General features: G+C 40.6%; 2 protein-coding genes across 2 annotated transcripts in view; one reads left to right on the forward strand and one right to left on the reverse strand.

The window, feature by feature from the left end:
• Positions 1-22,720: 22,720 nt before the first annotated feature.
• Positions 22,721-28,523, reverse strand: LOC104425618. Its single transcript, XM_039301452.1, has 6 exons — positions 28,311-28,523; positions 28,134-28,234; positions 27,954-28,012; positions 25,319-25,410; positions 24,240-24,340; positions 22,721-23,492 (listed from the first exon to the last, which is right to left on the reverse strand). The coding sequence occupies exons 1-5, from the start codon at positions 28,316-28,318 to the stop codon at positions 24,289-24,291; spliced, it is 312 nt and encodes a 103-aa protein (XP_039157386.1). The 5' UTR covers positions 28,319-28,523; the 3' UTR covers positions 22,721-23,492; positions 24,240-24,288.
• Positions 28,524-48,690: 20,167 nt separating this feature from the next.
• The window catches only part of LOC104420078 (lipase-like PAD4), an 88,193-nt gene continuing 64,794 nt past the window's right edge, over positions 48,691-72,089 (forward strand). Inside the window, exon 1 of the mRNA XM_039301802.1 lies at positions 48,691-48,737. The gene's annotated coding sequence lies outside the window, so the exon portion shown is untranslated. The remainder of the gene's footprint in view (positions 48,738-72,089) is intronic.

The following is a 72,089-nucleotide window of genomic DNA, read 5'->3' on the forward strand; positions in this document are numbered from 1 at the left end:
ACTTGTCCCGCAGCAATGGTTCCCCGGTCTTGAGCCGAGAAGAGAGACCCTCCGTACGGTTCCGGTTTGGGTTAGACTATCGAATATTCCCTTTTCGTGCTGGTCCGCCCATTTCATCGGGAGGGTTGCAAGTGCGCTTTGGTAAACCTCTATATGTGGATAAGAGAACGAGCAAGTGAACTGCCTTACCTTTGCTAGGGTGCATTGAAATTACCGCTGATCAACCCGAGTGTAAAATGATTGAGACAACCCATAATGGTACGAAGTGTGAAATAGGAGTGGAGTTTGAGTGGCGACCCACTGCTTGTGCTGAATGTGGCATTTTTGGCCACAATTGTGCAACGGCTATCAGGCCTAGAAGACCTGGAGTAGAGCGTGCTGATGCTGGTCGTCCTTCAGAGGAATCTGAACCTCTTAGCAAGCCCGCAAATGGCAGCTCTCAGCAAACCATACCACCCTCGGTGGCGTATGAGGATCAAAGGGAATGTCTTGGGTATGCCTTTGGCCTCTCTTCCGGAATCTCCAATGGAAGCTGGACAGAATGTAGAGCTCCCTAGTGGTTCCTTTCCGCTCGTTCAGCTGGTGGTGGACTGGAGGAACCTCTCCCATCGCACCAAAGCGACCTTGCGCAAAGATGGGAATCGGAGTTAAAGATAAAGAGAAGGAGCAGAATCTGCAGAATTTGAACGATCCGCTGATACCATTCTCGGAGGAGGGGCAGACTCGCAACCTGAAGGAAGCGGTGCCGGGCCAAAAGCCTCCTAAAGTCCCTGCTAAGCCACTTGAGGCTTCTGAATTGGTACCGGAATATGTATTGCCGCCTGGAAACCAGGAAGATGATACCAACAACTTATCTAATGAAGACGGTGGCCACACGCCTAGACCCGCTCCTATGAGTGGTCTTTCGGAACCTTGAGTTGGTTCGAGCCAAGATCGCTTCTCCTTTTTGTTGCTGACCCGCCTCGGGACCTTCGACGGAGGACTCGAAACCAACTAAAGGTAGGCGTAGGATCGCCAAGCGGAAATAATCCTCCCCTTTTTGCTTCTATGTTTTTGGTTTTTGGAATGTTAGAGGTATTATGAACCCCGTCGAAGGGCGGAGATTAGGAAGTTTGCTTTGTGCAAATAAGCTGTGCCTTATGGGGCTTTTTGAAACTAAAGTTCCTGAGCCTTTGTTTGGTTCCATTTCTTCCAATATTTTGAGAGGCTGGAATTGGATTGCGAACTATGATTTTGCTCCTCGCGGCAGAGTCTGGATTGGATGGGATCCAGCTACCGTCAGTTTTGAGTTGATCTCTTCAAATGACCAAGCCATCCATGGGTGTGTGAAGGGGTTATCTTCAAATTTTAATTGCTGTATTTCTGCTATCTATGGCGAGCATTCTTTTGTGAGGCGGAGGCCTCTTTGGTCTGATCTGATCCATTGTGACGATCTTTTTCAAGACTATGCTTGGATAGTTGCGGGAGATTTCAATGCAATCAAGGACCCTTCTGATCGCGTTGGTAGCACTAATGCCTGGATCCCCTGTTTTGATGATTTCAAGCTTTGTCTGGATCAAACGGAACTTGAGGATCTCAGGTACTCTGGCTTTCGATTTACTTGGTCGACTTCGGCGGGTGCGAATAGGAAGATGCGGAAAATTGACGAGTTCTTGTCAACTCTAAATGGAGAATGGACTTTTCATACTCGGAGGCGTCTTTTCTTAATCCTGGAATTTCTGACCATACCCCTATGGTTGTCAGGGTGGTGGATCCGCGTCCGAGGAGGAAGCCGTTTAAGTACTTTGATTTTTGGGCTGATCACCCGGACTTCCATTCTACGGTTTTGCAGGTGTGGGATACTCAAGTGTGGGGATATCCTATGTTTAAACTAGTCTCGAAGCTGAAATTGTTGAAATCTCGCCTCAAGGATCTTAATCTAGAGGCAGATATTTCTCTAAGAACTCTTGAAGCGAGGGAAGCCTTACGTTCTACTCAGAATCTCCTTCAGTTGGATCCTGAAAATGTTCCACTAGCTGATCTTGAAAGAGGGCAGCGCCGTGCTTTTATAGACCTTCGTGGTCAAGAGGAATCGTTCTTTAAGCAAAAATCAAGGATTAGATGGCTGAAGGAAGGAGATCGCAACACAAAATTCTTCCACAACCGTGTTAAAGCTAGACATCTCAATAACCGTATCCTCTCTCGTCAAGGACACCGCAGTGTACGGTGATTTCGGATCCCGATTTGGTGCCTCAAGTTTTTCTATCTTTCTTTTTGGATCTACTTGCTCCTAGAGTTGGCTTAGCAAAGCCAGATATTCAAGAGCTTACTTCTCTCATTCGGAAGCCGTTATCTGATAGCCAGGTATGTGCCCTAGCTTCGTCTGTCTCTGATTTGGAAATCAAGAAGACCTTGTTCTCACTTGCAAAGGGAAAAGCCCCCGGTCCAGATGGTTTTACAGTAGAATTCTTTAAAAGTAACTGGGGTATCGTGGGCTCTTTAGTTACAGAGGCTGTGAAAGATTTCTTTTCAGTAGGTTCTCTTCTTAAAGAAGTCAATGCGACCATCCTAACTTTAATTCCCAAGGTGCCGAATGCTTGTGAAGTTAACGACTTCAAACCGATTGCTTGCTGCAACACTATTTACAAACTTATCACCAAGATTTTGGCCAATAGAATTGCGCCCGTACTTCAGGATATTGTTAGTCCATCCTGCACGCGTTTGTGAAGGGTAGAAGAATAAGGGATAATATCTTATTGGCTCAAGAGCTATTTGGTGTGCTTCCACTTAGACCCATACCTCCCAAGATGTGCGGTCAAAGTGGATTTTCGCAAGGCCTATGACACTATTGACTCGGGATTTCCTAGAGCTTACCCCTTACGCCTTCCGGTTTCCTCTGTGGATTATTCGCCGGATCATGGCTTGTGTACGCACACCCAGATTCTCTATCTCTATTAATGGGGAGCTTCATGGTTTCTTCCCTGGAGGCAGAGGCCTTAGGCAGGGCGACCCAATGTCACCTTATCTATTCACGCTGATCATGGAAATCTTCTCAGGAATTTTGAACCAAAGGTCTTCGGCTAAAGAGTTCAAATATTATTGGAGATGTAAGTCTCCCAAGCTCACTCATCTGTTTTTTGCAGACGGTGTGTTCCTTTTTGCCAAGCAGATTGGAAATCGGCTGTGATCCTTAAAAGAAGCCTCGACATTTTCTCTTCATGGAGTGGTCTTATCCCCAACAAAAATAAGAGTGACATCTTTCTTTCGGGAGGTGATCCTGCTTTGTGCAATAGAATCCTCCAAGAATTTGGCTTTCGGAAGGTAAACTTCCGATTCGATATCTTGGAGTGCCGATCATCTCTAAGAGGTTGACTAAGGCTGATTGTACCCAGTTAATTGATCGCATTACCGCGAGAGCCCGCTCCTGGTCCCACGAGTTCCTCTCTTTTTTGGGAGACTTCAGCTCATAAGGTCGCTGCTTCATGCTATTCAGACTTTTTGGGCTAGTGTATTCACTTTGCCCTCTTCGGTTATCTTGGGTATTGAAAGCATTCTTCGTAGATTTCTTTGGAAAGGCACCTCCTTGGATAAGGGAGATGCCAAAGTCTCATGGGCGGAAGTTTGTTTGCCTAAGGAGGAAGGGGGCTTGGGGATTCGGTCTATCAAGGACTGTAACAAAGCCTCAATGCTAAAATTTATTTGGATCCTCTTTACGGATAAGGAATCGCTGTGGTGCCGATGGATACACTCCAACTTTTTAAAGAAGCATAACTTCTGGGTTGCCACTCAGCCTTCGGTTTGTTCCTGGAATTGGAAGAAGTTCCTTCATCTTCAGGGCTGTTGTAGACAATCCTTTGAATGGAAGGTCGGGCGACGCCGATCTACATCATTGTGGTTCGATAGCTGGTTGCCTTGTGGCCCTCTTCATCTACAAGTTCCTCAATCGTTTTGTTGGACCCCGACGTTCCTACAAAGGCTACTGTGGCTTTTTTATATTCTTATGCTGGTAGATCCTGTAAGTCCCGGTTAGAGGATTATGGTTTCTCGCTTCCTCCTCTTTCGGTTGATAACGATCGTTTTGTGTGGCGTCAAGATTCCTCGGGGGCCTTCTCCGTAGCTTCTGCTTGGAACGTCATCAACTTCTAAAGCCAAAGCACCTTGGACTCCTTTTGTGTGGGATAAGGATGTTGCCCCTCGGTTTCAATTCCTTTTGTGGCTTATTACTAAAGACCGCTTGCCTACGCAGTCCTTCTCCTCTCATATGGAAGGATTGAGTACTCAGCTTGCACTTTTGTAATACTCAGCCAGACTCGACTAACCATTTGTACTTTGATTGCAATATCTCAACTACCATTATCTACTTTTGGGCAACTAGGTGCAATTTGCCGTGGAGGAACGGTACTTGGGCGGAAAACCTTGCTTGGGCTATGAAATTCCTTGCTTGGGTAAGGACTTCTTTCATAGGCTATCCCGCTATTCCTTTGGAGCTCTTTGCTACCTAATTTGGAAGAAGAGAAATGCTATGATTTTCCGTGGGGAATCTCTTGATATTCCCGCTTTGAAGAATCATTTGATAAAGATGGTTAAAGATAAAGCAATTACCTACAAGGATGTTCCTGACAATCCAAGGAATCGGCGTCTTCAAAGGGTTGGAATCTCGACCCTAGTATCTTCACGTAACCCCTTGGGTGTTATCTTTTGATATTGCTCGGTTCTCCCGTGTGCGGGTGTCGCTCCCGGATTCCCCCAAGCGTCCTTTGAGTCCGGTGGCTGTTTCTGGTGGTTGTGTCGTGTCTTGTGTTGTGTTGTTGTTTGCTGCGTTTTTTTCTTTCCTTGCCTATTGAGGCTTTTGCGCGGTTCCCTTCCACTCTTTTGCACGCTTTGAGAGTGTAAGTTTTGGTGCCGCTTGTGTACATTTGTCCTTTGTCTTTCAATATATTCTTACCTTACCAAAAAAAAAAAGAAAAGAGAAAAAATTCTCAAGCAATAGAAACGGCATTCTTATGCCATTTTAAAAAGACAACAAAGGAACGGATCTCATGAGATTTTTTCTTTACGGGAGCTGCAACGGTGAATGTGACATAAATCTAAATGCGTGGAATATACACAAAGTCATGGAATCAAATGACCGCATCCCCTTTTGATAGGGGATGTGATTGAGTCAATGAAACAATATCTAATCTCTAATCCATATTGAACGGATCAATTAACAGAATCATTAACATTAAACTAAATTTACAAACATATATATAGTACATATATATGTATGTATGTATATACATAATTTATCTATATCTATATAATTTATCTATGATACATTCAGTTGTTAGGAATATAGTATAATAAGTACTACTGTGTGTCATAGAATTAGATTTGCTATGCATATATTGACACAATCATGATAGAATTTGAAATTTGAAATTTTTCTCTGCCTTATAATTGTTAGACATGTTGTTAGACTAACTATATATCTCTATTAACTAAGGGTCCATTTGTTTCATGATAAATAATTATTTAAAAAATATTTTATGATAAATGGTTGTATCGCTTATGAGAATGACAAATGAAAAATATTTTTTTATCATCAACACAATAACTATGGATTTATAAATCGCTGTTGATAATAAAAATATTTTGTGCTGATTAATTCTCTAAATGATATAACCAATAGATTCATATGCTTATATTTTATTTGATGTGTTTTGCTGGTGCAAGGAGGAGAGCGGTTTTTGAAAATTGGAAAACGGGATAAAGAAAGAAAAGAAAAGGTTAAAAAAAAGTGGAGCAAAGGAAGAATCATCCTAGGCATCCAAATTAATTGTGCGGATAAGTCCATAGGGTAATCTTAATATGTATATAGTTATCCTCAACTTTAGAGAATCTTAATTTATAAGGAAACATACGATGAGGTAATGAGAAAATCTATAAATTCAGAGAATCTTGAAGACCGAGAGAATTGTTCAGTGAAGTCTCATTCAATCAGCGCCAGGCTTCTTTTTTTTCCTTCCTTCTTTTGCCCTGCTCCGATGAGAAGGCCACTAGGGTTCCAATATCTGTTGGAGCAGGGTGAAAAGAAGAAAGAAAAAGAGAAGACAAAAAAAAAAGGGAGGAAGAAAAGAGGTCATCAATGGAAGCACAAGGTGAGTTTCTTTTCTGCGTTTTGTTTTGGTCGACTTTTGGTTCATGATTTTGCCAGACCACTGAGTTAACTGACCGGCAGACGTCTCCGGTTTAGTCATTCGCTGTCTTCGCAGGAAAGCATCGTTTCTCATCTTGTCTTGTTTTCCTCTTGGGCCATCAGGAACTTAATCTCAGTCAAAGTAAAACGTGGGTACTTGCTTGACTGCTTCCTGGACTCATCTCTGTGTTTTTGTCTCGAACTGCTCATCTCTCCTTCCTATAAGTTGCTCCGATTATGGCAGGGGACTTCATACTTTGTTTTGGCTGTTTTCGTCAAAGCTATGCCGGATGATCATTCTATTGCAAATGAAAAAAGGAGAACATTAGATGTGAATTGTAATTGTGGTTCGCCGAGGGGCTAGTCCCAGATCTCCCATGATCTTTTGGAAAGTCATACGTATGCTTAGAATATTGTCTGCCTTGTGTTCCTCCTCACAATTCTCAGCAGATGATGAAGACGAAAGTTCGTTTAATTATGCTTCACACTGCATGATTTGCGGGCTGTGATTTCTTTGGTCAACAAGAAGTTAATTAGCTAGAGGAAGTGAGAGTCCCTTCCTTCTGTATGAATAAAAAGCATCAGAACTGTTGAAATTGGAATCTCAGGGCACAGATATACGACCTGAGGATCGGCAATTTTCGTATAGTTCTCATCATTCTAATTTGGCAGAAATAGTTCTGCTAAAGAAAGAAAAAAGAAAGGTAAACAAAAAGGAGCAAAGGGAAATTGATCCTAGCCATCCAAATTAATTGTGCGGGTAACTCTATATCTACGAGATCAATCTTAAATCAGCGCAATGCGGAATGTTGCTTCTTTTCACCTTGCTCCAATTAAAAGGTCACTAGGGTTCCAGTGTCTGAAGGAGCAAGGTGGAAAGAAGAAAGAAAAAAGAGAAGAAAAGGGAGGAAGAAAAGAGGTCATCAACGGAAGCCAAAGTGAGTTTCTTTTTTCCAGTTTGTTTTGGTCCACTTTTGATTCAGAATTTTCGTCTACCCCGTCAAATTGTCTCTTATGTCCAATGAGGTTGTCCCTGACATTCGAATTCGATACAACCAGATCAAAGAAAAAAAGGAGAGCATTAGATGTAAGTTATATAATTTCTTTCTTCAATAAACACTTGTTTTTCTCTTCATTGATGCACAGAAAATTGATTTCCCACAAACCAATCTTAATTCATATTCAGGTATCTCAAAGAGAAATCTCAACAGAGAGCTTCATTTGCCATTACTAATCAATATCTTGTGATTCAATGGCTTGTTCATTCCCAAGATCTAATGGGACGAGCTGCGAATTCATAAGATATGATCACCAATGGCAACAAATGAAGTACCTCTAGTCATCCGGAGCCACGCGATGCACAAATCTTCCATTTATCTTTGTGTAGAGATGCTCTATTTGATCGGCTATGACCTATTTCCTCAGTCATTCCATCTCATAGAACGTGACCAAGCGCATTAATCGTGGCCTGGAACATTCCTTGGTCATGTGGGTCATGGTTGAGCCAAGCGGCCATTGAGAATGAATCCATGATCAAGTTCCTTGAGAATTGATCATCTATGAATCCCTTCGATAAGATGAGACCATGCCTTGGGCCTAAATGAGCCACGATCTTGTGATGACCAAACCACGATGGTGCCGCGATCAGCCAACAATGAGCCTAGAGAAAGATCAAGAATGTTGCAGTCGCCTCAAGTAGTCATAATGGCTACACAATGAGAAGGTACTGATTGAATCTCATAAAATAATTGGTAAGAATTTCTTACTAAATTTGGCATGACTAGATGAAAGATAAAAAGAATGTTAGATGAAACTTTTGTGCTTTCTTTCTTCAATAGATATTCGTTTTTCTTTCATTGATGAAATTTCATTTCATATATAGTGGTGATTTGCATCTCTTCCTTTTCTTTTTTATCTTCTTCTATTCCCGTCATAATTATAATTATTTGGACGCTGCGTCAACCCATTATATTCATTCACTTTTAAGTGTCGTGGGGAAATTGATTATCGACCAATGTGCTGTAAACTAATAGTTTTACGGACGGATATGTGTAACATGTGTTCGTTTTTCTTGATAAAAAGAAAAGGGAAGAGAACCTTTTTTTGTTGATATGTGCATTTAATTCGTTCATCTTTCTTGAATGTCTAACGGAACGAAGCTTTGAAAACTGAATTAACGTTTTTCAACCGCTTTTCCACGCTTCATATAAGAGATGCGTACCTGCCAGTTAAACCTCCCCAAACCATTCGATATTTCCTATCCAAGAGTTTCAGAGCCTAAGTTTTCCACCGAAGCTACACACCCAGAGAATTCTCTTCCGTCTCTGATTTGATGGAAAGAATGCCGAGCTCACAACACGCGAACGGTGATGGCAACGATGGCAACGAGTTCGGAAAGCGCCAGCCACTTGCTCGGTTAGTCAAGGGCTTCTCCTACTTTAAGCAAATTCTACAGGAAAACCTTTTTGGCTGGCAGAGCAGCAATGCTGCGGATGGAGCAAGAGATAATCGAAATGTGAGGGTCGACCCAGAACGAGCGGAGGAAGGAGACGTTCCTATTTATCAGGTGGCGAAGGTTCAAGATCAAGAATTGATAGAGGGATCTGATGAAAGAAAGAGTGACGATTTTGTCGTGGGAGGAATTAGCGGAATCAACCCTGCGTCGGAAGCAAGAAGATCCTCACAATTGGCCGAAGAAGTTTCAATGGTGAGATCTCACGGACAGACAAGAGACGACGTGGTTTTCACACTCGATAGCACCTATAAGAGTTTAAGGGAGTGGCCATTGCTAGGCTTCAATCATGGAATGGAAGATCGAAGAGCAGCAATTCATGATCAAGACTCGATGCAGAGATCGCACGGGCAGAGGAGTGACTGCGATGCTGTCGCGAATGCGAACAATGCTGGGGGGTCGAGGCAGAGCGAATGGCCACAGCAGTTCCAGCATTTACGGGAGGAGGGAAAAAAGAAGGAGGAAGCCAAGAGGAAACGGAAGGAACGAAGGAGGAGGTCATCGCGTAAGCAATAGATAAAAAGATAAATCACAAACTTTTAGCTATGACGCATTTATTTTCTTGGAATCTCTCTCGCAAAGCGAGACGATTAGTTTGCTTTTCCTTTTCTAGGATTTTGTTAGGCACTTCATCAATGGGTTCTCTCTGGGTACAAGGATTTGGGTGAAAATGATTTTCATGGAATTATCACTCTTTAGTCCAGGAGTCGCGTCTTGCCACAAACCAAACAAGTGAGGATAAATTTTCTTGCGAAAATGAAGGGATCTTCCAGAAAGTTTGGATGTGAAGTCTTTGTGCTCTCTTGTCCTTTCTGCTATCTTTTATTATTGGAAATTTGGATCCGTCACATATCTAAGATGAAGAGCCAAATTATCTTGTTTCTTTATTTCTTTTCTTTCTTTTGTTCATGAGGCTAATCAAATTCTATCGACTCAAACATTAAGTGAGGGAATGTTTTACTGTTTACAAATCGAGCAAAATTATTCCTGTTGCAAAAATCCACGGTGCCATATACATATTGTAGTTATTTGTGCTACTGCTATTATTACTACTATTAGTTTTATTACTCCTGCGGGTTTTCTTTAGTCAATAGGCATATATATCTCTCCAATAAGATAATTACTAACATTTGTATCATAACCGAAGCTCCTCTATATTAGCCATTCTTTTCCCGCCAATGAACATTTGTAGTAGTAAATACAATGGAGTATCGAAGATTAGGAAAAAAGAACAAATGAAAAGACACGTTTCGTTATCTTTTTTCCTTTCACAATGGATTAGTTGATTTAATAAAATCAAAGACAATGTTAGTCAAATTGGGTTCCTCGTAAAATGAGTAGACTCATTTAAAAATGAAAAGACTAGTGAAAAAATGTATGCGTTCAAATTGATAAGCGCAAAATATTGAATTTGATTTAATATAAATCAGTGCATAGTCAGTATATTTGAAATAATAAAGAATAAAAAACTAAAAAAGGATAACTCCATGGTTTTAACATGCATTTAATCTTCACTTTCTAACTAAGTATAAACCATGAGAGGTGCGCATGTTGAGTTGTGCCCTGATCTCTCTTCTTCTTTTGTTTCCATTGTTTGTTTGAGGAGAAGTCGGGACACATCGACATGAGAGTGGAAGATCATTAGACGCTTGAAAATTAATTGATTGAATATTCTATTGTCAATAGAGAGATCTGCATAAGGCTGAAGTAAAATTATGTTTTTACTTTTGGAAACTAATATAAATAAGGGATAAGTGTTCCAGAAGACCTAAAACTTGTCACGAAAATGCGTTTCAGTCCTAAAATTTGCAAAAAGTGCATTTAAGTCCTAAAACTTGTCAAATTGTTTCAAATAAGTCCTAAAATCGACGCCGTTAGCCTTTTCCGTTAAAAATGCTGACGTGGCATTCTAAATATTTATTTTCCACGTGTATTTTTTTTTAATTACTTTTTATTCATTTTTTAAAAATAATCTCTTTTAACTTTTTTAGTGAAAATAAGATAAAATGAATAAATCTAATCTTTTAATTTTTAAATTTATTTAAAAAATAATAATTAAAAAATATTTTTGCCAGCCTTGGCGAGGGCCGAGCTCGCCGGATCTGGTGGGGCCTTGCCCTTGCCGGTGGCCGGCGAGGGCCGAGCTCGCCGGATCTGGCGAGGCCTCACCCTCGCCGGCCCGGCGAGGCTGACCTCGCCAGATCTGGCGGGGCCTCGCCCTCGCCATCCCTTGCCTCCGGCCGGTGGGGGCGAGCCTTGCCATTGGCCGGCGAGGCTGACCTCGCCCCCTCGCCTCCGGCTGGCGCCGGCCAGGAGGCGAAGAAGATGATGGAAAAAGAAAAAGAAAAAAAGAATTAAAAAATTCCAAAAAAATATGAAAAATTCGAAAATAAAAAATAAAAAATATTTAAAAATGCCACGTCAGCGTTCGCCGGTCCACATTAGCGCCGGATGAACTGAATTAACACAACTGTAAAAGGTTTAGGACTAAATTGGCCAAAAAAAAAAGTTTAGGATTAAATTGGCACAATTGCAATAGGTTTAGGACTTTTTTGGTAATTCTCCCAATAGATTGAGACATCAAAAGTTGTTCTCTTAGGCCTTTTACTTTTGTTAGATTACTCTTTTAAGTTTTATTAGAAAAGGGAAATACCTATGCGTTGGACTGATCTTTATCTTCGAAATAACAATGAAAGAATTTGAGATCCCTTTTCCAAGTGCAATCCTATTCGTATGCAATAATCTTCATGATCTTCTCTCGCTTCCACTTAAACTCCAACTGCATGTCAAGAAATTGAAAGGCTTGTTACGGTCGATGGAACTTCTTATGACAAGGAATTAGCTTGAAAACAAGACTTCTTGTTGTTGACCAAAATTCTTACAAAAAATTTCTCCCCCCATTGCCTCTGTGTGTATATATATATGTTATAATTGTATTCAAACTTCTATTAGAAGAAAAGACTGTTTATCCATGGACTTCCACATTGAATGTACTCAAAGGCAATTTTAGTATGATATATTAGATTTGATTAGATTATCAATATTATTATCACAATTATGATATCTTTTCTAAGAATGTGTGATTCTTCAATATGATAGCTTGAGGATATACTACTCAGTATTATGATAGGCTCGTTACCTCTAGAATGTCGATACTGTAATTGCACAATGTCATAAGTCGGATGTCGACACCATGATATTAAATGTAGTAAGTTTTTGAGGAATCTATATCCAAGTTAGCAATATAAAATGTCTGAGTTTTGTTTACGCTATCATATATAATGAGTATTCCTCTTTATGTCATTTTTTTCTTGCTATTATCTTTTAAAAGCTAAATAATTGATGCACTAGCCCTTTTTGTTACCGACTTAAGCATTAGTTTCGTCAACTCAATTTAAAGTTGTCGAAAGTGGTCTTCGCATTGAGAATAATGTGAATTCATGCTTTGTTTACACCCATGAAAAAAAAAAAAAAAAAAAAGTGCTCCTGTGCACTTCTTTAACGATCGAATAAGGCAATGCTCAATTTAAATACACACACACACATATATAAATGCTGTTGTATCCAACACTCAGCCCTTCCAATACCTATGCTAATAAAGTACGCTAGCATTTAGTTAATTGAGATTAGGGGGTAAATTTACCTAGTAAATTAATTCTAAAGGCTCAAAACTAGGGGAGGAACTTCAAAGTTAGAGGCAACTTTGTTAAAGTGCAATCCCACATCACTTAATTAGTGGGTTTTACAGCGCCCATATATCATTGAACAATTTATGCTTTCAACTTAAACTTTCTAACATGATGTGAGACTAAACTTTAGCATTGCCTAAAATATAATACCGCATCTTCCTCCATCTAATAGATCAAGTTTTCGAATTAGACATTCTAATAATTATACTTTGTAAGAATACTACTTTAGACCAAAACACTTACTGTTTTGAGCGAACTTCTTGCGAACACTCGAGAACCCCTAACATCGCCATCGCCATCGCCTCCCTGGCACTCGCTTGTCAGCGTCCCCATCAATTAGCCCCCCATCTATCTTTATTTTCTCTATTGTCTTCTTCTAGCGCGCAACCTCAGCATTGAGGTCGTGAGCCTCAAATCCAATGTCTGCCATGCTCAACAAGCCACTGGACCGGGGGGATCATGTGATGGCTCGTGCACAGGTTGGTGATGACAACCCGGCCCCAATGACGGTCCAACAGTGGCTGGTGTGGACCTGTACGGCCGCTTTGCCCCTATTTGACGTGTTTTGCTGGTGCAAGGAGGTGAACGGTTATGGAAAACTAGAAAAAGGAATAAAGAAAGACAAGAAAAGGAAAATAAAAAATAAAGAGGAGCAAAGGAGAGTCATCCTAGCCCATTCAAATTAATTGTGCAGATAAGACCATATCTTCAAGGGTAATTTTAAGATTTAAATAGTTATCCTTAATTTTAGAGAATCTTAGTCTATAAGGAAACATTTGATGAGGCAAAGAGAAAACTATATAAACTTTAGAGAAACTTAAAAATCAACCGACTTGTACATTGAAGCCCCATTCACTCAACCACATGCAAAACGACTTCTTTTTTCCTTTCTTCCTTTCGCCATGCTCTAATGAAAAGGCTCCTAGGGTTTCAACATCCATTGGAGCAAGGTGGAAAGATCATCAGAGCAAGGCCAAAGGAAGAAAGAAAAAGAGGAGACTGAAAGGGAGGAAGAAAAGAGGTCACCAACGGAAGCACAAAGTGAGTTTCTTTTCTACGTTTTGTGTTGGTCGACTTATGATTCAGAATTTTTATCTACCCGTCAAAATTGTCAAATTGGTCGTACAATATTCTCTTATGGACAATGAGGCTCTCAACATTCGAGTTTGACACAACTGAGTCAAAAAAAAAAAAAAAAAAAAAGAGAAGAGAAAACTGAAGTGAGATGCTTTTGACATATGGAAATCTTTGTCATCTACGTTTTCCAGCTTGATTAGCAAAATCTCTCTTAAGTTGTATTGAAAAAAGCAAGATTAGATAGGTGATACGGCTAGTTAATCTGCAATATTTTTCTGACTTGAAGGGATTCGCAATTCAACAGATACTATATTAACCTGAGTTTATTTGACGAAAGAAAGCAGTCTTGAATATAGTTCTCTGAGTTACACAAAGCAAAAGGCACAAAAGAAAACCTTTTAAGGACGCAGATGATTATGAAGAAAAGAAAAGATTTCCCAAGCCCTTCCCAAGCTATTTAAGAAGACAAGAGGAATAGGATCTGATTTCAGATTTTTCTTACGCGAGCTAAATGCCTGGAATATACGGAAAGTCGTGGACTCTGTCAACTCTTTGGTTTTTTTGATAAGGGGGAAGTGAGGTCAGAGGAATACTATCAAATCTTTAATTCATAATGAACGCATCAATTAACAGAAAGATCCGCCTTCCTTTGACCTTCCCCCAATTTTCATCGACTACACCAGTTTCGCTTCAACTCCATTGCACATGCTCCAAGATATAAAGGTATTTTCACTTTTGACTTAATTTTTTCTTTTTTTATATTTCAATGTACGAATAGGCATAATCAATATGGAGAAACATTGATGCTCAAGTAGGTATATGTTACACATCTCCATATTTTGGTATTTCCTTCGATTCTCGACTCTTCTTTTTCCAATTCTATTCAAGTTTTTCTTTTATGCGACTTGTTTTTATGTTCGACCTTTGATTAAGGATTTTTCAACTTCTTTGCTTTCTTTCTTCAACAGGTACTTGTTTTTGTTTTCTTCAATGCAAAGATAATCTTCCTTTTAGTATTAGGGTTCCATGTTTTCAATTTTCTTGTTATAAAGGAAATAAGTACATAACTGTTCTTTAAATTATATGTAGAATATTAATCTTTTCAGTGTTGTTGATTCAGAAGAAACTAGTTAAAAACTGCTTTTCGAAAAGCTTCACTCTCAATAATAATTCGCTCTTCATAGGTCAAATCGACACTCACAAGTTAAACCTCCACAGCTCCGTTCCATTAGATCAGTGAGAGATACGGAATTTTTCCTCAAACCTACTCATTTTTATCTAGCAACTACTCACGAATTCTATTTCTTATCATGATTTTGCATTCATACATAATCACTCAATTTTATGCAAGCACATAGCGTGTGCTCGGATTCTCGTCTATATTATTTAGTTAAAACACAATTTTGCGTCACTTTTAACTTCATCAATGAACGACAGCGGCTCATTAAGTAACAACACTAAGTTCACAATTTCTTTCTATGCATAAATCCGACACTCAACTTATGTTTTAATTACATAGACTGATGTCATATTGCTTAAATATGTGATGCTAAAACCAACTTCTTTCGACTTTGTTGCGAAAAATTTGCACACATTATAGATGGAATATGTACTAGCGTAAAATGTTTCATGTTTTCCTCGATCAACAGCATTACTGCTTTGCCGGCCAAAAAGCTGCTGCTCTAGAATTCACTAATCGCAACCATCTTGATCTTTCTCCAAACTCGTTGCCATTATCGCCTGTATGTTGTGAGCTCAGGGCTCTTTCCATCAAATCAGAGACAGAAGAGAATTCTCTTGTTTCTCCAAGAAATAAAAACTTGTGTAGTCTCAATGGAAAACTTAGGCTCTGTGCGGTGATTTCTCACTGAAACTCTTGGATGTAAATTATTCAATGGGTTGCGGAGGTTTAGTTGGCAACTACTGTTCTCTATATGAAGCTTGAACTGAGCGCCATATTTTCATAACGTGAATAAAAAAACTATTATTTAGATTTCATAGTTTTGTTCCCTTAGACATTCAAGAAAGCTGAATGAATTAAACGTACATATCAACAATAACAGTTCTTTACATATCTCATTGCCCTCGGTACTTTTTTGTGAATGTGAAAAAATAATATTTTTAGTGTCAAAATCTAATTACAATTATTTTTTTCTATATTCAGACGCAAAAATTAACATGCTCATCCTACCCGCTACAGTCTCACGATTGAACTTTGAAAAAAATCTCATTAATTTGTGTGAAATGTATTCGGTTTTTATTAAAGAAAGGAAACAAGTAAAGAATTGTTTTCGTGATATGTGCATTTAATTTGTTCAGCTTTCTTGAATGTCTAAGTGAACAACACCGTAATGTAAATATCTTTTTCAACCACTTTACGTATACTTGGCGCTCAGTTCACTCTTCATATAAGAGATCAGTAATTGCATGAAACCTCCACAAGCCATTCTATATTTTATATCGAAAAGCTTCAATAAGAAATCAACACACATAGCTCAAGTTTTCCACTGAAGCTGCACTAGTTTTTGGTCTAAAGAGAACAGCCAGAATTCTCTTCTCTCTCTGATCAGATGAAGCCAGCAGAAGATTCACAAGATACGATCAATAGCAGCCACAATCGCATCAAAGACTTGAAGAGCCGATAGAGTGATCGCATTGAAGGGAAAACGACGATGATATTGGTGAGACCGGAGGGCAAGGGTCGACTCTAAACTAGAGGGAGAGAATGTCGTTCCTAATGATCAAACGGCAAGGGTCAAAGGTCAAGAATTAGACAAAGGGATTGCATCGAAGGGAAAGCAGCGATGTTATTGCGAGAGAAATTAGTGAAATCAGCCATGCATTGGAAGCAAGGGGATCGTCCCAATTGCCTGCAGAAGTTTCGAGTGCACCAAATGATGGTCGAGATGATCTCCCCTCCATGCAAAACATCGATGCCGGCGGTCAAGTTTGAGAATGATCAAACGAATCGATGGTATCTATACTCCCTTGTGAAGCAATCTTTTACAAGAAGGATTATGACGGTAATACACTCCAATAAGTGATGATCTACCATATCATAACAACCTTCGGATCCTCCTTCCTTTTGGTTCAACTCCATTGCACAGATGCTCCCCAATTTCAAGGTACCTACTTCTTTTGACTTGACTGAATCCAATGTTCAATTCGGTCCTACATTTCATAATTTAATTTATGTATAGATAAAATCAATAGGGAGAAATACCAAGAATCAAGTAATAATATTCTATACATCTCTGTGTTTTGGTAACTCCTTTGATTCTTGCAACTCTTCTATTTCCAATTCCTTTCGAGTTTCTTTTTCTGCAGTTTGTTTTGGTAGACTTTTGATTAAGAATTGTTCTCCACCTCCTCTAAATTCTCAACTTTGCCATTGGGCTATCTCATACCAACAACAAGGTTGTCGTTGACATTTGAGTTCGACAAGATTGGGTATGAATAAGGAAAATATTAGATGTAACTTATTTGCTTTCTTTCTTCATCGATATTCCTCTTTCTTTTCATTGATGCAAAGATTTATGTACAAGTGTAAAATGTTTCAGTTCTCTCGATATAAAGTAAATAAGTAAGGAACCGTCGTTTTAATTATATGTAGAATATTAAAACTTTTAGTATTCTTGATTTAAAAGTAACAAACAAATAATTGCTTTTCAAAAACTTGGCCCTCAATAATAAACTTTTCATGTAGCGAATCAGCACTTGCAAATTAAACCTCCACAAGCCAATTTAAATCTTATATCCAGGTGTGTTAGAGAGAAATCACCGCATAGAGGAGAGCTTCAATTGCCATTGCTAATAGTATCTTATGAATTTGCTGCTCATTTCATAAGATCTGGGGAACAAAACATATAGTTTTAGTGGAAAATTCTATACTCTTTGACTAATCTAGTGAAACGAGCTATAGATTTTGATATTCAAACCAGTATGCTCGTGCTACATTTATCAAAAATTAATTTTTATGCAATAAAAAATCTCAAACTGCATAATTTGTGCCACTTTTATATGAAGCCAATATCTATATCATAAAAAATTTTAAATTGATACACTCATATAACATTTATCTAGTTTGAGATTTTTTGTGATAAGAAAATTAGTTAAGAGAAAATGTGGTATGAGTGTACCGTTCTCAATATTTGGTGATATCAGCCTCATGAATTATATGTAGAATATTAAATTCTTTCTAGTTTTATTGATTTAAAAGAAATAAATAATTAACCGTTTTTCAACATGTCTCAAAAACTTGACGCCTCACATATAGTAGATCGGTCTCTTGCAGAGGTGGCAAAATAAGTTTTAACCCATATGTAATGGCTCGGGTGAGATTGGATGGCCTACAATTTGGCATATGGGTAGGAATGGGTTTAATTAACCAAAAATCAATTATTTACGGGTTGTAGTGGGTTAGGAAAGAAAGCCACTTTCGAGATATTTAATGAATATATAATGCTAAAATTGTTTATTCAAACCGAATCTTTGTGTAATGTCGGGAGAATTACCAAAAAAGTCATAAATATATTGCAATTGTGTCAATTCAGTACTAAACTTTTTTTTTGTCAATTTAGTCCTAAACATTTTATAATTGTGCCAATTCAGTCCATCCGGCCAAAATTGACTGGCTGGTGCTTGCTAGTTCTAACGTGGACGCCAGCCGTCCGACGAATGCTAACATGACATTTTTAAAATATTTATTTATTTTTCGAATTTTTAAATATTTTTTTTTTGAATTTTTTAATTCTTTTTAATTATTTTTTCACATCTTCTTCTTCCCTTGGCCGACCAGACCGGCTAGAGGCGAGGGCCAGCGAGGTTAGCCTCCCGGCCACCGGTGAGGCTCGCCCCCACCGGCCGAGGCGAGGACCAACGAGGTCAACGTCGTCAACCACTGGCAAGGGCAAGGCCCCACTAGATCTATCAAAATCAGCCCCGCTGGCCACTGGCGAGGGCGAGGCTCCCCTAGATCCGGTGAGCTCGACCCTTGTCACGCCCCGATCCTCGAGCGCGTGCCCATTCCTCTCTCGGTCAATAAAAATTATGTGACTTCCCGGGACGAGTTACCTACTCTTTCATTTTATTATACATACGGAAGCAAAAATAAATCCCCTAACAATAATCATCTTGGGATAGAAAAACAAGACATCACATTCACAATAAACCACACTTTTATAAACATATGGAGTCATTTACACCAGTCTATAACCAAAAGACTAGTTCTCAAAAAGAGGTTGTCCTATCTGACTACTCTTTAGGTCACCTCAACTTAGCTCCAGGTCCTCCCTCTACAGCTCTAAAAATTTTAAGCCCACAATAGGATGAGATATAAATCTCATCGAGTTCATGGTCTAAGCCCCAATTATGAGGGAAATACACCTAGAAGTGCCCTAACCACACCACTACTCAATTAGCACAAAGGACGTATCTTGCCTTAGTTCCTATCTGCACGTTAGCACAGTTCATATCACATTGCATATAATCAATGCACATAACAACTGGAACACCTCATCAATTCAATTAATCACAAGGGTCCTTATTATAAGGCTAAACCGTTATGACACGTCTCATTCCATGCCACACAGTTTTGTCTCATAACCAGGCGCATCAAACTCAAACAATCATGTGTTCTAATGGTTAATTACACCCCTTGAGGGTACCGCCAACTCTAAATTTGGCGGTCTTCTGGCATTGCCATGCATTGTCTCATCTCCTTTGAGCACGGCGACGTCTCTTAATTAGATGGCTTCCCCGAAGGAGCGTAGGTCAAAAATCTACTGCGACTCAAGTCCCAATGAATGGATAACGTCTGGCTTAACAGTTTAGGACGGTTTCTCTTAACTAACACACAACCAATCAATCTCGGCCCAGGACATTGTGCATTGCACTTATGCCTCAATTAAAATGGTGAACCTAACTTGTTTTTTTTTCGTATTAGAAATACACGGTAAAATAGTCGTATGTGGGTACACGGTCAATTCACACTAGAAAAATTGATATCCTCCAATTTAAAATCCCAGTCGTTTATATAGTATATAAAAATTATTTTTTGTGTTAAAACCCAACACCTGGGATTTTTTTAATAAATAATGAATTTCACAAATTTTGGAATTAAATACTCAAAATTCCAAATCAACACTCGATTTGCACAAATTAACATCCAATTGCATAAACTAAACACACCATTGCAATCATTACAAAATTCCGATCATCGGCTATCCCGGTCTAATTTTCGAAAATAATTAATAATTAAATAAATTACAAAATTAATAAATTTAAAGCATTTAATTAAATTAACCTAAACTAACCAAACTAAATAATCTAACTAAAAATTAAATCTAACCATCCTTTTTAATTTAATCTAAGTACACTAACTAAATAAACTAACTAATTCCTAACTAATCCACCTAACTAAACTAATTAAACTAACTAAATACTAACTATATACTTAATCTAACTAAGCCATCCTAAGCTTAATTAACCTAATTAATCCACCAATTAGCTAACTAACATACCTCTAAGTGTCATTAGCCCACTAATTAAGGATTAGAATGCAACTCACTGGTTAGCACGAAAAATTGGCTCATGACGACGGCGGCAAGTGGCAGCCGAGAATTGAACTCACCGCGAGGCCGATTCAATGCTCGGACCAGCTGAAAACAAAGTCGGTGAGTGGAGGTGGGCGTTTGTGAATGGGGGAGGGGATGCGCGGCTTCAGTGGCGTCGATTCAAAGGAAGAGCAACGGTCTTCGTCAGAAACAAAATAGAAGAAAAAGAAAGGCAGCAGCTAATAGAGATGAATGAAAGCGAAGCAGCACCGTGAAGGAGGAAAGAGGAATGACGTGGACGAAGCTGGGCTTAGAAGTCAAGATTCCCTTCAAATGACCTAAACCGAATTTCCATTCATTTTCCGAATTGATTTTCCGTAAAAATCTTGGAATTTCTGAAAAATTTTCAGAAAGTGAGTCGACGTTCTTAAAATGAATTGTGAGCGGCTTCGGTGGCATCGATTCAAAGGCAGAGCATCGGTCTTCGTCAGAAACAAAAAAGAAGAAAAAGAAAGGCAGCAGCTGAGAGAGATGAATGAAACGAAGTAGCACCGTGAAGGAGGAAAGAGGAATGACGTGGACGAACTGCACCGAATGAAATGAAAAGGAAGAGGCATCCGTGGAGAGCAGCTGGATGGATCGGCTAAGGAGATTGGAACAAAAGGAATTGGTCAAAGATAAATATCTATACATTAAAGCCTTGTCCCCCTATTTCTTTCTAGCAAATATAATCCAAGAATTAACTAAATTGATGCCAAAATTCAGCCCTCAAACCATAGCTCCGAATTCACTGATTTTAGAATTCAATTTCATCCTCAAATTCTCAATTTTGAAGTCCAATTCTATCGAACCCACACATTTCTATAAGTTCCTTACATCCAATAGCTGGGCTTAGAAGTCAAGATTCCCTTCAAATGACCTAAACCGAATTTCCATTCATTTTCCGAATTGATTTTCCGTAAAATCTTGGAATTTCTGAAAAATTTTCAGAAAGTGAGTCGACATTCCTAAAATGAATTGTGACATGACAGAATTTTCCATTTGTAAAATTGAGTTTAATTTCACAGTTAATTTCAATCTGACGTAATTTTAGCGTGTTCTAATCTACCAGGTAGCTTTTAGGAATTTTTAATGCAATTAATCCATGGTCGATTATTTTCGAGCCACAACGTACATCTTCGTCTCATTGGCGACTCTTGATTGTTGTGAAAATCTTGATATTTCAAATACGGACACCGGTACAAAAATGACAGAAAAATCGGTCTATTGTCGTTCGATAGGAATTTTGCAATTAGGTGGAATCACCCACACACTAATCACATATCTCGATTGAATCGACCTATCTCCTATCTCAGATCAATTTTGACGGTGCCTTAATGACCCTTGCAGATTGGCATGATTGAGCAATCGTTTCTTGTTCAAATTCTCAAGGTTATTGCATTTGGATTCCTTAACGGCTTCACCTAATAGGCTAGTTAACTTGTAAGTGGCCAATTAAGAAAAAGAAAAGGCTATAGGCACGTCAATGAAAAGCCTATTTCATCTCATCGAAATCAGACTCGAAAATCAAGATGTCACGGCTCTCGTCATATTCGACACCTCGCTGGCCACTAGCGAGGTTGAGGCCCCGCCAAATCTAGTGAAGTCAACCTTGCTAGCCACTAGCAAGGGCAAGGCCCCACCAAATTCGGCGAGCTCAGCCCCCACCAGATCCAACAAGGCCTCGCCCAACCAAGGCGAGGATCGACCTTGCCAACCACCAAAGAGATGTTGGCTAGTGCGATGGGCCCATCAGTGGACGACGGGGTGTCGACGGAGCCGTTCGCGTTGAGCACAGAGATCTGGAGCATTCGATGCCTGCAACGTCATGGATCCGATCCTGTTCATGGACGATGGCAACTCCCTCTTCAACATCACCTCCCCAAAGATGTTCTACTTCACCAGCGTGTCCCCAAGCCACCGCAAGAAGAAGCGAAGCTCCGGATCTCCGTGCTCAATGCAAACGGCTCGCAACGCCCGTCATTCGCCAACAGCCTTAGCGCGCTAGCCGACATCTCATTGGTGGCCGGTAAGGTTGACCCTCACCTTGGCTGGGCGAGGCTCGGCCTCGCCCAACCCAACCTTGGCGAGGCCGAGCTCGCAGAATCTAGCAAGGCCTTGCCCGCCGACCCTCGCCTCCGGCCGGCCAAGGGAAGAAGAAGATGGGGAAAAAAAAAAAAAAAAGGAATTCAAAAATTCAAAAATTCAAAAACATTTAAAAATTCGAAAAAAAAACATTTTAAAAATGCCACCTCGCGTTCGCTAGACGGCCGATGTCCACGTCGCACCTGCTGGCCAATTTTGGTGTGGACTAAATTGGCACAATTATAAAAGGTTTAGAACTAAATTGGCCCAAAAAAAAAGTTTATGACTGAATTTGTACAATTGTAATAGGTTTAGGACATTTTCAGTAATTCTCCCGTGTGATGTCAAGCCAAGAATATTGGAATTCTTCTAGGGCATGCGTAATTTCATAGAAATTGTTGGTTAGGACCAAAAAAAAAAGTTGACGCTTTAATACCGGACATAAAGAAAGTGTAATCAATCTAAAAGCTCATGGTTTTGCAAAGTCCAAAATCAACTTCCACAGTAATGTCCGCAACTAACATTAAATAAAATTATATAGGCAAAAATAATTTATTTATAGACACCTTCACTTCTCATTACACAACCCGACTCTAACCTATTCACGCACGTGTTCTAGTCCGTTAGCTCGGTGCTCACTCACATCTCCATGTTGCTAAATTGCCACACAAAGTCCTAACCTATGACTCGTTCCATTTGATCTTGGGAACCAAATGTACAGCTTCGATGGAAAATTCTCCACTCTCTCATGATCTAAGGAAACAAGCCACAAATTCACAATATATGATAGCTAATAATAATGGGTTCCGAGAAAGATGGGAAATGTCCTAGTCGCCTCAACTAGTCGTTAACCTCACACGTCAAGAAGGTATTAATCAAATCTCTAAAATAACTGTAGACATACACAGGCTCCGTTGGCAAATACTCTCTTCTCTGGAAGAGTTTTCTCTCTCCTTCGGGCAGAGCAGTCTTCGCTCCTTCAATGGCAGCTGGATCAACACAACTTCTGAAACCACCATGAGTCTGGATTCGCTGCTCACTCTAAAGGGCGTTGAGAGCACACCAGATCTGGTAAGATGAATCCCAAACCCTAACCCTAACCATCCTTCGACTGAGTTTCCCTTCTACAACCCATCCACCTTTACTCCCCGACATCCATCTTTTATCCCCCTTCCTAGTCGTGCGTTACCCTCGCCGAGTGTTTCCCTCCATTACCCACCGAGTTGCATTCTGTAGGCGACCGCAGAGCCATCCCCTGTTCAATCCCATGGAGCCCCCTTCAATCTAATCACAAATCACCATACCCTAACACATCTAGTACCAGTAATACTGATAAATCCAACCTCCAAACCTCTGTGGCCTCCAATCACAGCGAGCCCCTACACAACAAAGAATGGAAGGAGAGCGTGAGAATGACTTAAGATTAGCAGCACTATGTAAAAGTCTAGGCTCTCTATGGACAGAAAGTGATGTGGTTGAAGTCTCCACCGACATCCCTCCTACAAAACGGGAGGAATGCAATCTTACTCTCTTTGGTAAGTTGCTCTCTAAACCCAATGTTAACTTCCCAGCCTTTATTACCACTATGAAAAAGGCATGGAAAACAGAATCAGTTGTTTGTCCGCAAAAAGAACTAGGGCTATTCTCCTTTGTGTTCCAAGCTGAAGAGGATAAAGAAAGAATTCTAAAAACAGGGCCATGGTCTTTCAATGGTAATCTATTAGTTCTGAAGCAATGCGAGCTAGACACACCGGAGCACTGTTATGAGTATTCTTGCTACGCCTTCTGGGTTCAAATAGGAGGGATCCCTCCAGGGTGGTTTAGAGAGGATGTGGTTGCTGACCTGGCTGAAAGAATGGGTCGTGTGGTAGAGATACAGATGGAGGCTAAAGGGAAAGGTCCACATAAACCAGGAAGGGTGAAAGTTGAGCTGGATTTGAATGCACCCTTAAAATCAGGAGCTATATTAGACATCGGGACTAAAAAGCTATGGGTAGAATTCAAGTACGAAAGACTTCCACATTACTGCTACTCATGCGGAAGGATTGGTCACTATGCCACTGATTGTGAGGAAGTTCCTTATGAACAAACAAAATGGGCAGAGAATAAAGTAGGGAAATACGGACCTTGGTTAAAGGCGGAGGTACGAGACCATAGCCCTCATTGGGCAGCGTTCTATGGTAAGTTAGAAATGAACCCCGAGGCTGATGAGGTTATCCCGAAACGCCTGCAACAGAAAATGCAATGGACCGGGGAGTGAGAGGTGAACAGGACAAACGAGCTGCTGTCATTCGCAATAAGAGAAGGCAAGAGTGCTATTCCACTGAAAGCAACCACGAAGAAACGGCCAAAGACCAAAGTAAAAAAGACAAAGGGAAACAGATCATGTGTTCGAGATCAACCCAAAGCAAACTTTCAACCAGAGGACAGCAACAAAAAGAAAACTCAAGATCCGTAAATCAAAAAGCAATGGCGATCAGCAGAAAATGCACGATACTTGTTGATGATATGGAGTTATTGGACACCCCTGTCCAGATAATGAAGGAAGGAAATGATTGGGCTTTGGTGGCTAGCCCTAATAAGCCACCGAAGACATCATGAAGCTTATCAGCTGGAATTGTCAGGGGCTGGGCAATCCCCTGACATTCCAGGAACTGAGAGCCTTAGTAGCTCTCGAAAGGCCTGCTATGGTGTTTTTAATGGAGACGAAGAACAAGGAGATGAGGGTGGAGGGCGTGGTTAGACGCCTAAATTTTGCAAATAAATTGGTTATGAATCCGGAAGGGATTGCAGGAGGCTTGGTATTAATGTGGACTGAAGAGGTGAAGATAAGGGTAATTTCCAGCAACAAAAATCTCATTGATGTTGAATGTTCTGATCCAAACAGTGGCAACCAAATGCGTATTACCTTTCTTTATGCTCCTACAAACTACGGAGAGAGACTCACATTATGGCATCAATTAAGGGGCATTCAGGCACAAAACACACTGCCATGGCTCTGTATGGGGGACTTTAATGAAATATTATATGCTTGGGAGAAGGTAGGAAAAAGGGCTACCGATTATCACCGAATGGCAGCCTTCAGAGATTTATTAAATGACTGCTCCCTAATGGATATTGACAGCAAAGGATGTGCATACACATGGGCAAACAACAGAGAAGGCGAGGAACTAGTTAAAAAGCGACTAGATCGAGCTCTATGTACCATGGAATGGCGAGTAACTTTCCCAGAGGCTGAAGTTCAGGCTTTACCAGCGATCGGCTCAGATCACAGCCCACTCCTTCTTGTGCTTCATCCTGAAAAACCAACAAAGCAAAAACAGTTCAGGTTTGAAGCATTTTGGTTGGAAGATGCAGAATGTCGAGATATTATTAAACAAACATGGGATGGCAGCCCTCTAAATGAGAGTAGCTTCACAGCCAAAGTGCACATGGTGTCAAAACAACTTGAAAAGTGGAGCAAAAACAAGTTCCCAAATGCAGCCAAACGCATAAAACAATTAAAGCGACAGCTAACAAAGCTAACAAACAGACAACCAGCAAACTATAGCAAGAAGGAATATCAACAAGTGGTGGATCAACTTGAAAAATTGTGGCAACAGGAGGAAAAGTATTGGGGGCTTAGGGCGCGCATAAATTGGCTTCAATGGGGAGACAGAAACACGAAGTATTTCCATGCCACCACAAAGGCAAATGACAGAGAAACAGAATAACAATGCTGAAGATAAACGATGACACTTGGTACAGGGGGCAGCATGTGCTCAAGAACAAAATCCTTGAATTTTACCAAACACTTTATGAATCTGTGGGACCAAGGAACTTCCAACCGGTTCTTGATCAGTGTCCTAGCCTAGTCAACGAGGCAATGAACACACATCTGATGGAAACAGTCTCTGTAGAAGAAGTCCAAGAAGCGGTATTTCAATTGGGGGCACTCAAAGCTCCGGGTCCCGATGGGCTAAATGGACAATTTTTTCAGCATTATTGGGAGGAACTCAAACCTGAAGTCCTTTATATAGTCCAGAGGTTCTTTGAAACAGGTACGTTCGACCCTACCCTAAACCAAACACATATTACCCTCATCCCGAAAGTTAAAAACCCAGAAAGCATCACCCAATTCAGACCCATAAGCTTATGTAATTTCAGTTACAAAATCATAGCTAAGGTGATGGCGAATAGACTAAAAAGATGGATCCCAGAACTTATCACTCCAGAACAAAGCGCCTTTATACAAGGGAGACAGATTCAAGACAACATACTCATAGTTCAAGAAGTTGTCCACCAGCTCAGAATCAAGAAGAGAAAAAAGAAATTTCAAGCCATTCTGAAATTAGACATGCAAAAAGCATATGATAGAGTGGAATGGGATTTTCTTAAAGCTTGCCTGCTGAAAATGGGGTTCCACACAAGATGGGTAGGAATGATAATGCACTGTGTTTCAACAGTAACTTTTAGCGTGAAAGTAAACGGAGAGCCTATGGAATATTTCACACCATCAAGGGGGATAAGGCAAGGAGATCCGTTGTCACCTTATTTGTTTATTCTGATGTCGAATGTGCTATCATGGTTAATGCATAAGGCTATGACAGATGGAAGCCTACGAGGGATAAAACTGAACCCACATTGTCCTACTCTATCACATCTCCTCTTTGCTGATGATTCTATATTTTTCTTGGAAGGGAACTTAACAGAATGCCAAAACCTCACAGTTGTCCTTAACCAGTATTGCTATGCTACGGGTCAAACAGTAAACCTAAACAAGTCAGGGGTGAGATTCAGCAGTGGCTATCCCTTAACTCTTCAACGGAATTTGGCTCAACAACTTAGAGTCCCAATCATGGACAAGACAGGAAACTATCTAGGCATACCGACAGATTGGGGAAGATCCAAGAAAGAAATGTTTGCCTGGATCCTAGCTAGAGTTAACATGAAGATGGCGGGATGGAAAGAGAAGCTTCTGTCCAAAGCAGGGAAAGAAACACTGATAAAAAGTGTAGTCCAAGCACTCCCCCAGTATGCTATGTCGATTTTTAAAATCCCCATTTCCATATGCAAATCAATTGAAAGGAGAATAGCCAATTTTTGGTGGAGGCAAAATGAAGCCAGTAGTGGATTGCATTGGAAGAAGTGGGAAGCCTTGAAAATGAGAAAGGATGAAGGAGGGCTCGGGTTCAGAGACTTAATAAACTTCAACAAAGCAATGCTTGGGAAACAGGCATGGAGGTTATCTCAATCACCCACTGCTTTATGGAGCAGAATCTTCAAAGGGGTTTATTTTCCAAATGGCGACATGTGGAAGGCAGGGAAAGGACAGCGACCCTCATGGGGTTGGCAAAGCATTCTGGTGGGGAGAGAAGCAATTGAAAAAGAAGTTCAATGGCGAGTAGGTGATGGCAGGAAAATCAGTATACTGGAGGACAAATGGCTGGAATATGGTGTGATAGGGGGCCCCGCAAACAGAAACGAACCCACAACAGTAGCTGAATTGATAAATGACACCACTAGGCAATGGAAAGAAACAGAGATTCAACAACACTTTGAAAATAGAATAGCAAATGAGATCCTCTCTATCCCATTGAGTCCTACTCCGGAGGAAGATACTCTAGTATGGCAAGGTAACAAGATGGGAACGTATACGGTGAAAAGCGGGTACAACAAAATTTGCGCAAACAACACAACAACAGATCAGAACAGAGCATCAACCTCATTTCAACCGCCCCGCTCCTTATGGACAAAGATTTGGCAGCTATCTATTCCCCCAAAGATACGTATTTTTATATGGAGCGTTTGTCACAACGCAATCCCAACCAGAGAGAATTTGTACAAACGAAAGGTTTTACCTCACCCCATCTGCACGCTCTGTAATGACCAAGTGGAGACCACCGAGCACCTGTTTCTTCTTTGCAAATGGACGAAACAAATATGGACAGATCCACGGGTCAGAATCCAGCGTGAATCAAACAGCATCACCCGCTTTGATAAGTGGCTAATAGAGAGGTTTGAAGAACAAAGGAACCTACCCGAGAAGGAGCTGCTGGTGATGACCCTTTGGTTTGTTTGGAAAGCCCGCAACAATTCGATTTTCAGAGCACAAAAGCTGGAACCGACCACCATTGTAGATCTGGCGGACGCACATCAGAGAAACTTCAGCCGATGGCAGCAAAAAGACACAAAGGGGACTCTAGATCTGCACTTACCGAACCATTGGAGACCACCGATGGAAGGAAAGTTGAAGCTGAACGTTGATGGATCATGGAAACAGGGGGAACAAACCGGATCCATTGCTGGAATATTGCGGGATCACACTGGACAGGTGATTGATGGCTTCGCGCAGCAGGTTCGAGCTTCCTCTCCGCTTCAAGTAGAAACCCTAGCAATTTTGCACGGGTTGAAGCTTCTACAGTTACGAGTAAAGGAGCACGAGGAAGAAACTGAACTCGGCAAAGTACTTCTGACTGAAGCAGAGTGCGAAACTGATTGTCTCACCGCACAACAGAGCATCCTGGGCTGGGCCGAGAGTCCATGGCAGGTGAAGCCCATCATAGAGCAATGTACAAGCCTGCTCTACCATTCCCCAACATTGACGCTCAGCAACTGTTCACGGACGGCCAACAAAGCAGCTGACCTGCTCGCTAAAATGCACCGAAACAAATTACTAAATTAGCATTGGCGAACACTCCCTCCTCCAGCTCTATCGGAAATTTTTCTTTCGGAATCGCACCCACTATCTCCGTGTAAGTCTCGTATTATATGAATGAAAGACACTATCTATTCTGACCAAAAAAAAAAAAAAATCTCTAAAATAATTTCTTCTTCTTTTTAAGTAGAGAATTAGGCCCCGCCCAAGCCCATGCAGGCCTCCGTGCAGTCACGGGCATGGGAGACAAAAGGAACGCGCCTTGTCGACTTTTTTTGACTTCGCGGAATATTCGTAGAACCCATCCTTCATTTGATCTTGGGAACCAAATGTAAACGCAATTGGATGAGGAAGGAGACGCTTTGACACGGCGAAGATGGAAAGGGCAATGGAGAGAGTTGGGTGCGTCACGCACGGTGCCGATTCGGCTCCCATGGTTTACTGATGATGCAGGTTCGAGAGCAGCGAGATGGTGGGGACTTTCCTGGAGTCGGCGCCCTTCCTGGAGGAGTCGTGGAGGCTGTGCAGCTTCGTGGCGGACCGACGCGGCGAGGGCGCGTACCTGGCGTTCTCGGGCGTCCAGGTGATGGACGGGTCCGAGCCGAGCTGCGGGACCCTGATGGCGCTGGGCAAGCGTGGATTGGAGCATCTGTTCTTGCCGTTGGAGTGCAACTGCGATGGCGATGGCGAGGGGACGGTCAAGGCGGATGCCGGATTCCTCTGTCTCTTCCTGGAATTTTTCCAGCGACAGGATTTCCAGAACCAGGTACGCAGTCCTTTTTGCCTCGTTTATCTTCAACTTAGAAGACTGGCTATACGTGAATTTGTTCTTTTCTGTGGGTAATTATGTTACATCTTTCATCAGTCGAACATCATCAACTTTGACGAAAATATGGTTTAGCTTCCAGTCGCCCTCCTGATAAATTGATCGGTCTTTGGATTTTGCGTATCTTGTGATTCATAATCTGGATTGTTTGTTCATCAGTCAAGTCTGTACCTACTATACGTGAATATGGCATTTCAAGAGCCCAGCTACTTGATATTCAAAGCAGAAAAGAACCAAGATAATGGCGGTGGGTAGGAAAGGGTATAAACATTTGCTCGGCAGACTTAACTGTTGAGAGTATTTCGAAAGGCATGTGTCTCTCGGCATTTTCTCATCTCCAATTGCTTCCAGAGTCATTCTTTTCTTCTCTTTTAACAGGGAGTTCATTTGATGTACCTGATAACAACATGAAAAGAGTGTTGAGTTTGATAGCATGAGATTGCAATATTCGTTTTTACCAAAGTTAATATATTTTTAAGTTATTCTAATGTGATTTAATCTTTCAAGGACTTATCTGGAAAAACACACTGTGAATTTGTTTTTCACCGGGGAAAAGAAGAAAAAGAACGCATGATGAGACAAATATCCCCTTAAACATCTGCTATAGATATAAAATAAAGGTGTAAATGAAAAGAAAATGTTTGTTTGCTAACACATGAATTTCACAAGTCCTCCTAATTTGAATGGATTTGGTAGGATTTAAAATTTACATAAAATGCTAATTAAGATTCTAGTTCTTAATCCTTATGTGTGAAGGAGAAGTGAGGCTGTAATTAACTAAGAACTCTTGAAAATCTATTGATCATCCCTCATTCAGAAAATGCTGCTTCTAATCTCTCGTCTACTAGAAAGCAGAATAGAAAATCATCTGAGAGCAACAGGGATGTGTCAACTATCAAGGTTTCTTCTGAATAACCATATTGTTTTGTTGATTTTACCAGTCACAAACAGCAAGACAGTCTTATTGAATTGTGCATGACCGCTGGAGACTGTTTTGAGAGATTAAGCTGGTACAGTAGATATATACATCGGACAGTTCTTGGACAATACTAATTACTAATCTGGGTTATTTTTGTTCTTCATATATCACATTCCTTGGCCATGTGTTGGAAATCTAGATGTAGTCTTTCTACAAAGCCATTACTGTATTGTATTATGTAGCGGTAAATTGTCGATGTTGTCTCCAGAGTCATCAGTCATTTCTTTTTTTAGGGAAGTCATTGACATTAGTCATACCGGCATACTTGAAGTAATAAAAGATTGCCCTTGGGTCTTGCATGTATTAAGTTTTCCTCAACTCTAGCTCTCGTTCAGAGAGTAAAACACTCGAAATCCTTCAAGCATTGAGCTGCTTTTTGTGTGCAAATTCAGGAATTACTAGGAAAAGTTAAGATGATTATCCTCACAGGCCATTCCTTTGGAGCAACAACCGCCTCTCTCACTGCTCTTTGGCTCCTTTCCCAACTCCAGCCCATCGCATTTCCCATCTCAGTCCTCTGCCTCACCTTCAGCACTCCCTTGCTTGGCAACGAGTCCCTTTCCCGAGCCATTCCCCAAGAAAGATGGGGCAGGAGCTTTTGTAACGTTGTCTCAAAGCTTGACATAGTGCCAAAACTGTTCTTTGCTCCACTAGCCTCTGACTCCTCAATTGCACTTGCTGCTTCAGTTTTGGCAAGTCACTACGGATTCACCCAGTTTAGAACAGCTTGCTGGAGAACTGCAAAAACAAAATTTTGATAAATTCTTCGGCAATGTCAAGGATTGTGTTAAAGACACCACACAATCAGAAGAAGAGGCGAGGAACAATTTGTTTTGGCTATTGGGAAGCTACCTATTCTTTTCAGAAGAGGGGGCAATCTGTCTGGATAATGCAACATCTGCTGTTAAGATGATGCATTTGATGCTCGAGATAGTCTCTTCAGCTTCCAGGTTTGAGGATCATCTGAAGTATAGTTATTATACAGGGCTATTTTCTTCGCAATCCCTGAAAAGGATAAACATCAACAGCCTCTCCGAGTCAAGCTACAAAGCTAATGTCTTCTTGGCATTACAATCCTCAGGAATAGATCCACAGGTAATTAAATGCTTCTCAAATCCACACGAGACACTATCTTCTTGGCTTTCTAATCCAACTCAAAAGTATAGTCTACAATGCCCTTATTTTGACGGATTTTCTTGGAACAACCACTCTCTAATACGTGGGGCAGAACTCTCTCACTCTCTAATACAAGTGCACCCAGAATGATGTAAACTTATACTAAGACATCTTTTTGGTAATCGCTGAATGATAAGTCCTTAGTCTTCACTTTGTGGGTTGTATTTTTAATCACTGGGCAGGGTGACAATATTTCAAAACAAGCTAAGGATTGCCTGCAGATGGCTCCGCATATGGGATGTTCACCGAACCTGAACAATGCTCATCTAGCTATTGGACTATCTAAGATAATGCCCTCCAGGGCACAACTTGAGTGGTACAAGGCACGCTGCAACAAGTCCAAGGATCAACTTGGGTATTGCAACACATTCGAGATATTTGAAGCTTCTAGGAGGGAGTCCATGGTCGACTTGAACCCATTTTTACTCACTTCATTCTGCAATGATGTCATACACATGGCAGAACAAAATAGACTCTCACACAATTTCCACCACTTGTCCAATTGGATTGATGCGTCCCATTTCTACGGGCTCCTTGCCAAGCCATTGGAAATCGGTCACTACTATCATTTTGGTATGCACCAGGAGAATGAAATGGAAGGAATAGGAAAATTCCAAATTTTGGACAAGATGGTGGAATTGAACAATTGCTGTTGTGGCGCAAGAACCACAACAAAATAACAACAAAAGGAGTAGGAGCAGGTATGCAAGCTTGACTCAAGATTCTGTGTTTTGGGCAAGGGTGGAGGAAGCGACAGACTAGCTCAAGATTGCGGAAGAGGAAATCACTTGCTATAACTATTGTGGTATGCATCGGGAGAAGGGAATGGAAGGAATAGGAAATTCCAGATTTTAGACAGATGGTGGAATCGAACAATTGCTGTTTGTGGCGCAAGAACCACAACAAAATAAGTAGGAGCAGGTATGCAAGCTTGACTCAAGATTCTTTGTTTTCAGCAAGGGTGGAGGAAGCAAAGGACTGGCTCAAGATTGCAGAAGAGTCCCAAATAAGTTGGAACTGCTTTTGGCGAACATCGACGGTTTCAAGAAGTACGCAGAGGGGCTAATTGAGAGGAAGGAGGTGTCTATAGATATTCTGGCTAAGAACTCAAGTTACAGATTATGGGCTAAGGATTGGAAAGCTTTGAAGTTGAAGCTTCTGTAGCCACCTTCTGATCCTAAGAACTCAAGTTACAGATTATGGGCTAAGGATTGGAAAGCTTTGAAGTCGAATTTCCTGCGGCCACCTTCTGATCCTGCTCTGAATGGAATGGATTGTGATTAAAGAAAGATTAATGACATTCATCATTGTTTATGCGGAGCTCATCATCTCTGGTGTGATTGTGCTCAATGCAGACAACTGCAGAATAAGGAAATGTCAAATGAGGAAGCTCCATTTATTTATTGCAGCAACACTACAGTTGAATTTGATTATTGGTTCGTGCCAAAAATTATTGGATGTATGTCGTTCAAAGGATGCTCAATCCTACAATTGTGGAGCATGTTCAGCAACTCTCTCTCGCCCCCCTCTCCCTCTCCCTCTTTCCCCTCTGAATGGAATGGATTGTGATTAAAGAAAAATTAATGACATTCATCATTGTTTATGCGGAGATCATAATCTCTGGTGTAATCGTGTTCAATGCAGACAACTGCAGAATAAGGAAATGTCAAATGAGCAAGCTCCATTTTTTTATTGCAGCAACCGTACAGTTGAATTTCATCATTGGTTCGTGCCAAAAATTTTCTGATGTACGTAGTTCAAAGGATTCTCAATCCTACTCTCTCTCTCTCTCTCTCTCTCTCTCTCTCTCTCTCAATTGAGACAGACTCTAAATAGTTCAAAGAATCATCTGGGCTTTTAGGGAGTATTCTGTTTTCAGTGTTTGCATTTGTGGAAAAGTCTCTGCTTTTTGCTGCGGATTTGCAATTTCGCATCGTTTGCCCCTCCTTTTATTGATCATTCGTTTCTTGCATGTACAGACTTTTACGGGGTTGAGTCATTTGTCGTGAAATTGACGGCACTTGATTGATGCTGATGTGCTCATGAGCGGTTTCGGGTTTTGTAGAGGCTCTGTGTGATTATGATAAGGTTTCAAAAATTTGTATGAAAGCTGGGAGTCATTTTCACGAGGTCTGTTCGTATAAATGCCCACATATCGGTTCCTGGGGTTTCTCCAGGGAATCCGGAGAAAGCACCTCGCAAATTCTTGGGGGACAAGAAGATGGTGCCTGATTCAGATCCTCCAAGCCTTAAGGACACTGATCGTTTGCATCAATTATTCGATTCAAGGTCCTATCGTAGACTTATTAACCCTTTACTGCAATGACTTCTTACTTTGTAGTTATCTTCCCAACTGTCTTGTTTCTTAGTGAGACGTCTGTTCCCTGACTGAATTCATGTTACTTATATGTCTAAATTGGCTTGCAGTACAAAGCTTGTGGTTTTGACTGGAGCTAGAATGAGCACGGAGTACGGTAATCCCGGTTATAGATGGTTCTTTAGTTATGTTTAGAATGATATTCAACATTTAGCAGACATTTCAATGGATGGACATCACTGATGGGTGGAAATGTATCATTTTAGAGATGATTTGATGTGTAACAGCCACTGTTCTCATTAATTTGTTCTAAACTAATTATATCAAAGACGGTTTGAGTGTTCTTTCACGTCTATTCTAATTTTTTTTTTAATTTGGACAATTAAGTGATGGGCAAGAACCGGAAGAAAGGATGCTGCATCATTTTTTATGCCCAACACTAATCTTCAAGTTATGCACTTTGCATAACCTTGTATTATATATGTATTTTCAGCATATGTAATCAAGTTTGTATGATTGCACTCTCATGTCAAGCTTTCGTGCTAATGTGATAATTTGTAATTTTGTCTCCACCGTATTTATTTTGGAGTGGCTCTTTCATAGCTAAGACAAACCCTTCTAACTTTTATTTGTTTTATGCAGTCCAAATGGGGCTTACAACACCGATTTCAAACCAATTACCCATCAAGTGATCTGAAGGCACGCGCTGGGATTTGCAGCTTCCCTCATTCTTTCTCTCTCTCTCTCTCTCTCTCTCTCTCTTCGGTTTGCTGATTTCATTATGTAAATAGCAATACTGTGCTTATTATGAAGAGATGAAGTGAATATGCATGGACAGTTCAATAAGAAAGCAAGTTATGGAGGTTAATTTTGGATGAGGAAGAGGCAGAAATGAAATAGGTGGTGAGAATTTGAAGCCAACTCATTTAATTGAAAGAGCATTTTCCATAGGGAACATTTTTATCATGCGAATGTCTTTGGGGTACTCCAATTGGAATGTGTCCATGGAAGTATCATAAAATCAGGATTGGGGTCATGCATAAGAAAATAAGGGAGGACATGGAAGGAAGTAGGTTGGATTTGTGGTTCTTGCGAATGATATGATACTATGGAAAGTACGAAAACGTGTTGTAACTAGCTGACTTTGCATATGGAGAAGCTTTGTTGTCGGTTCTTGCTTAAATAAAATCTTTTCAGTTTCTTCATGGGGCTTCTATGTTGTTTTCATCTTTTAAGTGTCTAACCGTGCCTAAGATCTTTAGTGTCTCTCGATTTTTTACTCCAATTCCATTACAATTCATTACGAGTTTGTTCATTCTAAACGGGCCGTAGGCAATATTGGGCAATGAGCTATGCTAGGCAAAATATCGCTTTAAGTGCCAAAAGTTTGCATAAATGTAGACACTAAGTACTGCAAAAGTTATGAAAGTGATACGTAAATGCCAAAAAGTTATGAAAGTGACACTTAAGTGCCAAAATCGAAACAAAATAGATCACTTAAGTGTCAATTCAGCCAAAATGCTGACATCCGCAATTTCCGGCGAAGTAAGTGCAAACGACGCCGTTTTGCCCACCGACGTAGCTAGACAATACAAAAACGACGTCATTTTGGTATTGACGTGGTAACAAATTAATATAAAATTTTAAAATAAATTTAGTTTTAAATTTATTTTAAAAATTTTACAAGTACAAATATTTTTTTTTTGTCAATCCTACTCTATTCCTACTCTACACTCACTCGACTTTTTCCCTACTTCCATGTTGGAAGAGTGGCCATTGGGGGCGAATCCCAGTGGTTACAAATACAAATATTAAAAAAAAAAAAGGAGGAAGACGGTTGAGGGCCGAGCCCTCGTTGTCGCCACCTCCTCACCACCATTAGGAAGGGCCAACGACGGAGAGGGAAGGATTGGCCAGGGTCGTCGAGCCTTGGCCAAGAGCCGGCCACCCCGACCGACCGGCAGCGAGGGCCCGCGAGCCCTTGTCCCAATGTCCGAGGCGAGGTTGCGCCCTCGCCCGCATCTAGCAAGGGTTAGCGGCCCGCCCTAGATTGAGGCGAGGCTCGCGGGCCCTCACTGCCGGTCGGCCAAGGTCGCTGACCCTTGGCCAAGGCCCGATGACCCCAACTGACCCTCCTCCTTCATCATCGGCCCTTCCCGACAGCGGCGGGGAGGCAACGATGGCGACAGAGAGGCGACGGAGGTGAGGGCTTAGCCCTCAAGCCCCTCCCTCCTTTTTCTTTTTCAAGTTTTTGTATCTTTTAAATGTTTTAAATAAATTTAGTTTTAAATTTCATTTTATTAATTTTTATATTAATTTTTATCACTTCAACACCAAAACGACATCGTTTTACACTTGTTTTGCCGAAAATCGCTACGTCGGCATTTTGGTCGAATTAGCATTTAAGTGATCCATTTTGTTTTGATTTTAGCACTTAAATGTCACTTTCATAACTTTTAGCACTTAAGTATCATTTTGTGCTAACTTTTGGCACTCTAGGGGTCAGGTGTCAGCTATGCTGGACGAAGAAGGTTTACCACATCGCAGCCTAGTGCAGCTCATTATGCCCTAGTGTCTCTTGAAAAGGCTGGTCGAGTAAATTTCATGATTACCGAAAATGTTGTCAGGTAATTGGATGTGGAAATTTTGTGACCTTTTCAGAAATTGAGGATGAAGTTGCACCATCGCGCTGGTAGCAATCCACTGGAAATACATGGGACTGTTTATACTGTAATATGTAAAGATTCTGGATTTCTTTTTTGCCGGAATTTGTTCCAAGAAGAGGTGAAGGCTCTCAACCCAAAGGCGCTCTCTTAGAACTTACTTTTTTCTGGTCCTATTGCATTTTCTTCCATTCTGCTGAATTCAATCCCAAAACATTCATAAGGTTCCACCAAAATTCCTCTTTCTTTTCAATCTAGCGTGTTCGCAATAGTAGGCAGCTGCAATAGAAAGAATGGAACATGGAAACCCTGGTTCAGCCAAGAGCTTTGGTATGAAGCAGAGGTCCAATCGTGACATTGAGATAGATGAGAATTTCTGGGAGGAAGATTTAAGCATCTCCACTCGAGAAAAATGTGGCGGGGTGCTTAAAAGAAACAAATAATTAACTGTTTTTCAACATGTCTCAAAAACTTAGCCCTCATATATAATAGATCGGTCTCTTGCAGAGGTCGCAAAATGGGTTTCCTACTCATATCCAATGGCTTGGGTTAAGAATGGGTTGTCTAAAATTTGGCATATGGGTAGTAATGGGTTTAATAAACCAAAAATCAATTATATATGAGTTCTAGTGGGTTCAGAAAGAAACCCACTTTCAAGATATTTAATGAATTATGTAATGAAAGTACAAGTCAAGGTTGTTTGTACTAGACCAAAATATGGGAGATGTCAAGCGGAGAATATTGGAATTCTTCTAGGGCATGGATAATTTCGTAGAAACTATTGGTTAGAAAAAAAAAAATTGACGTCTACAATATTCCACAAACTGTTATTTATCACTAGCTATACGTTGAAAATTCAAAATCTATCCTTATAGAATTTTATTTTCTATCCAAAATATATTGGCCGAAATTAGCGATGGCTTAGCGTGCAAGTTGTGCAAGTTGGGAGGTTTACTTTGTCTAATATTAGACATAAAGAACGTGTAATCAATCCAACAACTCATGGTTTACATAGTTATAAATCAACTTCTACAAAAACGTCCGCACTTGCACTGGCTGAAAATATAAAGACGAAAAAAGAATTTATTTATCGACACCCTTGCTTCCCATTCCATAACCAAACCCATCACCTGTTCACATTAGTGTTCTTGCTCATTAGCTCTCACCCACATCTCCAAGTTCATCGAGTGCCACACAAAGTCTTAACCCATGACTTGATCCAAACACCCAAGCTCCCTCATCGACTCGACGAGCAAGTCCACGAAGTTGCTCACTCCTCAAATGCAACAATTTATGAGAAAAATTATTCAGAATTAAGCCTAGACTAGGTCAAATATCTGCTAAGTCCAAATTGGATATAGGTCACTAATTTTTGTATTGTGTTATTGGACCAATTTGGGTAGGCCTGTTTTCAACCTGTTCGGATTTGGTAGGCCTAGTCTCTTGCAAATTAAACATTCACAAACCAATCTAAATCTTATATTCATGTGTCTCAGAGAGAAATCTCCACGTAGATTGAGAGTCTGAGGCTCATTCTAATAAATCTTGAAAAAAAAAATGAGTAGTTTCAATGAGAAATTCTCACTCTCTCATCATGAAACAAAGGTATGGATTCACTAGATATTACTGCTAATGATAATGAGTCAGGAGAAAGATGAGAAATGCTGTAGTCACCTCAAGTAGTTGTGAACGTTATGCGAGAAGAAGGTACTAATCAAATCTCTAAAAGGAGGGAGAGAAAGGGAGAGAAAAAAGGGAAGGGGGGGCTGCTTTGGTTTCGGGGTTTGCTAGGGAAGGAGAGGATTAGGCCCAGCCCCACAGGCATGGGAGACGAGGGACGGTGCCCCGCATGGCTGATTGTTTCTTCCAGGCTTGGGTCGGCATGGCCCAATTGCTGGTCCCAAGTTTTGGTGCTACAAAATTATATATCCCCGCCCTCAATTGTATAGGGAAGAGCCTCGTCATCTTTTCTGTTCACTTCTCTCTCTTTTTTTGGGCGTAAGCAGGAGTTAATTTAATCTTGTGATAAAAGCTATGTGCGCTACTCTACGTATATTCTTACGCAGTTTTCTTGTTTATCCATTTACAGCACATTGTTTCAATGAAGTCCCACTTTGAGCAATCCAAGTATATAATCTCTTTCGATGTGAGTCATTTGCATAATTTTGCATTACCAAAAGCCACTTGCTTTACCAAAGCCTTTACTATTGGTGTCACCTCTCAAAAATCGTCAATCCTACTAGCACATTGTCATGATAATGTAATGAAAATTCCATTTGCATACAACTCGTTTGAAAATTTAAAGAATTGATGTAATATATAATGTCAATACCACTGAAAATTCCAAACTTGTACTTTTGCGATAAATTTAATCCAAACTAATTTTTTAATCACAAAAAATTACAAATCAATACATTTGTGACAGTTTTACCATCCATTAGTTTCTATTAAATTGAATTAGTACCACCAAAAACTATAAATTAATACGCTTATGTTCAACAGATGGCAGAACTCTAAATTGATACATCCGTTAATTGCCATATGTTATGTAACTCAGTAATTTAATAATAAAATTTAATAGAAACCAATGGTGTCAATTTGGGGGTTTTCATTGTATCATCCCTCATATTTATTAAGCATAGGGGTCTTGTTAAAGAGCGAATTCAAAGCATTTATTAATTTACCAAGAAAACATTTATCAGAAGAGCGAACTGATCGTTGCAAAACGTTTGCTTACTTCGTTTTTCTGAACCTCAGAAAGTTTGGATTGCTTTGCTGACCGTTCCCTGACGCGGCTGCGCATCTTTCCTGCGAAAGGACCATCAAAGAAGAGCGAAATTGCGACATTATTATATAATAATCGACCGTTGACTGTCCTCCTTTTCTCTCAGACGAAGTCGTTTATTCTAATATGTCGAGCCGTATTTATTTTGTGATCATTCAACTAATACACAACATAGTAGAATAAATACTATAGTCTATAACAGAATTAGATATACTATGTATATACAAATGACCGATAAATTTACATGCTTCAATGCGATTGGGTATGAAAAAGGAAAATATTAGATGTAACTTATATGCTTTCTTTCTTCAACAGATTTTCCTCTGTTCTTTTTCATTGATGGAAATAAAATCTTTGCTTATACAAGGGTAAAATGTATTCATTTTTCTCAATATAAAGGAAATAAGTAAAGAACTGTTGTTTTAATTATACGTGAAATATTAAAACTTTCAGTTTTCTTGATTTAAAAGTAACAAAGTAAAAATTGCTTTTCAAAAGACTTGGTCCTCAATAATCGACTTTTCATATAGCCAATTGGCACATGCAAAATAAACCTCCACAAGCCAATCTAAATCTTATATCTAAGTGTCTTAGAGAGAAATCCCTGCATATAGTAGAGCTTCAATTGCCATTGCTAACCATATCTTGTGAATTGGCCGCTCAATTTCATAAGATCTTGTGAACAAAACGTGTAATTTTGATGGAAAACTCTCTACTCTTTCATTAATTTAATGAAATGAGTTGTGGATTTTGATATTCTAAGCCGGTACACCCATGCCACTTTTACTCCCAAATTAATATTTGTGTCATAAAAAATTTAAACTGCTTAATCTATGATATATTTACTCGAAACTAATATCTATATCATAAAAAATTCTAAATTGATACACTTATGCAATATTCATCTAGTATGAAATTTTTGCAATACGAAAATTAGTTTGGAGTAAATGTGGTATGAATGTACTATTCTCATGTATTTGGCGATATTAGCCCAATGAATTATCTATGGAATATTAAATTCTTTCTAGTTTTGTTAATTTAAAAGAAACAAATAATTAAATGATTTTCAACATGTCTCAAAAACTTGACTCTCAAATATAATAGATTGCTGTCTTCTAGAGGTGGCAAAATGGATTTCGACTCATATTTAATGGCTTGGGTGAGATTGAGTTGTCTAAAATTGGGCATATGGATAGGAATGGGTTTAATAAACCAAAAATCAATTATTTACGAGTTGTAGTGGATTAGGAAAGAAACCTACTTTCAAGACATTTAATGAAAATATAATGTTAAAATTCTGAGAGAATGACACTAGAAGTGCTTAAACCTATGTATAATGCTCACTTTAGTATCATAAGTTTCTTTTAAACCACTCAAATGACAAATTTTTGAAAAAAAAAATGATCTTTGCATTACCAACTCCAGTTTGTTTAGTCGAAATCTAATGTGACCCTTTTTTATTAGTATCTTAAACCAATGTGGCTCACCCAAGAGTCCAATTAACATCTAAACCCTAAAATGACGGCATCTAGTACCTTTCTATCAACTAAGAACTCCAAATCCCCAAATTGAAAGAGAACCCCTCAATTTCAAACCCTTACCAGCCATTGAACCCAAATTCACTCCTCATTTCGATTTGCCCTTGAAATTAACACATTAATCTTGTAAGTAGAGGGCAGGAGCTTTAATAGTGACTCACAACCCCAATTTTGTCACGCTCCGATTCTCAGGTGCGCGCCCATCCCTCATTTGGTCGATATAATAGCAACGTCCTAGGACGCATCGCCGACCCGTTCATTTTAAATACGCATGCAGAAACAGATATAAATCCCCAGATAATAAAGCAATGGGATAGGAAAGTAGGACTAAATTCCGAAATTTCAAAAACAACTACACTTATACACATTGCAAACCAATGCTCATATATATAGAGCGGATTACTAAGTCATATTCAACTTAAACAAGTTCAAAATCAAGGTCTACAAGCAAGGGTGGGGGTTCCACAAACTACGGGTCCTCGTCCTCTTCTTCATCATCCTCCACACTCCAACTGGAGTCTTTAGCAAACTACACCGGATTTCCGAGATCTTCAAAATCCAGGTCTGCTACACCTAGGGACCTGAAATGTTGTCCCACAACTGGGATGAGACTATGTCTTAGCAAGTTCTACCCCCTAAGACTCGATTAAGAAGCCAATACACCTTAGGCTGCCTAAGCACAACACGAGTTAGAGAACTTACCTTGGCCTCAGTTCTACCCTGCAAATCAATGTTATTTACATATGCCTTATATCACATCACTTAATCAATTCATAACATCATATCATTCAATCATTGAATCACATTAAATCCACGTTTAGATCGAATCATCGATCAATCAACCTAATCGATTACATATCTTCTCGACCCCTTTTTTGGTCGGCTCATCTCATTTACTCAAGTTCACCGCTAAATTACGGCTCAATGAACACAAATTTCCTACACAGTCATCTCGAATACTCAACTTCAATGCTGAATAGTCTATCCTTAAGTCGATCATTGAAAACATCAACGTTCTTTATAACTAGTCACACAATTCGTGGATCATCAACAATAAACACTTGCTCTTAATCGCCACTTGATTGAGTTAGCGATAATCGATGCACAAACTCAACAAACCATCCTTCTTCTTTACAACCAGAACTGGTGTCCCCCAAGATGGTGTACTAGGACGTATGAATCCCTTGTCCAACAATTCCTTCGGGATTACATAACTGAAATATCTTCAATTTTCAGTTCCTCAACTGTCATATCCACGATAGTTGCTAGGTAACATTGACAACTCCCGTCTAACAAACAGGTTGCCTCTTGCGACAAGATTAAGGAAATCTAGGTTCCTCCTCGACTTTTGATAAATTCGAAATTTTTCCTCCTTCGACGGATTAAACTGTATCGCATTGCAACAACAATTTATTATAACAAAATCTACTCAAGCCATTATACATGGTATCAAAGTTATACATAGGCAGAATATTCAAGTACAACTATAACCAAAGTGATTCTCCTTTCTATGACTTCATTACAACAACTAAGGTTCTATAAACTTAACCAAAATTCTGCTGCGCCACTTTGATAAATTTTCCTGGGGACACTACCCTTCCTACTCAGTGCACAACTCAATTTATCTCTGAGCTGGCTACCCATTCAATCTACCATACTATGTATTCTGCGGTGCAATTTCTCAGTTCTGACCCATCTATGGTGGTGGCGGTAACTGATGCGGTCTCCCCTGTCTTCTAGGACAATCCCTAGCTATGTGACTCAATTGGCCACACCCAAAACAAGTACCCGGTCTAGAATGCCATGCGGCGAATTCGTGTTGCCTTCCACATAGGTGACACATGCCATTCTGGCTAGACCTTATCTTTTCAATTCCACCCTCCCTGTTGGGCAGAACTTGGAATCTTCCTCCAATTATGGGCCTCTTCCCATGGCGGATCCCTTCTCGGTGTCTTTGTAAACCTCGATCCGAGACGAGGCGGCTCTTTCATTCGATCTTTCTTGATCTTCCGGGCTCTTCGATATAGATCGTTGTAAGTCTTCGGATCCGGAGGACCAAGGTGCTTCTCAAGTCCGGTTTGAATCCATCTTTAAACCTTCTTGCTCGGTTTACATGGGTTCTCAATTAGCTCAGGGGCATATCGCAAGAGTTCGGCGAACTTCGCCTCGTACTCATCAACAGTTAGGGAACCCTGGCGAAGACTTTGAAATTCGGCCATCTTCACCTCCCTAGCAGTCTCGGAGAAATACTTATCATTGAAGGCTTCAAGAAAAATGTTCCACTCTTGAACAGCGCCTTCTGGAAAGATCGCTTCTCGAGTAGTCATCCACCAAGTATTTGCAACTCCCTCCACCTGGTAAGTTGCTAAGACTACTTTCTCCATCTTGTTGCACATCAGCAGTGCAAATGCTTTCTCGAGTTTCTGAACCCACAATGCAGCAGCTTCGGGATCTCCTGTCCCGGTGAACTAAGGTGGGTGCAATTTCAAGAATTGCTCCACCAGCTTGTGGATTGGTCTTTCAGCGACCACAACTCCCGGCAGACCTCCAATAGGTACAGCGGCAGATGCAACAGCCAGGGCGGCTCTGGCAGTAGCGGCAACAGCGACTTGAGTGGCTACTTGGTTATGAGCCTGCCGATCCATTCTGTTACCCAAGACTTCAAGTACACGCATGATCCCGTCAAACCTGGGATCATCAAGGGCTACTACTCCAAAGACCAACAAAAGGCGATACTACCCACCGGCACTAGCCATGCCTATGCCCTACCTCTGCCTCGGGTATTGATCCTAGTCAGCGCTCTACCCCAAGTCACGGCCCTACTGCCCTCTTAGCAGGAGTCCTTGGCTCCTGATCACTCATGGTGTAGCTTTAATTTACTAACACCTATTTCCAATTCAACACCAAATTAGAAATGGAGCGATTCAAACAACGAGCAATTATAGCATTCAACTAACACAAACATGCACCAACATGAATTTAAAGGCATTTTTTATTACTATCCCAAGACCCATCGGTCCTTCTCACTCTAATCTTGAATCTCGTTCTGATATCACTTAAATGGGGATGTCACGCCTCGATCCTCGAGTGCACGCCCATCCCTCATCTAGTCGATATAATAGCGACGTCCTAGGACGCATCATCGACCTGTTCATTTTAAATATGCATGCGGAAGCAGATATAAATCCCCAGATAATAAAGCAATGGGATATGAAAGTATGACTAAATTCCGAACTTTCAAAAACAATTACACTTATATACATTGCAAACCAGTGCACATATATATAGAGCGGATTACTAAGTCATATTCAACTTAAACAAGTTAAAAATCGAGGTCTACAAGTAGGGGTGGGGGTTCCACAAACTACGGGTCCTTGTCTTCCTCTTCATCATCCTCCACACTCCAACTGGAGTCTTTAGTAGACTGCACTGGACTTTCGAGATCTTCAAAATCCAGGTCTGTTGCACCTAGGGACCTGAAATGTTGTCCCACAATCGAGATGAGATTATGTCTCAGCAAGTTCTATCCCCTAAGACTCGATTAGGAAGCCAATACACCTTAGGTTGCCTAAGCACAACACAAATCAGAGAACTTACATTGGCCTCAGTTTCACCCTGCAAATCAACGTTATTTATAGATGCCTTATATCACATCACTTAATCAATTCATAACATTAGATCATTCAATCATTGAATCACATTAAATCCACGCTCAGATCGAATCATCGATCAATCGACCTAGTCGATTACATGTCATATCGACCCATTTCTTGGTCGGCTCATCTCATTTACTCAAGTTCACTGCTGAATTATGGTTCAGCGAGTACGGCCTACACAGTCATCTCGAATACTCAACCCCAACGCTAAATTACGACTCAGCGAGCACAACTTACTAAAACTTTAGCGATAATGCTAAATTACGACTCATCGGGCACGGCTTACTAATTTTTCAGCGGTTAATGCTGAATTTCGGCTCAGCGGGCACAACCAATTCCAAATTCAGTGGTAATGCTGAATTACGGCTCAACGTGCACAACCGATTCCAAGTTCGGTGGTGGTGTTGAATTATGGCTTAGCGTGCACAATCTAGATTAGGTGGTAACCTATGGTCCAATGAACATAACCATACTTTGATGGTAATGCTGAATTACGGCTCAACGAGCACAACCAATTCCAAATGCGGTGGTTTCCATGCCCTATTCCACACTGTTACACACCCATCATACATCATTTCATCTTTCAATAGTCTTCTCAATGCGACTAATAACTCTCACACGATTAATTACCCTCTACCAAGGAATGTGTGCACACTTAGAATCCTCAATCAAAATAATAATTTGTCTATCTCTTGTATTAACGATACCCGATAAAAATTTATCGTGTGTGGGTACACGACTGACCTTAACCAAAATATCATATTTTTCTTTCCATAACTCCCACATTTTCTGTAGTCCACTCAAATATTTTTGGCATTATCAATCGATGCCCGATTATTTTTCAATTAATAACCAACATTATTTAATTTAGGAAATAAATCCCAAATTCACAAATAATTCATTTCAACATAAAATAAAGCTCAATTAAATAAACGGACTGCATCACGATCATTAGCATAAAATCTCGGTTGTTGGCTCCTAGCCTAATTTCTGGAAAATAAATGAATAATTAAATAATTTCGAAAATTTTAAATAAATACAATAAATCCAATTTAGGCCCGTAATGCATGATTGGAAGCCAAGACGAGCCCGGAAAATTACCGAGACTCGTTCAAAATAAAAACATGAGTCTACTTGCTAATATCACTAATCATTTGCCTAACATGCATTAATAAGACTCTAAACTAATTGATCTACTCTAATCTATCCACCTAATTGCATTTAATTAAATCTAATCAACCCATAAACATCATTAGCCTACTAAAAAGGGATTAGTGAGCAAAACTCACTTGATTAAACGCGAAGACTAGAGACCGCGATGACCGCGCGACGGCAGCCGAAATCCAAATTTTCGACAATGTCGACGGACACTGGACCGGGCCCAACAGGCCTTGCAAGCCCACAGCAACTACTGGGCTTGGTTTGGACTTGGGCTGAACTTGGGCCTGGGCTTCGCAGGCTTCAATTGGCTGGACCAAGAGCTGAATTGCGGGCTTGGACTTCAATTATTTGCTTGGCTGAACTGCAACTTGTTTGGGCTTGAAAACTGGACTGAAGATGGCTCATGAGTAAGTGGGCTGCTACTGGGGTTTCAATGGAGCTGCTGAATTGGTCTCCTAATGGGCTGGAATTGCTGGCCTGCTCGCTGGCTTTGGACTACAATTGGGCCGAACTTGCAGCTTGCTGGCGTCGAGGCTTGGAGTAGCGAATGAGGAAGTAACGAAGCCCGTGAGCGGGCTGGCGTCGAGCTGGGAAGACCAAGGGAATGCTAGACTGCTGCTTCGGTGGGTGATGGCTTCGCTAGTTGACCGTGAAGACGCGTGGCTGAAGACAACGGACGAAAGCAGCTATTGGTGAAGAACGTCCGTGGAGATGGGGCTTCGTTGGTGAAGGCGTGCAGCTGAGTTGATGGAGAAACACGAGCTGCAGACGTGGAGACCGAAGCTGCTGATGTCTTCAGTGGACTTGGATGCGTGGATGAAGAGAGCTAGCTGCGGAAATGAAAAATGGAGGAATTCGGTGGTCTTCGCTTGTGATGGCTAGGCTGAACATTGACTCTGTGGACAGATGGGTGTGCGGGAAAGAAGCCGAAGGAGAGAGGGCTTCGCTGGTTGACCGAGGAACGTGGCAACGAGTTGGGGAATTAGAGATGGCTGGGCTGTTTCGTGGCTTTGGTAGGGAAGGGTTGATCGTGGGCTTGTGCTGAGGGCCCGAGATGCGGGATGTGGCAGCTTCAAGGAATTTCGGTGGATGTGTCCACGCACGGAGAGAGAAAAGCAGGAGGTGGAATGGGGAAAACGTGGGAATGATTCGGTGGATGAAGATGCAAAGGAAATGAAAGCCAAGTAAAAGCAGAAATTGAGGTGGGTCGGGGGAAAAGAAGAAGACGCACGAAGGAGAGGATAGCGACGGGAGGCAGCTGGATTCATTGGTTCAAGAAGATTGAAACAAACTTAAAGTCAATAATCATCCTCTCCATTGAATGCCTTGTCCCATAATACTTTCTAGGATAAATTGAATCCAAAAATAGCACAAATAGATGCCAAAAACACAGCCCCCAAATCATGCTCCGAATTTCACTCAGTACTTCAATTTCCTTACTCACTTTCCCAAATTGAGGTCTGATTTCGATGAAGAGAAATCCCGTATAACTTTCTACAAGTTTCTAACACTCAAAGGCTCGACTTGAAAGTTCAATTGAGCCCCTTCGAATTTCCATTAATTTTCGCAATGTCCAAAACGATTTTTCGTAAAAATTTCAGAATCTCCGAAAATTATTCGGAGAATGATTTGACGTTCCTAAAATAGATTGTGACATGACAAAAGTTTCAATTTCAAAATCGGGTTCAAATTTGTGGTTAATTTCAATCCGGCGCTTTTAACGTGACATAGTCTATCGTGTAGGTTTCATAAATTTTTAGTGCAAATGACCCTTAGTCAATTTTCATCGAGCCATAATGAAACCACTTGACACATTTGCGACTCTCGATGGTCGTGAAAATCTCAAAATTTTAATTACGGGCACAAAGTACGCAAAATGATAGAAAATCGATAGAATCTTGCAATCAGGTGGAATCACCCACACTTTGATCATACATCTTAATCGAATTGACCTATCTCTAATCTCCGATCGATTTTGACAATGCCGTAATGACCCTTACAAAGTCAAGCAATCGACTTCTAATCGAATTCTCAAGTCCATTGCATTAAAATCTCTTAATAACTTCCCAAATAGTCTAGTTATCTTACGAGTGATCACCCGAGAATAGACAATAAACGCATCGATGAAAGGCCCAATTTATTCAATTGAAAACAGTACTGAGAATTCAGGATGTCACAAATTTTTCCCCTTGTGAGCCCTAATATTCTCTCTCGAACCCTAATTTTTCTGTTACGAGCCCTAATTTTCCCCTCTAATTAAGCGAGACAAAGACAGAAATGCATCTTTACCATGAGCGATGAGCAAGCGACGATGAGTGAATGGTGAGCAAGGGCGGGCGTGCCATGACAAGCAAGCGATGGTGAGCAAGTGATGGAGAGAGACGAGACGAGGCCAGCCTTTTAACTCAAGTTCAAACATCGCTTTTGCCTTGGATGGCATGCGATGTTGTTTTGTTTATTACCCAGCCACATTGGACTAAATGACATCACTCAAAATGTTTATTTACAAATGTCACGTAACCAATTTAGCCGAAATTTCTCATCATTACTCATCATTAGTACTTTAAGTGATCATTTTTCTTTGATTTAGTACTTACTAGTCGACGAAAACTTTTGGTACTAAGTCGTACACAAGTTTTGCCACTAGTGTTGCAATGTGAACGGAATCAGACGGCTGCGTATTTTTTTAAGAAAAAGCCATCGAAGAACAGAGTAATTGCGTCGTGATTATATAGTATTTTATCTAGTCATCGCCCATTGTCCTCCTCCTCCCCGAGACGAAGTCGTTTTTAAGTTAAATGCTTTTCTTCGCGGTATTGTCCACCTTCCCGCTCGAAGCAGGGACCGAAAGACTCGAGCGCTCTCCATGGAGGCCGAGTCGTCGCCGTGCGTAACGCGCACCAACTCTTTTGTTGCCCTTTCGTCGCTGGATGTCGAATTGTCGTCTCCTTCCTCACCCACTTGCGTTTACTGATGCAGGTTCGAGAGCAGTGAGATGCTCGGGACTTTCGTGGTGTCGACACCCCTCCTGAAGGAATCGTGGAGGCGGTGCAATTTCGCGGACTCTGCCGCTCCGATGAGCTTCGTGGCGGACCAACGTGGCGAGGTTGGGTACGTGGCGTTCTCGGGCGTCCAGGTGATCGACTGGTCCGAGCCGAGCTGCGGGACCCTGATGGCGCTGGGCCAGTGCGAATGGGAGCCTCTGTTCTCACCGTTGAGGTGCGATGGCGACGGCGATGGCGATGGCAACGGCGAGGGGACGGTCAAGGTGGACGCCGGATTCCTCCGTCTCTTCCTGGAATATTACCGGCGACAGGATTTCCAAAACCAGGTAAGCAGTCCATTTGCCTTGTTTGATTTTGACTTAGATTTTTTTTTTTTTTTGGGTCGGAGAATTAGAAGTCTCACTGCACGTGACTTTTTGTTCTTTTCTGGGTAATTGCGTTACAACTTCATTAGTCGAACATCAGCAACTTCCGAGAAATTATGGTTTAGCTTTCAGTCACCCTCTTGATAAATTAATCGGCCTATGGACTTTACCCCTAATTTGGATTGATTAGTCCATACCTACTATATGTGAGTATGACGTTTCCAAAGCTCAAAACGCCGCCGTTTACTTTAGTTCTTTTCTGGGTAATTGCATTACAACTTCATTAGTCGAACATCATCAACTTCCACGAAATTATGGTTTTGGCTTTCAATCACACTCCTGATAAATTACTTTACCCGTAATTTGGATTGTTTAGTCCATTTACTTTATTTAAAAAGCAGGTTCTAAAAGTTAAAGTAGCTGTTAGATGGAGACTCATGCTTAGTCGGTTTTTTTTTCCTAGTATTAAATGTAAACATATTTAATTGGAAAGACAAATAGGGTCCACTGAACTTAGGACTATAAGCTCTGACACCATGTGAGATTTTGATAGGACTATTTGTTAACTGATCTAAAAGCTTAAGTTGTTAGATGTAAATGTGGTTTATTATTTAAATATTCTAACAATAATAAAAAAGCAAGATAAGGGCGGTTGGTAGGAAAATGTATAAACATTTGCTTGCAGATTTAAAGGTGTACAGTACTTCATAAGGCATGCATCTTTGCATTTTGTTGCCTCGCCTCACCATAGCTTCCTTGCAGAGTCTTCCTTTCTTCTCTTTGAACAGCGAGTTCATTCTGTGCATTTTATAACAACAAGAAAAGAGTGTTGAGTTTGATCGCCAGTATTCCTTTCTAGCGAAGTTAATATTTATTTAATATAATCCAATGCGATTTAATTTTTTGAGGCCTTAGCCGGAAAAACTCACTACGAATTTGTTTTTGACCCGGGAAAGGAAGAAAAAGAATGCACGATGAGATAAATATCCTCTTATACATCTGCAATAGATATAAAATAAGGGTGTAAATGAGAAGAAACGTTTGTTAGCACACGAATTCCACAAATCCTCCTCCTAATTTGAATGAATTTGGTGGGATTTAAAATTTACATAGAAAGCAAATTAAGATTCTAGTTCTTAATCCTTATGTGTGAAGATGATGTGACGATGTAATTTATTAAGAACTCCTGAAAATCTATTGACCATCCCTCATTCTGCAAATCTCCAAACTAATTTCTCGTCTCGAAAGCAGAGAAACAAATTTATCTGAGAGCAATAGAGATGCATCAACTAACAAGGTTTTTCTTCTATTGTTTTGTTGAATTTACCAGTCGCAAGCAACAAGACAGTCTTACTGAATTGTGCATGACTGCTGGAGACTATTTTGAGAGATTAGGCTGGCACAGTAGATATATACATTGGACAGTTCTTGGACAACACTAAATTACTAATCTAGGTTATTTGTGTCCTTCACATATCACATTTCTTGGCCATGTGTTGGAAATCTAGATGTAGTCTTTCTATAGTATGTAACGGTAAATTGTCGATATTGTCCCTACAGTCATTTCTTTTCTTGGGGAAGTCATTGACATTAGTCATACCAGCATATTTGAAGTAATAAAAAATTGCCCTTGGGTCATGCATGTATTAAGTTTTCCTCACTCTAGCTCTCGTCGTGAGAGTAAATTATTCAAAGTCCTTCAAGCACTGAGCTGCTTTTTGTGTGCAGATTCAGGGATTATTAGGAAAGGTTAAGATGATTATCCTCACAGGCCATTCCTTTGGAGCAACAACCGCCTCTCTTACTGCTCTTTGGCTCCTCTCCAATCTACAGCCCGTCGCTTCTCCCATCTCAGTCCTCTGCCTCACCTTCGGCGCTCCCTTGCTTGGCAACGAGTCCCTTTCCCAAGCCATTCTCCGGGAAAGATGGGGCGGGAGCTTCTGTAACATTGTCTCGAAGCTCGATGTAGTGCCCAAACTGTTCTTCACTCCACTAACCTCCTTGACTCCTCAACTGTACTTGCTGCTTCAGTTTTGGCAAGGTGCTATGGCTTCACCCAGTCCAGAACAGTTAGTTGGAGAACTGCGAAAACAAAATTTTGATGAATTCTTTAGCAACGTCAAAAATGTGTTCAAGATGCTGCACAATCAGAAGAAGGGGCGAGGAACAATTTGTTTTGGCCACTGGGAAGCTACCTATTCTGTTCGGAAGAGGGAGCGATCTGTCTGGATGATGCAACGTCTATTGTTAAGATGATGCATCTGATGCTCGAGACAGTCTCTCCAGTTTCCAGTTTAGAGGATCATCTGAAGTATAGTTATTTTACAAGACTACTTTCTTTGCAGTTCCTGAAAAGAATAGACATCGATGACCTCTCCGAGTCAAGCTATGAAGCTGGTGTCTTCTTGGCATTACAATCTTCAGGAATAGATCCACAGGTAATTAAATGCTTATCAAATCTGCACGAGACACTATCTTCTTGGCTTCCTAATCCAACTCAAAAGTATAGTCTATCAGTGCCCTTATTTTGTGGAAGGATTTTCTTGGAACAATCACTCTAATATTTGAGGCAGAACTCTCCTTCGCTCCTTATGTTATTTTTGGTGATCGCTGAATAGTAAGTACTCAGTCTTCACTTTGTGGGTTGTGTTCTTACCACCATGCAGGATGACAATATTTCAAAGCCAGCTAAAGATTGCCTGCAGATGGCTCGGCACATGGGACGTGCACCGAACCTGAACAATGCTTATCTAGCTATCAAACTATCTGAGATAACGCCCTGCAGGGCACAACTTGAGTGGTACAAGGCACGCTGCGATGAGTCTGTGGATCAACGTGGGTATTATGACACATTCGAGAAATTTGCAGCATCCAGGAGGGAGTCCACAATCAACATGAACCTGTTCAGACTCGGCACATTCTGGGATAGGGTCATAGGCATGGCAGCACGGAATGAACTCTCGCACGATTTCCACTGCATGCCCAAGTGGGTCAATGCGTCCCATTCCTACATGCTCCTCGCCGAGCCATTGGAAATCGCACGCTATTACCGTCATGGCATGCACACAAAGAAGGGACATTACATCAAACATGGAAGGAATAGGAGGTTCCAGATTTTGGAAAGATTGGTGGAATCGGAAGGTGGCTGTTGCGGCGCAAGAACCACAACAAAATAACAACAGAAGGAGTAGGAGCAGATATGCAAGCTTTACTCAAGATTCTTTGTTTTGGGCGAGGGTGGAGGAAGCTAAAGACTGGCTCAAGAATGCGGAAGAGAAAGAGGACCTGAATAAGTTGGGATTCCTTTTGGAGAACATGAATCGTTTCGAGACGTACGCAGAGGAGCTGATTAAGAACAAGGAGGTGTCCATAGATGTTCTGGCTAAGAACTCAAGTTACACATTATGGGCTGAGAAATGGAAAGATTTGAAGGCGAAGCTCTTGCAGCCACCTTCTACTCCTCTTTTGAACAGAATGGATTGTGATTACGAAGAGATGAAGAGATAGTGACACGAATAATTCCCAAATTTTAACTTAATGCATGAACTAAACTTTCAGTATATATTGAATGGAGTCCATGAACTATTTGAAAATGTTTAAGATTAGGAAAAATATTGAATATTTTCATAAAAAAAACTTTTTTTGTTTTATTTTGTTTTGTAAAGAAATGCAATAAACTGCAGAAATAAGGAAATGTCAAATTGGGACATTACAGTTGAATTTTATTCTACTGGGCCCTCCCCAAATAGTGGAATTCTATTGGTCCGAGCCGAAAATGTATTTAATTATTTTCATGTTGGTAAATTTTTTACGAGCATTGGTAAGTCTATGTAACTTTATTAATAACTTTCTAAATTACCTACTTTTGTTCATAGTTTTGCAAATAACTAATCTTTATTACATAAGTTATAAGATTTCGAATTCGCTAACTCTTATTCATGCGAAATTTCCGACTTATATAGACTTTTGTCAGATTAATTAAAAGGTGGGCTTGTGAGTATATGTGCATATATATATCCTAAATTTTGAGTATATTCTTATGATAGGGTTAGAATTAGAACTTAATTTTCTAGGCTGGGAAGCTATGGAACATGGCCTCCTGTTGGGAATGGCCTGTATCGAACCGGTCGCCGATTCGCTCTAAGCGTCTCTCTCTCTCTCTCTCTCTCTCTCTCTGTGAAAAACTCCGACTCTTTCTTCGCAGACTACCTCCGTCAATCTCTCCAATGGCGATCACCTCCGTTCGCCTTCTCATTCCTCCTTCCTTCGCGTAGCCCTCTTTCTTTCTCTCTCTCTCTCTCTCTCTCTCTCTCTCTCTCTCTGTGATTGAATCCATACTCGGTTCAACGTATCATCTGGGTTTCGTTGCAGTGCTCTGTTTTTGGTCTGTTGTCTTCGAATTCGTGGAAAAACCTCTGCTTATAGATGTGGGTTTGCAATTTGGCGTCGTTTGTCGGCCCTGCGATTGATCATTCGCGTTTTTGCATGTACAGACTATTACCGGCTTGAGGCAAATGCTGGGAGGAAAAATTGCCGGCAAGTGTTTTCCGTGTTTCGGTCCAGTTTTGAGTCGTTCGTCGTAAACTAGATTGGCATTTGATTGATGCTGTCGCGCTGATGAACGGTTTTCGGGTTTTTTGTAGAGGCTCTGTGTGATTATAATAAGGTTTCGAACCTTTGTGTGAGAGCTGGGATTTCTTCGGGAATCCGGAGAAAGCACCAACCAAATTCTCAAGGGACAAGAAGATGGTGCCTGATTCAGATCCTCCAAGCCTTAAGGATACCGATTCTTTGCATTGGTTTTTTGAATCAACGTCGTCCGATCTAGAATTTTTCTTTTTTTTTACCCTTTGCGTGCGATGACATCTTACTTTTAGTTATGCTCCCAAGTGTCTTGTTCCATGACTAAATTCATGTTGTTGACCTATGTTTGTCTAAATTGGCTTGCCGTACGAAGCTTGTGGTTTTGACTGGAGCTGGAATGAGCACGGAGTGCAGTATTCCCAAGTATAGAAGGTTCTTTAGTTATGATTAGAATGATATTTTATGTTTAGCAGACATTTCAATGGATAGACACTTCTGATGGGTGGAAATATTTCATTCTAGATGATTTGACATATAGCAGCCACTCTTCTCATTAATTTGTTTTAAACTAATTATATCAAAGAGGGTTTGAGTATGTTTTCATGGCTATTCTATATCTTTTATTTTGGATAATTAAGTTACTGGGAAGAACAGGAAGAGAGATCTTGCTATGACGCTGCATCAGTTTTCATGCCTAACGCTAGTCTTCAAGTTATGCACTCTGCATAACCCTGTGGTATATATGTATTTTAAGCATATGTGGTCATGTTTGTATGATTGCACTCTCATGTTAAGCTTTCACGCCGAATGTGACAATTTGTAATTTTGTCTCCATTGTATAATATGTTGACTAGTTCTTTCGTAGCTCTCATGTTAAGCTTTCACGCCGAATGTGACAATTTGTAATTTTGTCTCCATTGTATAATATGTTGACTAGTTCTTTCGTAGCTAAGACAAACTCTCTCTCTCTCTCTCTCTCTCTCTCTCTCTCTCTCTCTCTCTCTCTCTCTCTCTCTCTCTCTCTCTCTCTCTCTCTCTCTCTCTCTCTCTCTCTCTCTCTCTCGGTTTATTGGTTTCATTATGTAAATAGCAGCACTCTGCTTATTATGAAGAGATGAAGCAAATATGCAAGGACAATTCAATCAGATGGGGGATAAATTTGAAATTGAAGGGTGCTCTAGTACATATATGCAAATTTTGGATAAGGAAGGGGCAGAAATAAAATAGGTGGTGAGAATTGGAAGCCAGCTCATTTAATTGAAAGAGCCTTCTACATAGGGAACATTTTTGTCAAGTGAATGTCTTTGGGTTACTTCAATTAGAATGTGTCTATGGAAGTAGCATAAAATCAGGATTGGGGCCATGCCTAAGAAATTAAAGGAGGACATTCAAGGAAGTTTGTTGGATTTCAGTTGTTATAAATGATATGATGCTGTGGAAAGTACAATCATGTGTTGTAGTTAGTTGACTTTGCCTATGGAGAAGATTTGTTGTTGGTTCTTGCTTGAATAAAATCTTTTCAGTTTCTTCATGGGGCTTCTCTGTTTTTTTTTTTTTTTTTTTTTTTATCTTTTCAAGTGTCTAACTGTGCCTAAGATCTTTAGTGTCTCTCGATTTTTTACTCTAATTTCATTATAATTCATTAGGAGTTTGTTCATTCTAAACGGGCCTATAGGTGATATTGGGCAAGGAGGTATGCTGGATGGAGAAAGTTTACCATAGCACAGGCTAGTGCAGCTCATTATGCCCTTGTGTCTCTTGAAAAGGCTGATCGAGTAAATTTTATGATTACTCAAAATGTTGACAAGTCACTAGATGTGGAAATTTTGTGACATTTTCAGAAATTGGAGGATGAAGTTGGATATTAATAATTCTTCTAAACTTATTTCTGGTTGCACCATCGTGCTAGAAGCACCATTGACCTGGAATGCCCAAAACCAAAGAATGCGAAGCTAAATGAGCCAACGATCTCGTAATTCTAACAGTTAAATGATAATCGACTTTAAAATCAAGAAAGATACTACCTCAACTATAACTAAATGCTAACAAAATGGCTTTTAAGCACTAACAAATCACTCACTTGAAGCAATTATTTAAATCTAAACGCAACACGAAACATGCATGCAAAACCCTAAAATTTTACTTCGACTAAAACGTTGCTTAAAAACAACTCCAGTCAAGACCCATGGCTCCGCAACACCATAAATCACAGTTTTCATGAAATTTCAAAGCTCAACATCTAGAAATTGGACTTCGCAGCTCAAATCTCACATATTTTCGAACTTAAGCCCTAAATTCAAAAACTACTCCAATCGGACAAATGAAGGTTTTTTTTTTTTTTTTTTTTTGGACAAAATAGCTGATATATTAGATAAAAGGAGAAATACAACCAGCTAGAAGAGCATCACTGAGTACAATATTCGGGAAAGGAGGCGGAGGGAAAACGATCCAATTCGGATAAGCCTTGGGCCCTATGGGCTTTGGCGGCCCAATGCAGCTAGGTTAGCCTCTCGACTAGCATGATTGAGCGACACATTAGGGCACCGGGAGAGGAGATCGTGGAGAGTGGCGAAAAGGTGTCGTTCTTCCCGTGGTCATGGCGCTTCGATGAAGGATCTCCCGGCGGTATGAGGCAATCGGATTCAAACGCTACACGATGGAGGTGCGAGACCACGCTTGATGAGATGCTGGAGAGCCCGATCATGGCGAAGATCTCTGATTGGAACGCCGACTTCGCAGGTACAGTATCGGTAAACATATCAGTGAGTTCACCTTTACTATTTCGGTAAATACAAGCGATAGCTCCATGACGATTGCCTGATACAAAAGCCCCATCGATGTTGCATTTGATTATGCCTGTATCGGGTGGCTTCCATCGGTGATCCATACTAACTTGTGATTTTGGAACCCTAGTTTTTGGGGATTGAAGGTCAGAAGATTCGACACTGGGATATTGCATTATCCACCGCCCGGAGGGGATTCGAACTTTCATTTAAGATGGCATTGTTGCGATGGCACCATATCTCCCACAACAAGTTAGCAATGACTTCAAAGGTCGGGAGGAGTGAGGATGAGTGGCGCGAGTAGCCAACCAGGCATCCAATCTTTTTACTGAGGTAAAAGAGACAGGTATTCTAATCTGGGCGTTTGACCATATGCTGCGAGTCCAGTTACAATAGAAAAATATATGTTCAACGGTTTCTGGGGTGTTGTGTGCACAAAGAGTGCAGTAGGGATTGGGAGATAGATGTCTGATGTATAGATTTTCTTTTGTTGTGATGGCATTTTTTGCGGGCCAGCCACAAAAAGACTCGGATTTTAGGAGCTGTGTTCATATGCCAAATTCTTTTCCACAGTTGATGAGGAGGCTGATAAGAAGATGAGGCCATTACAGGTAAGTTTCGGTATGTGGAAAGTAAGTAGTGATAGCAGCTCTTAACTGTAAAAACTCCTGATGATGTGGCTGTCCATACTAATTGATCTGAGTTGAGCGATGAATTGATGGGAGTGTTTTGGATAGCTTCACTAACCTGGTCATTGAAATAGTTTGTAATAATCTCCAGTTTCCAAGTTGCTGACGAGGAGTCTAAGATATCGCTACTTTGATAGGTTCCCCGCACCTGCACACCTCCTAATTTACCAATAGATAGCCAATAGTCATTCGGATGTTGATGTTGGATCCATCTTTCACCAGCCATCGAGTTTTAGGAAGGATAGCATCCTCGCCCTTTAATATGCTTTTCCACCCCCAAGAAGGTCTATAGCCTGAAGTGGGATTTTGAAAAGAAGAATGTTTAAAATATAGACCTTTAAACAACTGAGTCCAAAGTGCATATGGTTGCTGAAGAAAACGCCACGCTTGTTTTCCGATCATCGCAATATTAAAAGTAGTTAGATCTCTGAATCCCATTCCCCCATCTGTTTTCGATTGCTTAACCTCTGACCATTTCATCCAGTGTATACCCGACTCATGTTGCTGTTTACTCCACCAGAAACGTGATATCTTGCTTTCCATTAATCTGCAGAGAGACAAGGGGAGCAGAAAAAGGGACATCGCATATTGAGGTAAGGCCTGTATGACTGCCTTAAGTAAAATCTCCTTTCCCCCTTTAGATAAAAACTTTTCCTTCCAACCTGCTAACTTTGCATTCGTTTTTGCCAAAATCCAGGAGAACATCTCACATTTGGAACGCCCCCAATCAGAAGGGATGCCCAAGTACTTGCCGAATCTTCACACCACAGGTATTCGAAGTTCTCCTTGTAAAGTCTCCCGTAATGTTAGAGGACAATTCGGCTGAAAAAATGGCGACTTATTCCCGTTAAGAAGTTGACCAAAGGGCATGGCAAGATCGATGCAATAGATGAGTGAGATTTTGGCATTCAGAGAGTGAAGCTTTGAGAAAGAACACTGCATCATCAGCAAAAAATAAATGGGAAAGCTTAGGGCAGGTTCTGTTAAATTGGATCCCCTGTAAATGACCCATATTGATTGCTTGCTTGATAACTGTTGATAAAGCATTAGCCATTAATATAAAGATGTAGGGGGAGAGGGGGTCTCCTTGGCGGATTCCTCTAGTAGGTGTAAAATATGGTAGTTGTTCTCCATTGAAGCGAATACTATAGGAAACCGTTGTGATGCATGCCATAACCATCTTTACCCATTGATTTGTGAATCCCAACTGTGTTAGATATGCTGCGAGGAAGTCCCACTCCACACGATCATAGGCTTTCTGCATGTCTGTCTTGAGAATAAGATTGAATTGTTTTGTTTTAGATCGAACTTTAAACTGGTGGAGTACTTCCCGAACCATCATAATGTTATCTTGAATCAGCGGCCACTGACAAAAGCTGCTTGTTCTGGATTAATTAGACTGGGGAGCCAACATTTCAATCTGTTTGCCATGACTTTTGCAATAATCTTGTATGCAAAGTTACAGAGACTAATAGGACGATACTGATCAATACTTTCAGGGCGATGAACTTTGGGGACCAAGGTTAGTATCGTTCGGTTTAAGTGAGGAGGAATGTGACCAAATTGGAAAAAGTCTTGTACTGTCTTGACTATTTGTTTTTTGATGATGTTCCAGTGATGCCGGTAAAAGAGTCCATTGAGGCCGTCTGGACCAGGAGCCTTGGAAGGACCCAATTGAAAGGTAGCATTGGAGACCTCCTCTTCTGTTACTGCACTCATAAGATGAGTATTCATTTGTGAAGTAACTATTGTTGGACATTTGCAGAGAAATGGAAGAAAATCCCTGGGACCCACAGAGTGATAAAGGTGAATAAAGAAACCCAGTGTCATTGTTTTAAGCTGATCGGGCTCTCTATGCCAGTTCTGGTCTTCATCCTTAAGTAAGCAAATTCTATTTCTCTGTCTCCTTTGCACAAGACAAGCGTGAAAAATTTTGAGTTCTTGTCTCCCCATGCTAACCAGTTAAGTCTTGAACGCAGCGCCCAGAATTGTTCTTCCTGATTCCAGAGTTGGTGAATTTCAGCACGAATTGTAGTGGCTAACTCCTTATCACCACTTCGATAGGATTTTTGATTTGTAATGGTCTGAAGCTGTTGCTTTAGTTGCAAAATCTGCTGCCCGGCATTACTGAAGCGAGAACGACTCCAGCTAGTTAACTTGTGAGATACTGCTTGCAATTTAGAAGGTAAGAAAAAGTGGTGTCTCTCCCATACTGCCTGAACTATTGCAGTACATTATGTATGTTGACTCCAATAAGCTTCATAGTGAAATCTCTTTTGTGGCTTAACAGGCAGATAATGGGTATGTAACACAAGTGGGGAGTGATCCAAGCCAATCGATGGTAAAGCAAACACCGTGGTTGATGGGTATAGAAAATGCCAGTCCGAAGAGCAGAAGGCATGGTCGAGCTTCTCATTCACTAACTCATTCCCTTCCCGATTGTTAGACCAGGTGAACTCACAACCTTTACTATCCAGCTCTATTAAAGCACAATCATCAAGTAACTGCCGAAATGATGACATTCTGTGATAATTAGCTGGTTTCCGTCCCATCTTCTCCCAGGGGTATTGGAAGTCGTTGAAATCCCCGATACATAACCAGGGTAAGTTAGTGGATTCATGAAGTATTCGGATCGTATTCCGAAATCCTGCCTAGGAAGAAAGGAAGCGGGAGCATGAAGACAGTAACTTGCACGGAGATTGATGTCTCGAGTATCCAAAACTAACATATGTACATAATACTGACCCGAAGAGAGAACCGAAATGTCAAACAGGTCATTCCAAAAGACTGCAAGACCTCCAGATAAACCTTCAGGATTCCTCAAAAAGGAGTGGGAGAAAGAAAAGCGACGCTGTAAGTGCTGCAATACTGAAGCTTTATTTTTCGTTTCCGTTAAGAACATAAGGTCGGGCCTTTCAGAGGCTATTAAAGCTCAGAAGGCTTGAATTGTCAGGGGAGTGCCCAACCCCTGACAATTCCAACTTAACATTTTCATTTTGACTGTGGGGGCTGTTTAGGGCCAGCCGCCAAAGCCCAAGAAGAGTGGTCATCGACCTCAATAACAGGGGTGTCTAGTAAAGAGGATTCATCCAACTCAGGTATAGGATTTGATCGGATCTCATAAGGGGAGTATCGCTTAGGTTTCTTACTAGATCCGATTCCTAGCTGTGATCTAGGAAATGTATGTTTTTTCTGATGTATAAGGCCAGATGATGAAGTTTGAGTACCCTTCAACTTTGCATCTACAGGGACCAAATCAGTGGTTCTGGGATTCATCAAAGCGGTTGCAGGTGGGATAACAGAGGAAGGGGTGGGGATCGCAGAAACTGAATCTGTTGGAGGTAATACTAAGAGAGGGGGGTGGATAGTGGGAGGAGTTTCAGGTATGGTTTCTTCCATTGGTTCTACACGTGATAGAGGATTGTAAAAAGCATCCCAATAGGGGCTGTGCTGTTTAAGCTCTGCTCGTAACCAAGGGCCATACACCATTGTTACACGGCCCTCAAATTGAGATTCCTCATAAGGGAAGTCCTTACATGATGTTGCATAATGTCCTAATTTCCCACATGAGTAACAATAATGGGATAGTCGCTCATACCGAAAATCAAGCCAAAGAGGTTTTCCAGCAATACTAATAAGCTTCCCTGATTTTAATGGTTGTTGCAGGTCAATCTCGACACGAATTCTCCCAGATGTATCATGTTTAACTTCCTTCACACTACCCAGTTGCTGAACAGCACGGCTTAAAAGTTGTGGGGTGTTCCATTCCAAAGGTAAACCTAGTACATGAACCCAGAATGGGCAGGTGGAAAAATCATAACAATGTACCGGGGTATTTGGTTTCCAGGGTCGTAAATTTACTAGATGACCAGAGAACAGCCAGGGGGTTCCATCTAATGCTCTTCGTTTTTCTGTTTCAGTGCGAAATTTAATTATATAGATGCCACCATCGCTTGAAGATATATCCACATGATCAACACGCCAAGCCTTCGTCATAGCAACTTGAAAAGCAGGTAAATTTATAGTGGGGTTAGTAAAGATATTACCAACCAGGATAAGACGACACTCTTTAATTTTGTCAGTGGCTTGTATGTCTTCCCAGGTTTCCATTTCTTGTTCCGCACAAAGTCTTCCGAGTCGGTGACACAAGGAAGCGATACGGGATGAGTCATCTTTATCATCCGTAGTCATGGCATTGATGGTAAGAGAGATGAAGATTAAAGGAGAGGGACCCAGACCAGAATACAACAGTTCGAGGGTTGCATGTCGAGGATCGGCAACATGCAAATGGAAAATCGGCAGAATTCCACTAGAGATACAGAGCAAGATGAACAATCCCAGAGCTATGGTGGGAAAAGGTGAAGCAAAGAAACTTGATAGAGAACAGGAGCGAAGATAGCAGAAGAAAAGAAGAAGTTGAGTTGAGGAGGATCGGAAGAAGGAGGTTGAAAAAGGAGAACTCGAACATAACGCGAGAGAGAAACTCGAACATAACGCGAGAGAGAAAAAAAAAATTCACAAGTTTTGACAAATGAAGGGTTTGAGCGCTCACTATGTTGCGAATCAGAGTGATTTCGCATTGGCGAGGCTCCCATGATAAGGACGCGTAAAATGCTCTCTCTTCTTCTTCGTCTTTTTGTCCTTTTTCTTTTTTTCTTTTCCTTCTTGCACTTTCTTTCAGTAGAGGGAGCTCTCGATCCCTTTAAAAGTTGAACATCCACTGTTCTGCTTGTTGACCGAGTCAGTAGTTTTCGTTTCCTTTTTTGTGGCATCAAGTCAAATATTACATACTTTGTCTAATTCCAGACATAAAGAACGCGTGACCAATCTAACAACTCATGGTTTTGCAAAGTCAAAAATCAACTTCCGCAATAGCGTCCACAACTAGCTATAATTACATTGCGAAAAAAGAATTTATTTGTAGGCACATTCACTCTCCATTCCATAACTTGACCGAAACCTATTCCTACATGTGTTCTTGTCTGTCGGCGCAACACTCAACCACATCTCCATTACTCAAGTGCCACGCGAAGTCCTAGCCAATGACTCAACTCAAGCACCCAAACTCCTTCGCCGACTCGGCGAGCCTATCCACGGAATTGCTCACTCTTCATGGACAACAATTTAAGGAGAAAAATCATTAGTAATTGAAGCCCGGACTAGGCCAAGTATATGTTAGGTCCAAATTAAGTATATCTCACCAATTTTAGTATTGTGTAACTAGGTCAATTTGAACTGGACCATCTTCAACCGGACCCAACCCATCCATTTGATGGCTTCAGTCTATTGCAAATTAAACCTCCACAAACTAATATAAATCTCATATCCATGTGTTTCAGAGAGAATGAGAGCTTGGGGCTCGGTCCATTAGATCTTGGGAATAAAAGATGTATCTTCAATTGAAAATTCTCTACTCTCTCATAATCTAAGGAAACAAGCCGCAAATTCACAATATATGATTCCTAATGATAATGAATCCGGAGGAAGATGACATATGTTGCCCTCGCCTCAAGTAGTCCTGAACGTTACGTGTCAAGAAATGTATAGTTAAATCTCTAAAAAATGAGAAAGAGAGAGTTAGGCCCTGCCCAAGCCAAGGTAGGCCTCCGTCCCTATCACGGGCATGGGAGACAAGGGACCGTGCCCAGCATGGCCGATTGTTTCTTCTGGGCCTAGCCCAGCATGGCCCGATTATGGAAGATTTTTTTATCCTCACCCTCATTTTTACGGAGGAGAGCTTAGTTATCTTTTCCGTTCGGTTTATTTTTCCTTTTCGTTTAATTGACACAGACGTTTATTAATTAGGGGGGAGATTTTGTTGATACAAAACATAAGCAGGGACTAATTTAATCTTGGGACAAAACCTATATACAGTGTACTACTCATATTTTAAAAGTTTCACTGTCATGTTGTCGTGATACCGTAATGAGATCTCATGACATTGCTTGCTTCAGAATCTCCTAAATCACGCAATACAATTTACAGACAAATTGTTCAAAAAATTCAAGGATCAATGTGATATATATTAGAGGATGGGAAAATTAACAAAAAAGTGTTAAATCCATTACAATTGTATTGGTAAACCTTTTTTTTTTTTTTTTGCCAATTGGTTCCAAAATTTTTGTATTCATGTCATTTTAGTCTATCCGGCTAATTTTGGCAGGTTAGCGTTGACGTGAACACTAGCTGTCGTACATGATGCGATCGACGATAACATAAATAATTTTTAATAATATTTTATTATTTCGAATTTTTAGTTTTTTCTTTCTTTCTCTTTTTTTCCCTCCTTCTAGCTAGAGGAAGAAAAAAAGGAAAGAAAGAGAAAGCAAAAACTTGAAATTTTTTTTTAAAAATATCATTAAAAATTGTTAACTTCAGCGCCAACAAATCAAAATTGGTCCATGGATTGAATTAGTACAAATGTAAAAGATTTAGGACTCATTGCAAAAAGAATTTACGATGAAATTGACACAATTATAATAGAATTAGGATTTTTTTGGGGGTAATTTTCCAATTAAAAGGCAGGATCTCGTTGAAGAGTAAATTCAAAGCATTTATTGACAAATCATTTATCAGAATTTTTTGGGGGTCGAAATTAGAAGAGCGAATTGATGGTTGCCAAAGCGTTCGTTCAATTTGAACCTCAGGAAAGTTTCAGAAAAGTGAGATACTGTCAACGAGACCGTCCAAGAACGGTGAGATACTGTCAACCCCTTTTCCGCGCCGTATCTCCACAGAACCATCGCGGCGCCGAGCAACGCCTCCTTCCGCGTCGGTTTGCCTGCCCGCCATCCCCTTCATATATAAGTATGCACTGGACTCTCACTTATGGAGGCCGGATCGTCGCCGTGCGTGACGAACCCAACTCTCCATTGCCCTTTTGTCGCCGGAGGTCGAAGTGTTGTCCCCTTTCTCATCCAATTGCGTTTACTGATGATGCAGGTTCGAGAGCAGCGAGATGCTGGCGACTTGCGAACTCTTATTTTGAAAGATCCATCTGTGTTCCCTGCAATCATCAACGAGATCGGAGGCTTGCTTGTTGACGAATTTGAAGAGTATTTGCCTTTTATGAATAAGAATCCAGTCTATATAATTTGGGTTCAATATCGGACCCACTTGATTACAAAATTTAGAAACGAACGGTGAAGCTACATCTCGTGCAACCAGATGTCAATATCATAGATGGATGAAGGGTATGGTCTCTCACTTCTTAGATCCATCTTCGTCATTGAATATCCAACTTGTCGTTCTATATTTTCTTCACATCGACTTTTCCGTGGCCTAAATCCAAGATTAATCTTCCTAATGTGAGTGAGTGGCACCGGAAAATAGGCTAGCAAATTGCTGGTTGCAATGGTCTGTGTCATTGTGTTTCATAACTTCGTTTTGCTCCATTATTACAAAGTTGGAACGACCAACAATTTTAAGGCAAATAAAAAAAAATATTCAAACAGCCACAATTCAATGTACGTGACATGGTATGACCAAAAAAAAAAAAAAAAATGTACGTGACATGGGTATCAGCCTGATTTGATGAAACTCGAGACTTCAATAGTCTTTTACAATCCCAACTGATGTCATGTTGGTCACTTTTCTTCTTTATAATTTGACTCAGCCATAGTAAAATCACCTTTTCCATATTAAGTTAAGGCGGTTTTCGGTTCTTACATCCTCGAAAGGCTAGAAAGAAAAAGTAAGAGCTCCATCTTAAACTCGACTAGTTTCCACGACATTAGCATGGAAGAAGTTGAATGCTCGCTAATTTTCAAGAGATGAATAAGCTTGGATTGAATTAATGTTGTTGACATCTAAATTTTGACGACCCTAAGGAAATAAAATAAAAACCACATCAAAACAGGAAAAAGAAAAAATGGGGAAAATCAATATGATTGCTTATGCATGGAGGTTAGAAATTTTTATGAATATTTAGATTTTGATAAATGCCGAAGCAATTAGGAGATTAGGTGAGTGAAAAGTAAGAATTTTGATAAAATGGAAGGAATCAAAGCAAAATCGAGCTGATTGCGAAATCACACTTCGATTTGCAGTCATGAATTGATGCAATAAAAGATGAAAATTAAAAAATTGCCGTAGAAAACGGCTATCTAGAATCACTATAAAAAAGAGCCACGATTTTCATGATAGTCTCTTCGTATAAATGCCCACAGATCGGTTCCTGGGGTTTCTCCAGGGAATCCGGAGAACCTCGCAAATTCTTGGGGGACAAGAAGATGGTGCCTGATTCAGATCCTCCAAGCCTTAAGGACACTGATCGTTTGCATCAATTATTCGATTCAAGGTCCTATCGTAGACTTTTTAACCCTTTACCTGCAATGACTTCTTACTTTGTAGTTATGTTCCCAAGTGTCTTGTTTCTTAGTGAGACGTCTGTTCCCGGACTGAATTCATGTTACTTATATGCCTAAATCGGCTTGCAGTACAAAGCTTGTGGTTTTGACCGGAGCTGGAATGAGCACGGAGTACGGTATTCCCGGTTATAGATGGTTCTTTAGTTATGTTTAGAACAACATTCAACATTTAGCAGACACTTCAATAGATGGACATCACTGATGGGTGGAAATGTATCAATTTAGAGATGATTTGATGCGTAACAGCCACTGTTCTCATTAATTTGTTCTAAACTAATTATATCAAAGACGTTTTGAGTGTTCTTTCACGGCTATTATGTATCTTTTAATTTGGACAATTAAGTGACGGGCAAGAACCGGAAGAAAGGATGCTGCATCGTTTTTGATGTCCAACACTAATCTTCAAGTTATGCACTTTGCATAACCTTGTATTATATATGTATTTTCAGCATATGTAGTCAAGTTTGTATGATTGCACTCTCATGTCAAGCTTTTGTGCTAACGTGACAATTTGTAATTTTGTCTCCACCGTATTTATTTTGGAGTGGCTCTTTCATAGCTAAGACAAACCCTTCTAATTTTTAGTTGTTTTATGCAGACCAAATGAGGCTTACAGCACGGATTTCAGACCAATTACCCATCAAGTGATCTGAATGCATGTGCTGGGATTTGCAGCTTCCCTAATTCTCTCTCTCTCTCTTTTGGTTTGCTGATTTCATTATGTAAATAGCAACACTGTGCTTATTCTGAAGAGATGAAGTGAATATGCGTGGATAGTTCAATAAGAAAGCAAGGTATGGAGGTTAAATTTGAATTTGAAGGGTGTTCTAGTACATATATACAAATTTTGGATGAGGAAGAGGCAGAAATGAAATAGATGGTGAGAATTGGAAGCCAACTCATTTAATTGAAAGAGCATTTTCCCCGGGGAACATTTTTGTCATGCAAATGTCTTTGGGGTACTCCAATTGGAATGTGTACATAGAAGTATCATAAAATCAAGGTTAGGGTCATGCATAAGAAAATAAGGGAGGACATGGAAGGAAGTAGTTTGGATTTGTGGTTCTTGCAAATGATATGATACTATGGAAAGTACAAAAACGTGTTGTAACTAGCTGACTTTGCATATGGAGAAGATTTGTTGTCGGTTCTTGCTTAAATAAAATCTTTTCAGTTTCTTCATGGGGCTTCTCTATTGTTTTCATCTTTTTAAGTGTCTCTCGATTTTTTACTCCAATTCCATTACAATTCATTACAAGTTTGTTCATTCTAAATGGGCCGTAGGCAATATTGGGCAACGAGCTATGCTGGGCAAAAGATTGCTTCAAGTGCCAAAAGTTGGCACAAAGGGACATTTAAAGTGTCAAAAGTTACGAAAGTAAAAGTGCTAAAATATGAGCAAAATGGATCATTTAAGTGCCAATCCGGCCAAAATGCTGACTTGTACAATTTTCAGCAAAGTAAGTGCAAAACGACATTGTTTTGCACGCTAACGTGGCTAGACAATGCAAAAACGACATCGTTTTGGTATTGATGTGGTAAAAAATTAATACAAAAATAAATTAAATTAAATTTAAAACTAAATTTATTTTAAAAAATTAAAATACAAATACAAATATTAAAAAAAAAAAGAAAAGAGGAAGGCGGCCGAGGGCCGAGCCCTCGCCACCGCCACCTCCTCGTCGCCACCGAGAAGGTCGACGACAAAGGGGGAGGGTCGGCCAAGGTCACCCAGCCAATTGGTGGCAAGGACCCACGAGCCCTCGCCCGCAGCAAGTGGCCCTCGGCCCGATCGAGGCGAGGGCTCACGGGCCCTTGCCATTGGTCGGCCAGCGACCTCAACCAACCCTCCCCCTCCGTCACTTGGCCCTCCCCGGCGGCGACGAGGGCTCGGCTCTCACCACCTCCCTCCTTTTTTTTTTTTTCAAATTTTTGTATTTTTATTTTTAAATGTTTTAAATAAATTTAGTTTTAAATTTCATTTAATTAAATTTTTATTACGTCAACACCAAAACGACGCCATTTTGCACTTGCTTCGCCAGAAAATCGTCACGTCAGCATTTTGGTCAAGTTTTGGCCGAATTAATACTTAAGTGATCCATTTTACTCCGATTTTGGCACTTAAATGTCACTTTCATAACTTTTGGCACTTAAGTGTCCATTTATGCCAACTTTTGACACTCTAACACTTAAGTGATCCGGATGCTAGCTATGCTGGATGAAGAAGGTTTACCACATCGCAGCCTAGTGCAGCTCATTATGCCCTTGCGTCTCTTGAAAGGCTGGTCGAGTAAATTTCATGATTACCGAAAATGTTGTCAGGTAACTGAATGTGGAAATTTTGTGACCTTTTCAGAAATTGGAGGATGAAATTGCACCATCGCGCTGGTAGCAATCCACTGGAAATACATGGGACTGTGTATACTGTAATATGTAAAGATTCTGGATTTCCTTTTTGCCGGAATTTGTTCCAAGAAGAGGTGAAGGCTCTCAACCCAAAGGCGCTCTCTTAGAACTTACTTTTTTTCCGGTCCTATTGCATTTTCTTCCTTTCTGCTGAATTCAATCCCAAAACATTCATAAGGTTCCACCAAAATTCCTCTTTCTTTTTAATCCAGTGTGTTCGCAATAGTAGGCAGCTGCAATAGAAAGAATGGAACATGGAAACCCTGGTTCAGCCAAGAGCTTTGGTATGAAGAAGAGGTCCAATCGTGACATTGAGATAGATGAGAATTTCCGGGAGGAAGATTTAAGCATCTCCGCTCGAGAAAAATGTGGTGGGGTGCTTAAAAGAAACAAATAATTAACTGTTTTTCAACATGTCTCAAAAACTTGGCCCTCACATATAATAGATCGGTCTCTTGCAGAGGTCGCAAAATGGGTTTCCTACTCATATCCAATGGCTTGGGTTAGATTGGGTTGTCTAAAATTTGGCATATGGGTAGTAATGGGTTTAATAAATCAAAAATCAATTATATATGAGTTCTAGTGGGTTCAGAAAGAAACCCACTTTCAAGATATTTAATGAATTATATAATGAAAGTACAAGTCAAGATTGTTTGTACTAGACCAAAATTTGGGAGATGTCAAGCGGAGAATATTGGAATTCTTCTGGGGCATGGATAATTTCGTAGAAACTATTGGTTAGAAAAAAAAAATGACGTCTACAATATTCCACAAACTGTTAGTTATCACTAGCTATACGTAGAGAATTAAAAAATCTATCCTTATAGAATTTTATTTTCTATCCAAAATATATTGGCCGAATTTATCGATGGCTTAGTGTGCAAGTTGTGCAAGTTGGGAGGTTTACTTTGTGTATAAAGAACGTTTAAGCAATCCAACAACTCATGGTTTTACATAGTTATAAATCAACTTCTACAAAAGTGTCTGCACTCGCACTAGCTAAAAATATAAAGACGAAAAAAGAATTTATTTATCGACACCTTCGCTTCCCATTCCATAACCAAACCTCACACCTGTACACATAAGTGTTCTTGCTCATTAGCTCTCACCCACATCTCCACATTGATCGAGTGCCACACAAAGTCTTAACCCATGACTTGACCTAAATACCCAAGCTCCCCCATCGACTTGACGAGTGAGTCCACAAAGTTGCTCACTCCTCAAATGAAACAATTTATGAGAAAATTGATTAAGAATTGAGCCCAGACTAGGTCGAGTATCTACTAAGTCCAAATTGGATACGGGTCACTAATTTTTGTATTGTGTTATTGGACCAATTCGGGCAGGCCCTTTTTCAACCCGTTTAGATTTGGTAGGCCTAGTCTCTTGCACATTAAACCTTCACAAACCAATCTAAATCTTATATTCATGTGTCTCAGAAAGAAACCTCCACATAAATTGAGAGTCTGAGGCTCATTCTAATAGATTTTGAAAAAAAAAATGCGTAGTTCAATGAGAAATTCTCACTCTCTCATCATGAAACAAAGGTATGGATTCACTATATATTACTACTAATGATAACGAGTCTGGAGAAAGATGAGAAATGTTGTAGTCACCTCAAGTAGTTGTGAACGTTATGCGTGAAGAAGATACTAATGAAATCTCTAAAGGGAGAGAGAGAAAGCGAGAGAAAAGGAAAGAAGGGGGGGGTTTGGTTTTGGGGGATTGCTAGGGGAAGGGGAGGATTAGGTCCAGCCCCACAGGCATGGGAGACAAGGGACCGTGCCCCGCATGGCTGATTGATTCTTTCATGCTTGGGTCGGCATGGCCCAATTGCTGGTCCCAAGTTTTGGTGCTGCAAAATTATATATCCTCGCCCTCAATTGTACAGGGAAGAGTCTCGTCATCTTTTCTGTTAGCTTCTTTTCTTTTTTTTTTTGCATAAGCAGGAGTTAATTTAATCTTGTGATAAAAGCTATGTACACTACACTACGTATATTCTTACACAGTTTTCTCCTTTATCCATTTACAGCACATCGTTTCGATGAAGTCCCACTTTGAGCAATCCAAGTATAATCTCTTTCAATGTCAGTCATTTGCATAATTTTGCATTACCAAAAGCCACTTGCTTTACCAAAGCTATACTATTGGTGTCACCTCTCAAAAATCGTCAATCCTACTGTCACATTGTCATGATAACGTAACGAAAATTCCATTTACATACAACTCATTTGAAAAATTTAAGTGTGGCACCCCTCGACGGCCCCCGAACCGTTAGGGTCGCCATATTCAATTACCATTCTCTTACTTGACCTGAAGGTCTGTCGATCCTGGGGGTTTATATCTTTTAGATCGGTCCCTGTGCAATTTATATGGCGGAAGCACATCCCATCAACTTCCTTCCTTAGATTCAGAAAACGATACACACCTATTAAACATTTTTAGGTAAAAGATGAACACTTTTATTTACTTAAACCAGATGAATATCATTCATCGGTACATCAAAAGGCCATAGTCTTCTATACTCGGCTATACTTCAAAAGATGATCGACATCTTCTCCAACAGTCGTATATTTAAAGTCCATCGATTAGTGTTGGCGTCCAAAAGTTCCTTCCTTTGCTATCCTCCTCCTCGCGGTCATATCCAACCACTTGATCCATCTACCGGTGGCAGTGGCAGTAGAGATATATTATTTAGTCTGAAATGTTAGTTCCCAAACAGGGTGAGTACAACCACTCAGCAGTAAAAATCCATCAAACTACACAATGCAACAAGCAAGACAATCAAGATATCACGAGTAAAGCACATATCATCCATGCTATCAAGCATACATCACCATGCAGTCGTGCATATATTACCATGTAGTCATGCATATCTTGCCATGCCATCATTCATATACCACCATGCAGTCATGCATATCTCACAATGCCATCGTGCATATATCACCATAATTCATATCATCCATGCTATCAAGCATACATCCTCATGAGATCCATTCAAGCCTTCATGATCGCATTCTCAATATCAAATAGTATCAATTTATTTTCATAAGCAGATCATGCATCATGCCATATGCATACACCCATGCACATGATTCAATTTCAATTCTTATCTTTCATAAAGATCCCATCATTTTTCATCCAGGGACCTGATGGTTTTATCAGTGATGGGTTTAAGGCCTGTCCGCCCATGTTGGGCCTAAAAGCCCGGCCCACAGAATAGGGCCCGTGGATGGAGAGACGTATAAAAGGGATGAGAGAGAGGGAGAACGCACCTCTTGGCATTAATGTACGTACGTCTCCCTCTCTTTCCAACGTTCTCTCTTCCCCAAAAAGAGCAGTAAGCAAAAAGAAGCGACGCCGTCTTCCTTTCAAGCGAATTGTCGTCATCGGATCGAACAAGGCCAAATTCTCTTCCTCTTATCGGCGTCGGTGCTTAATCTATGGCTAACAAGGTACGCTCGAATCCGTGGTGTGCTTTAGGATCGGTGATATGTGATTTTCCCGGGCTTATCTTCCGCATTCGTTTTAGGGGTTCGATTTAGTGTTGAATCCGGTTTTCGGGGATCCGTTAATCCCAACATTGGTATCAGAGCACTAGTTCACGTTTTCCCGACCTGTTTGATGTTTTTTGATTGATTTTTGGTGAAAGTAATTCGGCCGTACGGATCGGGGCAAGAAATCCTGACACCCGAGCACTGTTCGTCCATTTTTTCGAGTTTCTGTGATTCGAAATCGATTTCTGAAGGCATAGGATAAAAGGGCTCGTCGAGACGAGTCTGGCGACATGACGTGCGCCGCCGGGCGACGCCGCATGCGCCCACACGCGCGGCCAGAAGGTGCTGCGCGTGCGGCGCATGCATCGGTTGTCGAACCGGCACGTGCGCGCCGCCGACCGGCGAACCGGCACACGCCTGTCGATGGACCGACGCGTGCTGACGTCAGCATGACGTCACCCAACAGTCGGTAACCGCTGGGATGACGTCATCGATGACGTCAGCGCCGACGATGGTTGGCCGGGCGATCCACCGGGTAAC

The sequence above is a fragment of the Eucalyptus grandis genome, chromosome 9 (genome assembly GCF_016545825.1).
Source record: "Eucalyptus grandis isolate ANBG69807.140 chromosome 9, ASM1654582v1, whole genome shotgun sequence".
Classification (NCBI taxonomy): Eukaryota; Viridiplantae; Streptophyta; class Magnoliopsida; order Myrtales; family Myrtaceae; genus Eucalyptus; species Eucalyptus grandis.

What these genes read in the sequence shown, in the direction of transcription:
- LOC104425618 (XM_039301452.1), bottom strand. An exon ending in CACCAGCAGCTCCTTCTCGG is followed by an intron (nt 28,013 to 28,133) that starts GTAGGTTCCTTT and finishes CCATTTGCAAAG; the next exon opens with AAGAAACAGGTGCTCGGTGG. An exon ending in AAGTTACTCGCCATTCCATG is followed by an intron (nt 24,341 to 25,318) that starts GTACATAGAGCT and finishes TTTCTGTTGCAG; the next exon opens with GCGTTTCGGGATAACCTCAT.